This window comes from Camellia sinensis, chromosome 2, assembly GCF_055761805.1.
Source record: "Camellia sinensis isolate YWXY chromosome 2, ASM5576180v1, whole genome shotgun sequence".
Taxonomy (NCBI): Eukaryota; Viridiplantae; Streptophyta; class Magnoliopsida; order Ericales; family Theaceae; genus Camellia; species Camellia sinensis.
In genome coordinates, this window is record NC_138962.1 from 96,082,299 (window position 1) to 96,154,387 (window position 72,089).

Below are 72,089 nucleotides of genomic sequence, written 5' to 3' on the forward strand. Positions count from 1 at the left end.
AAAAATGTGATCCACCTTTTCTTTCTTTTTTTTTTCAAATTTTTTAAATTCTTATTATAATCTAAACACAGCTTAAATGCAATGCACACGAGAGCTTCATTAATAGGAGTGGACCTTGTTTGGAATTGATTGAATTTGCCACTATGAGGAAAGGTCTTGGTTTTGTTATGATTAGCAACATCACGGAAGAAAAACGATAAAAGAGAAATAAATACATGCAGCTCCCTGCCTATTTAACAGATAATGATTTCAAATGCAAAAAAGAGACAAGGTCATCATGATATATATATATATATATATATTATTAACTTAAATAAATATATATCTATATATATAACAGTTGAATTTATAATGATGTGTTTTTTTGTTTTAAGATAAATTACAAATATGTTTCACAAAATGGTATTATTATCCATGTTTGGTTCTAGAAAATTAAGTTATTTATTTTTTGTTTTTTATTTTTAGTGAATTTTTTAAAATATTTTACACAATTTTTTTATTTCTTGTAGATACACCTAATCTAAACACACTTAAAAAATATTTGTGAAAAAAACTTAAACAAATTCATCAAGTACAAAAAATATACAATAAAAAGAAAAAACAAAACAAAACAAAACAAAACAAAACAAAAATTCAATACATTTTCATATTTTCTTGTATTCAATGATTTTTTTTTTTTTAAATTATACAAATTTTTTTTTACTTCTTAAGTATATTAAGATTAAGTGGATTTAAAATTTAAAATATTTCAAAAAATCATTAAAAATATAAAAATATGAATTGAAAATTCAAATAACTATTTTTGAAAATTCAAAACCAAACAAGGTGATTGTCATTTTCTTTGAAATGATATGAACAAAATATCTACATTTTTTTATTAGTTTCTACATATAAAGGTTTAGGGGCAAAAATGTCATTTTTATCCCAATGTTAACTCCGTCAAAATAATTATACTGTCATAAGAGTTAGTGTGATTTCTCAAACATGAAGGAGAAATTTGTATTAAATCCAAACATTAAGGGTGTTAGTGTAATTTACCCTTTATGTTTTTATTTTATTTTATTTTTTGACAATAAAGTTATCTCTCATAGTGAAGGTTAAAGGCTTTGTTTGGCATAAAAAGCCTAGGTTAAAATAGTCACAAAAAACAAAATAGGTTAAAAAATTAATAAAACAAAACATCACATTCAAACCATAATCATTTCATTTTTTTCTCACAAAAGTCAAAAAAGCCAAAAAACTTATTTCATATAAGACTTTTTAACCTTAAGCTAAAATAGCTAAAAAAAATCAAAAAATCAACCCATATTCCAAAACAAGGCAAAGTAACTTCGCTATAGCCATTCTTTATGATACACTTGGTTGCAAATAGATACCAAGCTTAACATTATTAAAAATGAATTATACTACACTTACCATTTACATTTAGGCCAGGTTTGTTTGTACAAACAAAATTAGATTGGATTAAGATTTTTGTGATTATTAGTGATGGGAATATTGATTTTTTTAGATTATGTATCTTATCTTATGTTTAGAATGATCTAAGATTGTAGGGATAGATTGACAAAATTTCATCAATTTTGTAGTTTAGCCACTCAGTCCAAACTTTTACCGTATCTTCACATTTTCTTTTGGAATTCAATAGTCTCCCTATGTGGATATCATGTTTGGGTGAACTATTAATGTAAACCCTTATTTTCTTAGCCAAATGAGAGCTAGATTTTGTTGAATTATTAATCCAATCCCAAGACCGTATATGCCTAAACAAACACAATCAATAAATATTATTTATTCTAATAATATTTTCATCTTCAATTTCAAAATCCTAATTTTTCTTGAAAAAGTTAGTGTAACATCACTCTTCAACTTTGGATAATAAGAGAGATTCAATATGTTTTTTTTTTTAATTAGTTAAGGTCTCTCGATAAAATTTCTCTGTGATCATATTAGAGAAATCTCAAAATTACTCTGTGAAATCAGAGAAATTTCTATATGTCGGGAAAAAGTTTCTCTTTGTTAAATTTTATGTATAAAAATATTGAGAGACCTCAATTACTATAAAAATATTATATATTATTTATCTTACAAAATCTTTAATATAAGGAACCTTTAAAAAAATTCCCCATTTTTCTTCCATTCCCAACTAGAACCTAATTGAGTTCTTTATTTCTACACGTAAATTAGGATTAGGGAGTGTCAAAGAGCCATCATTCGGAGTAATTATCCTGTTTTCGGGAGAATTCCGTATTGACGTTCTGCCTAACTAATAGTAAGTGATAGAGATGCTAACGGATCGATTTTGGCGGTTTAATTTGTAGTTTGGGTTTATCCGTATGTCTACGGTTTAGGAAAAATTAAACTCGCAATCGCCCGCAATACAGATTCCGTTTTGTACGGATAGGATTCACAGATGTGCGAATAGTTATGAACAGTTTACGGATTAAGATTTTTCTTTTAAAAATTTATTTTTTGACTTATTTTTTCCCATGTTTTAAATATATTTTTTTTATTACAGAGGATTCAACACTATCCTTCATTAAAATTAGATTGCAAAAAATTATAATGAAAATTAAATAAAAACCAATATAGAAAAAAAAATATCACGTAACTAAATTTGTAAAAAATTAAAAAAATTCCAATTGAGTAATAAGTATTCAAATATGGTACTGTGTGATATTATTATAATGTTAGAACCTGCAAGTTTGATAATCAGATTAAAGTAAGTGAGAGAAGAGAATAGTACATACTTACAACCACCCATTACATGATCATCATCCAAACGCATAATAAAAATTAATTTTGCAAAATAAATAAATAAATAAATATGTAAAAGATTTATCAAATTTTCATAATTTTATTTTTTGTCAAATTAGTTTATATTTTATCAAATTGACGATTTTGCCCTTAAAATTGAGCAATAGTATCTTCAATTGTCCTTATTTGGAATAAGATTCAAAATTTAGGATCAAATGTATCACAACTGAAAAATCAGGGACTAAAGTAATACGAGCCCCAAACTATAGAGAGTGTTAGTATAATTCATCCTAAATTTATTGAGGAATAGTAAAATTAAAATAAAACAAAATTACTTGAGGTAGTTTAATATTTTACAAGTAACCAAACAAAACAATTGATTTTTTCTGACAAAATGCCTAAATTTTTTTTTCCTTCTTATAATTAAACAATTGTGTTTCTCCCCTTTATTTTTATTTCCCTTTCTTTTCATTCTCTTTAGAACCAAGTGTTAAGTTTTGTGAAGCGAGCAGACATGACATGGATGAATAGGAAGCAGCTTGCCTCCAGTCCCAGATCAGATTGGACGGTATTGTTTAGCTTGTGACGGCTCACAACAGGTCCCGTTTTAATAATCTAAATTGTTCAATGTGTAGAACTCGTCGAGTACTGTATGCTTGTAAAAAATTGCATTGATCGGATATCGATAGTCATGTAATCAAATCGGTTTTGTATAAAAAAAAAATGGATGGTAAACAAATTAACGATTGATAAAAAATTGATCCGATGAGATAGCTATCGATTTCCGATCAACGTTACTTTTATAGATATATAGTACTCGACAATAACTACATATTGGACGGTTCGAATTACCAAAGCAGGGACTTGTGGTGGGTCCCCACAGGCTGGACAGCACCGTCCAGTCTAATTTTGGACTGGGGGCAAGCTGCTTCCGAATGAATATAATTCTTGTCCTTCTTCTTCTTCTTGCTCTTTTTTTAGTAAGTTTTTTTGCATGGTGAAAGGGTGACACTTCCAACTAAAATGCACTAACGACCAAGAGAGAAAGAAGGAAAGAAATTAAGGCCTTGCTTGGGAAGTGTGGATTTTAGTTTAAAAGGTTTTTTTTTTTTTTAAATGTTAAAAAATTGACAAAATTTCAACTCATATAAAAAAGTAAAAAATTCTTCTCATTCATTTTATTTTTTGTACATATTTTCATAAAAAATAAAATAAAAAGTCCTTCTCAAACATATTTAACTTTTTCACAACATATTTTAATCAAAAAATCATTAAAAAAACTTCACTCTCAAATAGGGCCTAAAGTGTGCTCAAGTAAAAATGTGTAAAGGTTGAGTGAGAAGTTTAATTAGCAATGATGTTTTAGCATAGAAGAGAGTTGCCTTACGTTTGCACACCAGAAAGTGTAGCTTTAAAGTTGGTCAAAGTTTACAAGTTTAGGAAGAGGGAACTTGGGAGAACATGATAAATTGCATATCTAAACTTTATTATAGGATACCACATCATAGTTGGCTTTTGGCAATTGAAAATAGGTAATAGCCAACTAATATGCTACTAATGAATTATTGAACGGGGTAAATTATAATTTGTCCTCTTTATATTTGGTATTTTTTTTTTTTTTTGGCTCTTGAATTTTTCTTTTCAATTTAAATATTCGTATCTCAAATTTTTTCTAATTTACTCTTAAAATTAACTTATATTCAAAATTAGATAAAAATGTCACACGACATAAAAATATATTATTATATTCATATATGAATTTGTGTCAAAGGTATGAATTGTATATAATAAAATATTTTTATGTCACATGAATTTCAATTATCATTTTCTGTCTAATTTTATATGTAAATTAAATTTTAAAATAAATTAAAATATAAAAAGTCAAAGTAAAAAAAAAATTAAGAATCAAAATAAGAAAATAATCATACATAAAAGGTAAAGTGTAATTTACCAACGTATATGCTATAGAAAGGGCCAAAGGAAAGTGATCATTACTAGTATTGAAGTCTTCCATTACCTTTGGCAAACAAACAAATAAATAGGAATTGTGACAAGTTGAGTCTTTTGACTTTTCATTACTTCGTCACATCTTGTTGATTTTGACTTCTGGTAGTTGGAATTTCATTAATTCGTGACATCTTGCTGATTTTGACTTCTGGTAGCTGGAGTTGTCTTTTTAAATTTCTAGGGAAGATTCATATTGATTTGTCCATTAGTGAGACGTGGTCAACAATGGAGCTCATGTGTTGTCGGCATTGTTAAGTTGTCATTAACTGTCAAATTTAGTTGTTTTATGATTTCACGGGCGTCGTTTGGAAAAAATGGATTGGGTGGGTTCGGGATTATCTTAAGCATGAAAAGATAAAATAAAATTTTTAATTTAATAAAATAAAATATAACATTCAACTAAAATGACCAAACTATACATAGACATATCTATGTATATACCTCTCATCTCCTTCATCTCCAGGTTATTCTTTTATTTTTTTTGATTGACTCTTTACTCTAGATCGCAGATCTCTCTCTCACTCACATTCTCCCTCTTTAGGGTTTCATTTTCTCTCTCTCTCTCTTTTCGTGACTACCGCGGCCACTGTAAATGGTAGTGGGCGTCAAATACCATCCTTAGCAACACATTGAGATCTGGATTAATGATGGAAACAAACTCCGGATCATCACCCATGGCGGATGAGTTCATTGAAGCAATGCTCAATCTCCAAGCTGATGACACAATCATACTTTGCAGTGTTGAGCTAGCGATGATTCTCAAATATCGACCGGGACATCACTCCGGCGTTGCTATCGTCATCGGTCTCCGCTTGGGTTTTCCATTACCGGCGAAGGCCTCTCTCGCCACTACCACAATCTTTTCTGTTTCTCCGACATCCTCATCACCATTTCTGTTGTCGTCGCATTTACATCTCTTAGATCTACCATCTTCTTTCATTTTTGAATCCAAACCTACCGATCTCCATTATCTTCTCATTCTCTGTCTTCTTGTCGAGTTTGGTTTTGAGTTTTGGTATTCTTGTGCAGATTCTTGTTGGAAACAATTTGTCTTGAATTTTTCAGTTGGCGGTCTTTAGGTCTTCAAAACTTAGCAATGATCTCGTCTATATAGAATAAAAATTTGGTGCTTCAAGTTGCATTACTTAGTCGCTTTCTAAAGACAATATTTGCACCCACTAAAAAATGTGTAGAGGGCTCCAGCAAATTCGCCTCCAAGATACAATGAAACCTGATCTAAAGATCAAGTCTACCGGTGTTTGCACTAATGACAATAAATCATAATACTCTTGATATAATCAAGAAAACCATGACACTGATAATCAAGTCTGCAGAATTTGATTACTAGTAAGAAAACAGAAACTTGCTTAAGAAACTCTTGATCGAAAACTCTAAATCAAAAGGGACAGAGAAAGAGTATTGCAAAATGCTTTCTGGATTTTTGAATGGATTGAAATGGCTGATTTCACATCCTATTTATAGGCCTTGATGTATCTGATCGAATGATCATGTCCCTTGATCATATTCGATTAGATCTGACCGCTAGATCGATGATCTATGACACAGATCATTCTCACATTGAATATATACCTTGACTAATCATACCTGATCATGATCGGGTGCCATCTCATCGGTATGATTGCACGCATCTCCAATCAACGGCTATGATCAAACTGCTCTAGATCAGACACGCAACTGTTTAATCGGTTGGTTGACTCATCGCCAATGGATACCACATCACTGCCATACGGAGTTGACTGTATTTCACGTCACCCATGCCACGTTGGATCCATGTCATCATTCGAACCTGTCCAATGCAAATAGGAAAACGCCCTCATGGCACCTTGTGCCGATACGTCCGTACCAAGTGCAAAGTGCGCTATCAAATGCCACATAGCCCACTGCCTACGCTATGAGCACGCGCGTGTGTGTGTACGTGTCCGGATTGTGCGAAGTACCATCCTTGTTGTGTGAGTGCATGCACACTAGCATCAATTCCACAATTCTATATTCAAAGAAATATTTTATGTAGCACTTTATTAAGTGCTCTATGTTTTCTTTTCTTTCCAATGTGAGACAAAGTCCCCAAACTTATTTCAAGCTTTCCAAAGAAAAATAAGGAAGGTTTTAAAAACACCCAAAAACTAAACTATAAATTTTGAAAATTCCCCAACAATTCTTAAATATGTTTACCATGTCAATACATATGAGAATGGAAATAAAAATTTGTTGTAGTTTGGTTTTGGTTTTGTTGTTGTAGATTCTTAGATCTGTTGCATATTTATTGTACGGTTTTGATTTATTATACGACAATGCTACGTAGCTCAAATTTTGTGGCTCAAAAGTGGTTCAAATGGCCAAAACGACGTCGTTTTGAGTACAGAACAACATAAAAATGGCCAAAACGACGTCGTTTTGGCCATTTGAGTCACTTTTGAGCCACAAAATTTGAGCTACGAGACATTTTCCTTTATTATAGGTCTCTATCTTTCTATATATATATATATATATATATATTTTGTTTTGTGTTTGATTATTGTTGAAATCTTGCTGGAGAAGACAGATAATGGACTTTTTGTTATTGTTGTTGTTGAACATATCTTGATAAATTGAATAGATAATTTGATATGCTTGATAAATTGTAATAGATAAAAAAAAATGAACAAATAAAAATTGAACAGATAGATAAAATAATTTTAAACAGATAAAAAAATGAATAGATAGATACAAATTTGAATAGATAGAAAATAATTTGACAGATAGATGTAGATTGAACAGATAAGTTAAAGGCAAAATTGAAATAAAATGTCTTCCAAAACAACAAAAAAGATTTATCACTAAACTATTTAACAAAGCGTGAACTTCTCACGAACAAAAAAATATCCACCGGACCTAATACCTTAGACAATTGTTAGATTGGACTTTTTAAGAATTTTCTTTATAAAAATTGGATGGCACATGAAACTCAATGGATTAAGAAATCTTTTAAATTTATTGGGATTGTTAGGTGTAATTTATGGAGTTATTTATAATTCATTTTATTTGTTATTTATTTTTCTATTTTTAAATTTTGGAAACCTGTGCTATAGAGAATAAGTCACACAAAAAAAAAAAAATTTATTGAAAGGTAGGAAGAAATATACCTTTAACTTTTTTATCTGATTTTCAACTTTAAACTTATTAAAAATTACACTAAACAAGCCCACTATAAGTTAATGTTATGGGACTAGTGTGAAATTTCCCAATAATCATTCAAGTATATGTTCCATTACAAGTTGATGTTATGGGACTAGTGTGAAAATTCCCCAATAATCAATCAAGTATGTGTTCCATTACCTTTGGGGACGTGTCCATATTCCAAAACTGACACATTTTTTAATATGTTTTTGGAGAATAAATTGATATGGTTTATACAATGGAATAATTTTTTTTTTTGGTTTATACAATGGAATAAAATTGACATAAATCCTTCACTTTAATTAAGAATTAAAAGAGTAATATTTTTAATTGAATTTACCATTAAATTTAATAGTTTTTACAAATAGAGTTAAGCTGGGAGATTAAATTAAAACATTTCTTATACATTGAGAATTAAATTGTCATAAATTAATATCGGAAACTAAAATAATACACTCATACTCAAAAAGATAATTAATACATAATTTTATATTTATAGTTATGAACTTACACCTAACTAATTTAACTAAAAATCATAAACTTTTAAAAATAAATAAAATATCCCGCATTGTCAACTGCAAGTAATATAACTATACTCACTAATATTTTTAGGCATGTGTGAGATTCAGAAAATGATTTCACATGAATTATTGAAGAGATTCAATGAAAAGATGGGTTTTATCTTGTAAATCTATAAAGATAAATATGGTTGATACCACCCAACCGGGATTGTCGGTCAGGGAAATTCTGATGATTGCTTTGGCAAACTAGCAAAAAGCTAGCTTTTAGCTTTTTTAGGCAAAAAAATTAACTTTTTTATCCAAGTCACTATCCAAAAAGCTAATTTTTTTGGTTAAAAAAGCCAAAAATTAACTTTTTACCAACTTATTAATTACAATTGTTCAAATAAAGAGAATAGAAGAATAACTTGTAAAGTGTTTATATGTGTTTGTTGTAGAGATGAAACATACCTCTCTTTTGTAGGACACTTTTCTTTTATAGAGATGGCTTGATGACTTTTCTTTCTTAGGCTAAACCCATTATTAGGACTTGTTTGGATTCATCTCAATAAATTGGAATACTTTTGTATATTTTGGGCTACATAGTACCAAAATTATTAGTAATTTTGTACTCTAGTTGGACCATGTGTGTTGATGTCATCATGCTTGAATTTTAATTCGTGTAATGCACCACGGGCTTCTCCAAGTAGGACCCAAAAATTGAGAATCTCGTGGTCGCACATTAGAGCATCTCCACTAAATTTTTTTAAATTCGGTTTCAAATTTTAAGCCTAGTTTGGGAAGACTAAATAAGTGCACTTTTTGACTTTTTATGAAATATGGGTTGGGTTTGGGTTGGGTTTGAAGTGATGTGTTAGAGAGGTGATGTGACTTAAATAAGATGATATGACTTAAATAGGATAGTGACTTTTTGACTTTTTGTCTTTTTTCAATTATGCCAAACTTGGCCTTAATATATGTTAATTTGAAATAAAAATTCTCTATTCGATAGGTCAATTTTGTTATTCTATTATGCAATGCATGTCATAGTGTAGTACACATTACTGTTGAGATTAATAAAAAAAATAAAAAATAAAAATTGACAGAAACCTAGAACTTGTCAAATTTGATGTTGGGTTTAAAACAAATGCCAACTTATCATTTGGCATACTAGGTGAGCTTCATTCTTCTCGTCAAAATTAAGATATTGTTATGCTGCAAAAAATTTGGCACTTCGATTAGTACTCTTCCAACATCTAAAACTAAAACATGATAATCTCTAAAATAGAAAGAATAAAAAAAATTACAAATATGTGGAGACGATTAAAATTACGGGCACTCGGTTCATATTTAGATTTTCTTTGATCAAAAGTCCACACTCTAAAATACTTTATTCATAAGGACAAATTCTACAAAAATGACTAAACTGTCCATCTATATATATCGTATACATTTCCCAAAATTCATTTGCCTCCTTTCTCTCCCAAACACACACACACACACACACACACACACACACACACACACACACACACTCTCTCTCAAACCCTAGTTGTACCATGGAAGCTTTTGGAGGACCCCCATCGCCGGCTTGGCACTATCGTAATCTCTTCTCCTAATTGAGATCTTCTTTCTTCATCTCTGTCGCTTTCTCTTGCCGCCCTCACCGTCGTGATCTCCCTCACTGATATACATCATATAGATCAAAGTGGCTAATTACTTGGGGTTTCAAGGTAAGCAAAGCTTTTCCAAATTTATCAATTAGGCCAAGCCCTACTCCTCTACAGCCGCTTCGATCCTTCCTAGAGTAATTATCTACTTGGAAAACCAATTGTCCATTGCTACTATCGAAAACCGTGAATCCATCGGTCCCTTGAAAACTTATGCTCAATCTCTTCCACATTGTCAACACTTGATCATCACTTTCATTATTACTATTATCAATTTGATATTGATTTTGAAATTGATTTTGATTTCTACTACTAGAGATGGAGCATATTTATTTTGACACTATTGATTTTGATTTCATATTTATTATTCTTCATGTAGTATTTGTTTTTTATTTTTTATTTTTTTGGAAATTTTTTCCAAACCTTCTGAAATTTTATCTTATTTTTGATAGTTTTGCAATATATATATATATATATATATATCTGTCTCCGTCTATATCTATATATTGTTCATTGATTCGTTGATAATTTGTGGAAAACATTCTCTACATCAACCAAAATTAATTCATTCTCTCTGTACGGGGAGCAAATATTCAGGCAAGCCCATATTCCTTTCTTCCAAGCTCCGTTTCTGTCCGATCACCTGCGTGTACAACAGCAGTGAGCTACCCGGCGGTGTGTGGCCGAAAAACCCCTCCGACGACCAAGTTAGCACACACCTGAGGATAGAGAGGGTGAGGAGAGAGTTGGGTGTAAGTATTTCTCTTACCAAATGTTCCTCTCAGCATGGGGCGCAGACATGCTTATATACCTTCTGCGCTCCAAATATACTCCCAGTGATCTCTCGACACGTGGTTCTGCTACCCCATCTGTCAGCACAAATTTTACTAAACATCACCTAACCCGACTGCCAGCCCACTCTTCTAGGAGCTCGGCAGCCGGGCTGCAGCATCTCGGCTGTCAACGGTCATGCTGCGATTCATCCCCAGGTGCCCCCAACAACTGAGCTCCTTTCCAGCCATGCTCGACTGCGTTTCGGCGAAGCCAAGCTTGAGATTAGTCATACCAGTCAACCAAAGTCCTTCCTGCCGAGCTTCAGGCATGAGCTTTCACGCCGAGCTATGGATGCATGCTTTCCAACCGCGCAACGCATAAACCGTGGAACCCTTACTTTACCGGCCTCCGTGCCGACAAGATGAAGTAGCCCGGTTCCACATACCCTTGCTATTGCCGAGCAAAAATCATTTCTGGGTGGACCTGGGATACGACGGCCCAAATGTGTTCGACCCACAATTTGCCTGGTATTACCATGGCCCAATCCAGACCATATTTTTCTCTCTCAATTGCCCTTTAATTCCGTTTGCGCCAGCATGACCGGGATTACCTGTTCCGACTGGGATAAACTCTTCCTCGGTTGATAATTTGCAAGAGGCAAACCGGGCTAATTTCCGCGCTCGGTTCCTTGTCTTGCTCGGTCGACGCTTTGTCTGAACTTCCTGTCTCTTTAACTCTGACACTGCCATTAATGGGGTCACGTGTCAATCTCCCATTGGTCCTCGAGCAGCCAACCCAGCCGTCCCCTGAAATTCAAATTTGGGCTGTTTTTCTTCCTCAATAAACATGCCCCCTCTCTCTTTAATTCATTCTCACTGACATTCCTCTGTTTCAAGCGTCTCTGAGCTCTTGCCCTTTCTCTCTCGCCATCCCTGAACTCGCGTTCGAAGAAGGAGCCTCTGCCTTTCATTGGTAAGTCCCCCAGCCCTTGTTATTACTATTTTCATTTCATATTTTTTTCTTTATAGCACTAAATCCGTAGGTTTTAGGGCCTCCCCCACCCAAAACCTTCAATGCCCCTTAGTTTCTTCGCTGTTCTTCAATTTCCCTGATGAACAATGAAGATCTGGGGCGGACCGGGCTCCAAATCTTCATCCGATCCCAAAAATCATTCAGACCGAGCAAATCTTTAGTTTGTCCCATCCTTAGTAGAAACCGGGGTAGCAAAAAGGACTTGGCCACTCGACCGGGCTAATTTCTGGTTCGCTTGAGCGACCGAGCTCCTTGGCTAGCCTTTACGACCGAGGTGGTTTGGCACAATCCATGACCGAGCTCAAGTCTAGCTCGTTTTGTACGACCGCGCTCCCACTTACAATTACCCTCCATTTTCCTGCAGAGTCCAAGGGGACCAAAGACCAATTCTGAGGCTTTCAAGGATCAAGCAGCCATTAATTCCCAGCCTGTGCCAAACCACCTCAGCCGAGCTAAATTAGTCGGTCACACATGGGGAAATTCCGCTTCCTTGTGGACACACCTGCTGCCTTGGCCGCCTTCAGAGAAGAATACGGTATCCCGGCAGATGTCCATATAGAGCTCGCCGAGATGAAAACAACCCCTTGAGGCAGGCTTGACCAATGCCCCTTCACCGCGCTGTCAGTAATTGAAGGAAGCCTCCGCTTCCTGGTCAACCCTTTGATGACCGAATTTCTGCGCCGCACTGGGCTAGCACCCACCCAAGTTTTGACCAATACTTACCGAATAATCAATGGCGTGCATGAGCTAAACAACCGGCTAGGAACAAACCTAGGTTTAGCCGAGATACTACGACAATACACCCTTGGGCACACCGGCGACGGCCTGACCTATTATTTAAAAATAAGACCGGGCAAAGAGAAAATAGTGACCGACACCCCAGACAAGGACTTACACGATGACGACTTCTTCTGGGTGTCTGGAAACTATGAAACAGCCGATGTACCGGGCTGGTTCATCAGTAAGAACTTTGGTTCCACATGTAAGCCGCGCTAATTTGCTCAGTTAATTTCCTGCCTTCAACATTCTGTACTTAACCATTTTTCTTGTTTCTTTTGCAGCAATTCAAGCCTTGCAATCCAACTACCAATATCCCAATGTAGAAGCCATCCGGACCATGCTCCGTTATAGCCACCGGGATTGTAACGAGTTGCTCGGCTACACTCCAACCTACAGATACTCAGCTCCACGCCGGAGCAAAGTTACAGACTTTCTCCGTGCTCCAACACCTCCTCCAGACCCAACTCTACCAGACGTGCTGCTAATCCGGCTGACCGAAAAACAAGAGATGGCAAAACAAAGCCGCATCAAGAACCTCCTCACAGCAACCTCAGCCGAGATACCAAGCATCATTACCCACTCGCCAGCTGTCAGTCAATCCAGCAGCCCCGTGGTTGCCTTGGCATCTCCAGCTGCCGGGCAGGCCAAACAAGAGACTCACCGGGTTGGCAAAAGACCTTACGCAGACCCATCTGCCGAGCTGGTTGCCGAGTTAACCACCGAGCAACCCGCCGTCACCGCCGACCCCACACCATCATGGCGACCACAGCTAAAGCACCGGGGTAAAGATATCCCAGCTAACGCTTCCGTCAAGGGCGATAAGGAGCACTTGCTCGCCTTTGACCTTTTAAAAGCCCTTCTGCTGCCGAGCGACGTGGTTGACAGCGACCACGTCCTTGACACCCGGTTGGTGAAATCCGCCGTGAAGTCCATGACTAGGGTAAGAATCTCAATCTTCTACTGAAATTTTTACAAGTGTTTGCACGGTTTCTTCTCTGATCAAATTTTCTTCTTGCAAGCCATCCAAAAGCAACACTTGGTCATGGAGCGCATCCATCGACTGCGGCAAAAGGCAAACGACTCCGCCAGCCAAGTCCAAAGCCTTCAAACCGAGCTTGGCCGAGCAAAGTCCTCACTTCAAATCGCCAATGCTGACAACAACAGGTTGCTCGGCCAGCTTGACGAAGTCGAGAAGAAGAGAGATGAGCTCCAGGCCGAGCTGGATGCACTCAAGAAGTCAAAGGAGAAGGAGTGCAAAGATACCAACAACGCCGGCTTCAAGGAAGCCAAGGACAACTACAAGAAGCAAGTCTTCGCAACTCAAGACATTTATTTCAAAGTAGGCTGGAAGTCTGCCTGCGAACATCTCGATCAAGGTCCTGATACCGACGTGTTTGCCACTCCGCCGCCTGTCTTCCTACCGACCTATCTCGTTCCATATGCCAACGACGTCTTCAGCGCGTTGCAGGCTGAGGCTGATGAAGGTCTTGAAGAAGAGGCCGAGACAGATGCTGAGGGAGAGAACCACCAAGAGCAGGAGCAGCCCGGCCGAAGTGAGCCCGGTGCCCAAGACCAATCTCCAATGGTCAACTTGGAGGCAACCGAGGATGAATTCACCAACCTTTCCCCCTTAGCTTAGCTTTCTTTTTTTTCTTTGTTTTTTGCTTTGCACATGTAACCAGGCTCTCTGCCCCTCCTTTTGTACTTATTTTTTCATTAATGAAAAAGATCTAGTTTCACCAAGTGTTTGCACGGTCCTAGAGCTGAATAACTTCAACCGGACAAAATATCTCGACAAGACAAATTTCATTAATTAACTCATATAACCGAAATAAATCATCTCGGTAGTACACCCAGAGTTGAGCAAAACATCAAGTCTTTCAACCGGAATAAACATCTCGGTTGAGAATACCTAAGTTGAACAAAACATCAACTCCTTCAACCGGAGTAAACATCTCGGTCGAGAATAACTAAGTTGAACAAAACATCAACTCTTTCAACCGGAATAAACATCTCGGTTGAGAATACCTAAGTTGAACAAAACATCAACTCCTTCAACCGGAGTAAACATCTCGGTTGAGAGTGCCTAAGTTGAGCAAAACATCAACTCTTTCAACCAGAGTAAACATCTCGGTTGTGAATACGCAAAACTCAAAGCAATAAAAAATGCTAAGACAAAGATGAGTCACTTCTATATATTGACAAAAATGAATATTACATGAAGTGTAAGGCAAAAAATTCCTTTGCACAAAAAAGAGAGCAAAAGCTAGAAATAATACAACTTGAGGTTGGCTGCATTCCATGGCTGGGGTATTCCTCTACCATCCAAGTCCTCCAAGTGATATGCCCCCTTGCCCGCCAGACCGGCTATCTTGTAGGGTCCTTCCCAATTTGCCCCTGGTTTGCCTTCGCCTGTCACTAGGATATTGCCCATGACCTTCCGCAAGACCCAATCACCCACTTTGAACGGTCTGGGGTGCACGGTTTTGTTGTATTTCCTTGAAAGCTCTTGTTGGTAGGCGGCCACATGGATAAGAGCCTTTTCCCGGCGTTCTTTCACTAGGTCTAATTCCAAGACAATAACTTCGGCGTTCAGCTCGGGCTCAAAACTTTCACTTCTGAGGGTGGGCTTACCAACTTCCAAAGGGATGACCGCTTCCATGCCATATGCCAAAGCAAAAGGAGTTTTCTCGGTAGATCGCCGCGAGGTTGTTCGGTATGCCCAAAGGACACTGGGGAGTTCCTCAGCCTACTTTCCTTTGGCTTTCTCAAGCCTCTTCTTCAGTCCATCAAGAATGGTCTTGTTCGAAGCCTCGGCTTGACCATTGGACTGCGGGTAAGCCGGAGTAGAGTTGTGGAATTTGATCTTCAAATCTTCAAAGAACCCCCTAAATAGACGGCCGTCAAATTGGGTGCCGTTATCAGAGATCAGAATTTTGGGGACGCCAAACCACGTGACCACATTCTGCCAGACAAACCGCTTCACGTCTTTCTCCTTGATTGTTGCCAAAGGCTCCGCTTCAACCCATTTGGTGAAGTAGTCTGTGGCCGCGATGAAGAACTTCCGATTGCCTGGTGCTGTTGGGAGCGGCCCCACTATATCTAGCCCCCACATCGTAAAGGGCCAAAGGCTAGTGAGGGGAAGAAGTTCCCTGGCCAGCTGGTGGATATGGTGGGCAAACTTCTAGCATTTCTCACACTTGTGAACATATTTCTGGGCATCGGCTTGCATGCACGGCCACTAGTAGCCTTGCGAAATAGCTCGGTAAGCCAACGACCTGCCCCCTATATGACTGCCACAGATGCCTTCGTGAATTTTGCAAAGGAAGGCTTCCACGCTGCTAGGGTGCACACACTTCAAGTAGGGGCCGGTGAAAGACTTCTTGTATAAAGCGGCTGATGGAGAGAGCCAAAACCGCTCAGACTTCACCCGCACTTTATGCGTTTCCTTCTTGTCGGCTGGAAGGGTCCGTTCTCTGAGAAAGAGGATTATAGGGTCCATCCAAGAAGGACCTAGCTCGGCGCAGAGTACTTCTGTCTGCCCGGTTTCCTCAATGCTGGGCCGCGAAAGGAATTCAATCAAAAGGGGGTTCGGAGATGCGCTGTCGACCATAGAAGCAAGGCCGGCCAACTCATCTGCTCGACAGTTTTCTTCTCGGCCAATCTGTTGGACCCTGATCGCTTGAAATCGCTTGATGTGGTCTCTAACTAGAGCTTGGTACTTCATCATTCTATCATCCTTTGCCTCGTAAACCCCAGAAACTTGGTTAACCACAAGCTGGGAATCACTGTAAACCATTAGCTCGGTTGCTTGTATCCGAAGCGCGCTCTTGAGACCGGCCAATAGCGTCTCGTACTCGGCCTCATTGTTGGATGCTGGGAAGCCAAGGGTGATAGAATGTTCAATAGTCAGTCCGTCTGGCGAAATCAGAACTATACCCAGCCCAGCACCGTGACGGTTCGAGACTCCATCAACAAAAAGTTTCCATATTTCACCGACAAAGAGCTTCCAACACTCTGAGGGGTCCTGAGAAGCTTGAAGGTTGATGGGATCACGGTTGCTCAGCTGTTCGACTTCCGGTCCCGTGCTGAGCGGTTCCACTTCAGCCCCCCTTGGTGATTCGGCGCCGGACTCAGCAAGTTGATCCATAATGCCTAAGTCCGTAGGCGAATCGCCAGGTTACGGTATTATGCCGGCCGCAGGCTCTGTGCTGAGCGGTTCCATTTCTTCCCTCCTCGGTGATGTGGTGTCGGACAAAGCAGGTTGGTCAGTGATACCCAACTCCGTTATCGCATCACCGGCCTGTAGTATCGTATTAACGGAAGGGGCTTCGGCGGGGCGCGCAAGTTCCGCGTCGCCAATGCCGCCAAGCTGTGGTATTTTCAATCGAGCTTGCATTCACCTCTTCATCTGCCACGACAATATCGACCGGGCATACCAGATGAGTTCCAAGTGAGAATTCAGCAACGAAGTCAGCCAGAGTCTAGGCTTTTATGGCTGTGCGCGGCTGGAACTTCACATCAAACTGTCCCAATTCGACCGCCCACTTAAGAATCCGACCGGAGAAGTCTGCCTGTTCGAACAAAGCTTTGAGAGGGAACTCGGTCAAGACAATGATGGTATGGGCATGGAAATAGTGTGCCAACTTCCTTGAAGCCATCATCAAAGCTAACGCAAGTTTTTCTAGCGGCAAGTACCTCGACTCTGTCGGTAGCAAGGTTTTGCTGACGTAGAAGATGGGTAGATGTTTGATTCCTTCCGACCGGACAAACACTGCACTGACTGCATGCTGCAATACGGCCAGATAAAGGTAAAGTTCTTCTCCGAGCTCCGGTGTGACCAACAACGGCGCTGAAGACAAATACTCCTTGAGCTCGGCCAAAGCTCGGTCACACTCTTCATCCCATGAGAACTTTGATTTCAAGGCTTGAAAAAAAGGGCGGCAGCGATCTGATGACCGGCTTATAAATCGGTTAAGCGCGGCGGCCATTCCGGCCAGATGCTGCACATCCTTAGCCGAGCTAGGCTTCTTTAACTCTTGCACGGCTCGGATTTGTGTAGGGTCTGCTTCGATACCTCGGTTCGTGACTAGGAAACTTAAAAAAATTTCGGATCCCACGCCGAAGGCACACTTAGACTCATTCAGGCGTAGCTTGTGCTTTTTGAGAATGGCAAACATTTGGCCAAATCGGACAAATGGTCTGCTTGATGCCGGCTTTTAACCACCATATCATCAATATAAGCCTCCATTGTCCGGCCTAGCAGAGGTGTGAACATCTTGGTCATCATCCTTTGAAAAGTTGCCCTGGTGTTCTTCAAACCAAAAGGCATGACTCGGTAGCAGAAGAGTCCCCTTGGTGTAGTAAATGAGGTGATCTCTCGGTTGGGCCCATGCATGGCAATCTGATGGTAGCCGCGGTAGGCATCCAAGAAACTGAGCCTGTTATGTCTAGCCGTTAAGTCCACAAGCTGGTTTATTCTAGGCAGAGGGAAGCTGTCTTTTGGACAAGCTCGGTTGACGATCTTGTAGTCAACGCAAACTCGTCACTTCCCATTCTTCTTGGGCACCACGACCGTGTTTGAAATCCACTGAGGGTAGTGCGCTTCCTGAATTGCTCGCACCCCAAGCAAGTTCTTCACTTCCTCCGCAACTACCTCGGCGTGATGCAGCGCCGATCTCCTTGTGCGCTGAATGACCGGCTTTGCTCCTAGGAAGACATTGAGATGATGGCATATAAAACTCGGATCGAGATCGGGCATGTCGTAAGGTGACCGTATGAAGACTTCGATGTTGGCTATCAAAAATTCAACCATGTCGGTCTTTTCTTGGGCTGTAAGGCTTGAGCTGAGCAAGAAGAACTTGTCCGGATGCTCTGTATCAATGCGCACTTCCACCAATTCCTCGACAACTTTGTCCTCGGCCTTGGTGCCCACATCGTCAAGAACTCCCCGGTCTTCTGGTCCCTCAATCATTTGAACGAAACCTTTGGCAGCTCGGCTTCCGTTGACCGCCACGAAGCATTACTTCGACAGGACTTGATCGTCCCAAATCTCCTCAATTGTCCCCATAACCGAGGGGAATCTCATCACCTGATGATAGGTCGATACTACGGCTTGCATAGCGTGAAGCCATCCCATTCCAAGGATCAAATTATAAGTGGATGGCACTTGCAACACCCATAACTCCACTTGTTTGACCACGGATCCCGCTTTGACCGGCAGGATAATCTTTCCCAAAGGCCACTCCGGTTGTGAGTTGAAACCAACCAGTGGCGAAGTTGCCGGGGCCAAATCTGTATCCCGGAGCTTGAGCTGTTTGAAAGCGTTGTAGTACATGATCTCGACCGAGCTTCCCTGATCGATCAAGATCCGTTTGACATCAAATTCTTTGACGCGGAGTGTAACCACGAGGGCATCGTTATGCGGCGTCTGAATGCGCTCCAGATCTCTTGAGGAGAATTTGATCATATCTTTCTCTTCGGTCTTCCCCCTCTTGATCGCAGGTTGAACCGACAAAACTTCCCTCATGTGTTCTGCCTTCTTGATCATATCTCGGAGCTTGCATACACGTGCCGGTTCCACTATGCCGTGGATGACATTAACGACCCCTTGTGGAGGCGCATCTCGGTCATCCGGTCCCCGCGGGTCAACTGGAGTTTGATTGGCCTTCACGCCCCCATCAATGTAAAGATCTAGGTGTCCGGCTGCGACTAGCTCTTCCAAGTGTTGCCTCAAAGGCAAACAGTCCTCTATCCGTTGGCTTCGCTCCCGGTGAAACGTGCAACGGTACCTCGGATTGAAGCCCTTCTGTCCGTCGCCTAACTTAGCAGGAAACCGGACATATTCCTCGTCACGGATTTCACTAAGTATGCGATAGATTGGAATCTTAAAGACCGTGGTGATGCCTGTCCTTGCTTTCAACCTTTTGTTTGCATCAGTTACGTCATCCCAGGGGTAGTCATCCCGGTCATTCCGACGTCCTCTACCCCAACTTTTTCGATTCAAGCCACGGTCCGATTCCTCAGCGCGGTCACTTGATCGACTAGACTTCTGTCCGACCGTGTGGACTTTGCCAGCTGACCTCTTGTCCGCTACTACCGGAGTTATTTTCGCGGTAGATGCCGATGCATCGTCCTCCATACGGATGTGCTCATTGATGCGCTGCATTAGCTGGCTCATGGATATCGGCTGGTGCATGGTAAGCGAGTCCCGCAGTCTATGTCCGACTGAGAGATTACGCTTGTATTGTGTGATTGAAAGGTTGACCGGGCAATCCAAGATCTCGTTGAAGGTCTCCCAATATCTGGAGTTGTAGGCCTTTAATGTGTCGCTCGGTTCCATCTTGACACTTAGTAAATGGTCAACTTCCTTTGGTGTTCTGGTGTTCATTTTGAAGCGCGTCACAAAGGCTTCGGCTAACTGATGTCACCTTTCTATGCTTCCCTCCGGCAACCTCTCGAACCATTTTAAGCCCAGCTCGCTCAAGCTTGACGGGAAGATTAGGCACATAAGGGAGTCATTTCGGCTGTGTCCGGCCATGACCTGTCGGAAGTGGCTTATATTCATATAAGGATCGGTTTTTCCTTCATAGAGCGTGAACTTTGGCTGGTGGAACCCTGCCAGAAGCGGTGTTGTTTCTATCTCCAGGGAGAAAGGAGTGGCGCTACGCCTCGCCAAGTCTGTGTCTAAAAGAAGAGGCGCAGCCAGGCGGGGTGGAGGCATTCCGACCTCTTCACTGGCGTGAACCCAATAGGATAGCCGTTGGAAAGCTGACACCCTCTGAGCTTCCCGCTGATGAGCTTGTTCCTTCAAGACTGCCCGCAAATCCTCTGAATGAGCAGAATAAGAATACCTCGACGTCGTCGCCGGACGTGAGGGTCGGTAGGTACTATCTTACGCGCTGGACTTCTCTTCGTGCAGGTCGGAATCTCCAACCTTGTAACTTCTGGTAATGAAAATGGATGCAGTGTGGCGCTGACTCTGATTGCCTGAACGGCGGGGTTGGGTGCGCTCACTGAGGTCTCCCACTCCAGCTACACCCTTCCCTTTAACATGCCGCCTTAGCTCCTCCATCTCCGCTGCCATTCGCCGGATGACGACGTCCTGGTCCCTTAACTTGTGTTCCAGACGTCTAGCATGTGATTCTCTCCGCCGCCGATGACCATCTGGACTCCGTAAATGACCATAACTTCTTCCGTGCTTATCCCGCGCATCTCTTGAATGTCCTCCTGGAGAAGTCTCCAGGTCCGCCATCGGAAGAATGATGGTGGGATGCCCTTCTTTTCGTCTGCTTGACTCTGGGGTAATTCCGTCGATGGCAGACAATGGAATCTCGTCGTTGTTCGCCATAGACGGCGATCAGATGAGCCTGGAAGACAAGGTTTTGTCTGTCAAGTTCCCACAGACGGCGCCAATTGTACGAGGAGCAAATATTCAGGCAAGCCCGTATTCCTTTATTCCAAGCTCCGTTTCTGTCCGATCACCTGCGTGCACAACAGCAGTGAGCTACCCGGCGGTGTGTGGCCGGAAAACCCCTCCGACGACCAAGTTAGCACACACCTGAGGATAGAAAGGGTGAGGAGAGAGTTGAGTGTAAGTATTTCTCTTACCAAATGTTTCTCTCAGCATGGGGGACGCAGACATGCTTATGTACCTTCTGCGCCCCAAATCTACTCCCAGTGATCTCTCGACACGTGGTTCTGCTACCCCATCTGTCAGCACAAATCTTGCTAAACATCACCTAACCCGACTGCCAGCCCACTCTTTTGGGAGCTCGGCAGCCGGGCTGCAGCATCTCGGCTGTCAACGGCCATGCTGCGATTCATGCCCAGGTGCCCCCAACAACCGAGCTCCTTTCCAGCCATGCTCGATTGCGTTCCGGCGAAGCCAAGCTTGAGATTAGTCATACCGGTCAACCAAAGTCCTTCCTGCCGAGCTTCAAGCATGAGCCTTCACGTCGAGCTATGGATGCGTGCTTTCCAACCGCGCAACGCATAAACCGTGGAACCCTTACTTGACCGGCCTCCGTGCCGACAAGGTGAAGTAGCTCGGTTCCACATGCCCTTGCCATTGCCGAGCAAAAATCACTTCTGGGTGGACTTGGGATACGACGACCCAAATGTGTTCGGCCCACAATTTGCCTGGTATTACCATGGTCCAATCCAGACCATATTTTTCCCTCTCACTCTCCATTTGAGTTGTAGAGAAGAAGAGGGACTTCCTATCTTAGATCTGTTGAAGCCGAACAATGAAGATCTGGAACAACGCAGATATGGTGATCAAGAGATTATTGTCGTTTGATTGTTGCTGTTGTTGATGAATGTTGTTGATGAGATTTGTATGGCTCAACAAATAGGGGAGAGAGAAAAGAACTCCAATAGATAGTGGATTCATGAACACATATTTTTAACAGATAGAAAAAAATTGAACATATAATTTTTTGAACAGTGATATGATCTGTTTAAATAAGTTAAAAATGAGGATTTCAACAGATAGAAAGAGAAAAGAGATGTGCAAAAATTCAATAAATAACAAAAATTTAAATAGATAGGGTAAAAAATTGAACAAATAGAGTATAAATTTGAACAAATAGGTAACAAATTTGAACCAATAGGAAAAAATTTAAACAGATAGTCAACAAAAAGTCAAATAAATAAAAAAATTAAGGGATAAAATTAGAAACAAAATGTCTGATAGGACTTTTTACTAAACTATTTCACAAAGCGTAAATTTCTTCCTAGCAAAAAATATTAATTAAATCTAATACCTTAGACACTCTGAATTTATCACTAATTTTCTCTAAAAATAATCCCAAACATAGCAGAAGTTACACTTCTTTTTTTATAAATAATATTAAAAAAATTGGTGAAAAATATCATGGAATGGGTTGGGACGGAGGTTCAGCCTTTGACTTTAATTGGTTAGCAAGATATACCCAAACATGCCTGGATTGGTGAGTTCGAACTAAAGTACGATTCTTGACATTTTTACTCTTTGTGGTTATTTTGTAATAAAAAATTTAAAATTTAATAACTCAAGTTATACAAATTTATTTTTAACAAAATTAATATCTGTGAATTTGTCTTTTCAAGATAATTTAGATAAGATCAATATTAAATATGAAATTTCAAAAACAAAGTGTATAGATTGATTTTTTTGGTCAATCCAAATAGTGAAACAATATTTTTTGGGGACTAACTGTTTTAGCCAATTAGCCAAAAAGTTACTAAATTAGCCAAAAAGCCAACAACCCATACCAAAAAGTCAAAGATTACGGCTTCTCTCTACTTTTTGCACAGCTTTTCGTAATTAGCCAAAAAGTCATCCCAAACATACAAGTTTTTTTTAGCTAACTTTTTAGCCAAATAGTCAAAAAGTTACTAAATTAGCCTGTTCCCAAACGAGGCCTTAGTGTTTAAAATTGCCTTAGGCAATTTCGGATGTATAGATCTCAAAAGAAATACATAAAATGGAAAAAATATTTGTCCAAAAATGGATTACAAAGCGTAAAGTTATAATTTATTAAAATAATAATATTTGAGAGTTCTGATTTGAGAGCTCTAATGATGTGGAGAGTGCCCATATGATATGGAGCCTACACTCCTCTCTGTTCCTCTCTCTCTTCTACCTCATTAGAGTTCCCATTAGAGTTACAATTTTAAAGTTATGTATCACTACTCGTATTAAAATTTTAACATCATAAATGATGATTTTATTTTATTTTTTTGTATAACATACCTATCTGTCCAATTTTTTTTTTAAAAAAAATCTATTTATCCCTATATTTTGAACTTATTTGTCTAAGTTGTGTTATATTATTTTTTTTTTCTATCTGTTCAAATTATTTTAACATAGTTGTCTCAATATTTTTAACGTATATGTCTAAATTATTCTAATGTATTTGTCAAAATATTTTGAGCAAATTACACCGGTGGTTCCTATAATTTATCTCTTGTATCATTTTGATCCCTACACTTTCAATTGACTCAATTTTAATTCTAGATTTGACGGCAATTTAGTCCAATTAGTAATGTCGTTAGTGTTTTTTTAAGAAAAATTATCATTAAATTGGTTGAGATTAACTCACTGAGTTGAGTAAATTTATAATTTTGCCTTTAAAAATATAGCACATGACACTTATGTGCATATTTTTCATAAAAAAAATGCTAAGAGTTTTAATTAATTTGATCAAATTGAGACAGTCTTAAATTCAAGATCAAAATCGAGCTAATTGAAATTAGAGGGGCTAAAATGACACAAAGACCAAAGTACAGGACTACCTTAATAATTTGTCCAAATATTTTTAACTCTAAATTATTTTTATTTATTTGTCCAAGAGATTTTTAATTTACCTGCCCGAGGATTTTTACATATCTATTCAAATTATGTGTCCAAATTATTTTGGCTTATTTTTCTCGTAATTTGGACAAATATACATGAATTCAAATTATGTGTCCCAATTATTTAACTTAAAATTATGTGTGGAAATTATTTTGACTTGTTTGTCTCCTAATTTGGACAAATATACATGAATTCGTCCAAATAGGCACCTGAAAAGTTTATGCGGTTAAAATTTTAACATGTCATAATTTTGCACTCAATAGTCCATTTTTAACAATTTTTTTCTGTGTATTTTTTCGAGGTCTATCCATCTAAAACTATGTTCAGCAGTTTCGAGCACTTACACTTGCAAAAAAAATAAAAATAAATATTGTTTTACTATTTTAATTTATCAAAAAATCATTTTATTCACATTTTTTTTAAAAATAAAATAAAATTTTATATTCAATATCAATTTTGTTTGAAACATCTTGAAAAAAAGTTTGGGATAACTCCTTATGTGACACCACAAAATCATCTTCACTTTCCTTCTCAAAAATAAATTTCCTTCTCATTTTTAGTCATAGAATATATATATAATGAGTTTTAACCAAATACCACATAAGATATAAATAAACATTTCTTGGATCATAATAAAAATTATTTCATAATTAACATTACAATAAGTCATAATTAACACCATAATAAATTGTAACTAATATCACAATAGATAATTGAATTTAAAATATGAAAATTAGAATGAATTTGGAAAATTCAAAAGTAAAGAGATTTGGAAAAAAAAAAAAAGGTATAACTGCCCATATAATTAGAGTAGAAGTATTTTTCAACAATTTAAAATATGAGACATAAATACTAAAAGAAAATTTGTCTTTACAACAATGTAGAAGATAGATAAATAGATAGATTATAAGTAAGATGCAAAATATCGCTCAATCCACTAAAATTATACCGATCTACACCAATTCATACCGTTTTATTTGCTAACCATGTATTAAATTTTAAAATTTATAATTTATTTTAGAAACTGTTCTGTTCGTTATGATTAATACATATATATTTTTATAATCTCTAATAAAATATTAAAGTAAAAATGAATATGAGAGAGATTTAAAATATAAAATTTGTCATTACATATTAATAGTTATATATGAAAAATATTATTTAAATTATCATATATTATTATATATGAAAAATATTATTTAAATTATCATATATTATATAAATATTTGATAATTGATAATAATATTCTTCAATTCTCCTCAAACCGTCCAAAACGTGATTTGGTTATCCACGATTCAGCCAAATAATCCCCAAGCCGAGCCGAAAAGGATATGTTGGTCTGAGCCGAGTCAACTGAAAACGGCTGATACGATACAACCGTTTCAGATTCTCTCTCTCTCTCTGTATGCGTGTCATTAGTCAATAGACAAACTAACATCAAAAGCTCTCTTGGAAGAAAGTCCATTCATTGCTTCACAGTTTCCAGCAATTTTCCAGATAAGCAAACAAATTCCCCCTCTCTGCCTCTCTCTCTCTCTCTCTCTCTCTCTAAAAACCTCTCCTTGTTTCTCTCTCTACAGATATATTCTAGGGTTTCTCATTCTACCGATTCAACCAAGGCCAACGACGTTTCACACGCTACATATACATACATCTATATCTATATACCTATATATTCGATCAACAACCGAAACGTAAGATTCACGCTATTCAATTCAATGAAGTTCCATTTCTTACACATTAGTCTTCTTCTCCAATCCCAGACTCTGTTCCAGTAAGCTTTCTTTTTCTTTTTCTTTTTCTTTATGTTTTTCTTTTGACCAGGTCTTCGTCTACTCTGTTTGTTCTTGAACTATCTGAGTTGAGAAACTTTATTTGATTATGGATTTTTACTGAGTTTGGTTTGGTTTGGTTAATACCGAAAAAGGAATTTTTTTTTGGTTTTTGATGGGCTTTTGAAGTAGTAGTTGGTCAATCTTGTAACCCCTCGTTTCTTTTTTTAGATCTGTGATTGTAAATGGACTGTTTCTGAGACTTCTATTTTTATTATTATTATTATTTTGTATGAATTTGCAGGTTATGAGATGTACTGTGTAGTTTTGGATGCTAAAAGGGTTTTTTAGGATTCTGTGAAGGAGAAAAATGAGTGCTGGGCTTTTAGAAATTCAACCCCGAGAACTCAAGTTCATATGTGAGTTGATGAATCTTGATCGTCTGATTAGCCATTAATTTTACCCTTTTAGTACTACATACATACCTTTGATATTGTGAATGCTAGCACATATTATTATTATTATTATTATTATTATTATTATTATTATATCAAACAAAGGTATACATGAATGCAACTGATTTTATATTGGTACTGAGGGAACTACATTTACCGGCCTTGCAAAATCTGAATTCATATATTATTGATGGTTAGCACTCATGCTCCTCTGTTTTCCCTGTTTTAGAAAATCGCTTTTTTATTCCTATTGTTTTATTACTTGTTATACCCTGGTGAGGCTTTAGAGTCATGGGGTATAAGGAAAATATTAAAACCGAAAGAGCAAATTGGATTTACGAACAACAGCTAATAATAGCCTAATATGTTTGTGTAATATTCATTGTCTTTTATAGTTGAATTGAAGAAGCAATCCTCTTGCTCTGTTCGACTAGTCAATAAATCCAACGACCATGTTGCTTTCAAGGTACACACACATTTTGTTCATAAAAGTATTTACTGCTGAAACATTGCATTTGCAAATTTGAAAGTTGGGTAGCTATATAACATACTGATGTAATTGGCAGATTAAAACTACATCTCCGAAGAAGTATTGCGTGCGACCGAACACTGGCGTTATTAAGCCAAAATCAGCTTGTGATTTCACTGGTATGTTGTATTACTTGTATTGTGCCTGAAGTTTATATATTGTTAGGGTTTAGAAAAAGAAGAAATTAAATCAATACTATTATGTTTTCCTGGGCATACGCAAGTATTGATACAAAGTGAATGGATAAGGCTTCGAGTTTATCTCAAAAATCAGGTAGTGCTCATTTGGTTAGTATTTGAATTGAAAACACTTCCATATAGGGTATTTGAAATTAGTGGATGGCAGTAAGCTAAGAAACACCGACACTTCTAAGAAGGTAATGTGCAGTGTTTGACAACGTGTTTGACATGACACTCATTGGACACTTTCCAACACTAAGACACACTCCAAATACATTACAAATTTGAATATTATAACTTAAAATTCAATGATAAAATAGAATCAATGTATATTTATACCTATTCTCATCCTTTAGACTTTAGAACTTATTATCTTTGAGCTAAATATTCATATACATGACATATAACAATCATTTATCCTTATCAATATATGAAATTATATATTTTGCATGTGTCCCCCAAGTGTGTGTCCTACATATTTTGAAAACTTGCGTGTCGGCATTTTCGTGTTGTGTCACATTTTTGTGTCCATGCTTCTTAGCTTAATTAAGATGGACAGAGCATAAAATGCAATCCACAAATTTTTAAATTTGGGTGGGCCCATAGCCATCAACTTTGATCAATCAATATGCATTTAATGTAAAGGTGGCCAAAAGTATTAATATATTTTTCTCGTAACTATTAAAATAATTTAATAGGCATAAGTATCATGGGTTATAGCTAAGAATAGGGATTGCAAACTTGTAATTTTTATCAAATGACGCAAAAAATTGATTGTAGATACTTTTTTCGATTTTAATTTGTAATTCGGTTGATGACATAAGATTTGTGGTTATTAAAGAAAATATAGGGAAAATAATAAAAATAAGGCTGTGAAACAATTAAATTCACATTGCACATTCTAAATTCTTAAGATCTAAGAAGAACCGACACTTCTGTGGAAGTAACGTGTCGTGTTCCACATTGACACCGACATCAACACGGACCCTGACACGACGCAACACAAGTCAGACATTTCCCAACATTTGGACACACAATAAACACATTAAAAGTTTAAATGAAGTAACTTGGAATTCAATGATAAACTAAAACAATGTAAATTTATATATTTATCCAATATATATATATATATATAAATTTATACGTATTCTTCTTCGTTTTTTATTTTTGAGTTAAATATTCATATATATGACATATAGTAATTATTTATCCTTTCATATAATGTATAATAAATATAAAAAATTATATATTTTGCATGTGTCCCCACATGTCGTGTCTTACATTTTTTGAAAATTTGCGTGTCGCCGTGTTTGTGCCATGTCATGTGTCCGTGTCCCTGCTTCTTAGCTTGAGATGGACTGAGGGCATAAAATGCAATCTACAGACTTTCAAATTTGGGTGGGGCCATGGCCACCAACTTTGATCAATCAATATATCTTTAATGTAATGGTGGCCAAAAATATTGATATATTTTTCTCATAACTATTAAAATAATTTAATAGGTATAAATGTCATGGGTTACAACTAGGAATAGAGAATTGCAAACTAGTAAATTTTTATCTGGCGGCACAAAAATTGATTGAAGATACTCTTTTCAATTTTAATTTGTAATTCAGTTAATAACATAAGGTTTGTGGTCAATAAGGAAACTATGGAGAAAGCAATAAAAATAAGGTAGTGAAACAATTTAATCCACATTAAACATTCTAAACTTTTTAAGTTCTAAGAAGCATCGACACTTCTAAGAAGGTAACTTATTGTGTCCGACATGACATGATACTTCTTAGACACTTCCCAACACTTATATAATAAACATATTGTAAGTTTGAACAAAATAACATGGAATCCAATAACAAAACAATAGCAACGTAAATTTATACCTATTCTCCTCCTTTAGGCTTTAAAAATATTCACATACATGACATATAATAATTATTTATTCTTATGAATGATATAATAAACGTATTAAATTATATATTTTGCACGTGTCCCCATGTGTCGTGTTCTATATTTCTTTGAAAATTTCCATGTCTTTGTGTCATGTCACATGTTCCTGGCAGTAAGTATATGAGGATCTAGGGAAAGATCATGATTAATAAGTGATAATGAAAATAAATTGGTGTTAATAGAAAACTAATTGTTATATCTTGAGAACTATCGAGGTTTAATCAATTGAAACCCATGCTGAGTGGTTTTCTACTTGATAATGTGATGATATTTTATTTGAATTGACTCATGTTGGAGTATTGAAATAGTGGCAAGCCCGAATGCATTGGTTATGATGACAATGAGTAGCCTATGGAGCATGGACACTCTAAAATCAGTGCCGTGGCGGTGTCCGACACGGGGACGCCGGGGACACGTACAGGACACACCAGATGGCGTGTCCCTTTAATTTAATGATTTTTTTTTTTAAGGGATATGGCGGAGACACAGCGGGGACACGGGTGTCACGGCATGGGACACAACAAGGGGACACAGAGAAGGAGAAAGAGAAGACCTAAATCCTAAATCAAAAGAAGAAGAAAAAACAGAGAAAAGAAGACTAACCTGTTCGATCAATCTCCATGAAAAACAACTAGGGCTTCGAATTTGAATCGACTTGCGACTTTGATCTCTGAAATGACGAACAGATGTCGACTCAAATGAGAACCCAGATGTTGCAAACTTGAATCAACGAACACACCCAGATGATGCGAATTGAAATTGCCTTCAACTTCAAACTGAAATGCCCTCTCTCGTGTGTGTGTGTGTGTCACCTCTCACCTCTCTCTCTTCTTTTTCTTCTCCCGGCTCTCTTCTTTCTTTCTTTTTCTTTTTTTAATTTATTTTCTATATAAATATATATACTTATATATTATATATTTTTATTTAGTTTTTTTTTTTTTATAAATTTATGTCTTTTATGTATTTACAGTCATTCTATTTTCTTTTAATTTCTCTATTTAATTTTTTTACTTCTATAACCATATATACCTTTTTATAAATAAATAAATAAATATATATCTTTTAGTGTTTCCTCTTTTATTAAATTATTGTTACTATGCTAGTGTTTGTTCATTTTAATTTAGGATGAATGTAATATAAATTTACATAATATATAAAAATATATTTAAAAAAAAAAAAAAACTAGCCGAGTCCCCCGCCGTGCTCGTGTCTCTATTTTTTGGAAATTACCGTGTCCCGTGTCTGTATCCGTGTCCATGTATGTAAATTTATATTACATTCATCCTAAATTAAAATTAACAAACACTAACATAGTAACAATAATTCAATAAAAGAGGAAACACTAAAAGATATATATGTTTATAAAAGTAAAAAAATTAAATAGAGAAATTAAAAGAAAATAGAATGATGGTAAATACATAAAAGACATAAATTTATAAAGAAAAAAAACTAAATAAAAATATGTAATATATAAGTATATATATTTATACAGAAAATAAATTAAAAAAAGAAAAAGAAAGAAAGAAGAGAGCCGGGAGAAGAAAAAGAAGAGAGAGAGGCGAGAGGTGACAGAGAGAGAGAGAGAGAGAGACAGAGAGAGAGAGAGACGAGAGAGGGCATTTCAGTTCGAAGTTGAAGGCGATTTCAGTTCGCATCATTTGGGTGGGTTCGTCGATACAAGTTCGCGACATCTGGGTTCTCATTTGAGTCGACATCTGTTCGTCATTTCGGAGATCGAAGTCGCAAGTTGATTCGAATTCGAAGCCCTAGTTGTTTTTTGTGGAGATCGATCGAACAGGTTAGTCTTCTTTTCTCTGTTTTTTCTTCTTCTTTTGATTTAGGATTTAGGTCTTCTCTTTCTCCTTCTCTGTGTCCCCTTGCCGTGTCCCATGCCGTGACACGCGTGTCTCCGCCGTTTCCCCTACAAAAAAATCATTAAATTAAAGGGACACGCCATCTGGTGTGTCCCGTACGTGTCCCCGGCGTATCCGCGTGTCGGACACCGCCACGGCACCGATTTTGGAGTGTCCATGCTTCATAGGTAGCCAGGTATAGTCATGTAACTAATTATCATATCTTTGAATAAATTGTCATTATTACTTTAGAAACGTATCCGGTGTTGCCGATAAAAAAAAAAAAATGTATCCAGTGTTGTGCACTAGGAAATATGACATTGTTTTTAATACCCTTTATAGGAACATGTTTTTCCCTTTGGCTCTTAGTTATTCATGTGTGGGAACTAGAACCAACCTATGCCTAAAACCAAAAAAGTTGCTGCTGTAGCTTGGGTTTATGGGATCAATTATGATTTGTTGTTACATTTGAGATTAGCTTAAGACCCTCAAGTTGGCTCTTAGGCTGCCATTGCCTTCTACGTGCTAAGGCCAAATTCCATGGGGGCAAGTTCTTGAAATGATGTAAGCTTGTTAAATATAATCCACAACACATGACAAATCTAGAACACTTGATATATATTTATCACAATAATTCTGAAACACCATGCCAAATAAAAAGAGGAAAAAAAGGAGCAAACTAGCGAATATAATGATGAAAAAAATGGTACACTGGCCGGTACGGTACTATTGTTGACAATATTCATCCAAACATGTCGTATTTTTTCATTTTTCACTTTGTTAAATGGACACGCTTAAGACATTAGGAGCACACATGCGACACATATTGTAAGTTTGAAGAAAGTAACTTGAGATCCAATGATACAATATAACATTGTGATTTGTTCCTATTAATCCATTATATTTTAGACTTTAATTTTAGGAATTCTATATCCCAGAATTTTTAGTTTGTTTATAAATACTACTTCGTAAAATCGATATTAAGACTTTTTTGTTCACACTTGTTTTCCATTATGTACAATTGAAAAATGATCTTACTATTTTGGTGCAATAACCAAACCAAATTAAGTTGTAAGTGGGGTTAGTTACGTGATCTTTTGTTGCCATTTTGGTCCGTTGAGGGCTATATACTTAGTTAAATTAAATAAATTCATATATTCTTTTACTACTGCTTCCTATGTCAGTTTAGGACCCCCCCCCCCCCCCCCCCCCCAAAAAAAAAAAAAAAAAAAAAAACCCAACATTTTCATTTATGTGATCATATCACTCTTTCTTGCTGTTACATTTATAGGTTCCGCTGTACATGACTAAACCATTTTATCCCGTTCTTTCTCAACTTATCCTCGATTGGTGCTACTCTTACCATTTCACAAATATTTTCATTTCTAATTTTCAATTAGAAATGTTCTTAGATATGACAAAAGAGGAACATACAAATATGGTAATCTCTTTGCAAGTTATTTAAGTTATATCTTACTGACATCTGAAGTAAACTAGATATGTTAATGGAGATTCTAGAACTATTATGATGCATTCAAATATGGTATTAATATTCTACATTTTTTTGCTAAGTTGTACACCATAGTTTCTGATTGTTTGTTGCCGTCATCTATTTGTAATTTATATTATTGTTGACAAATTTGGTGCTATGTAGTTACAATGCAAGCGCAAAAGTTAGCTCCTCCTGACATGATATGCAAAGACAGGTTTTTAGTTCAGAGCACAGTTGTTCCTGCAGGAACAACAGATGAGGATGTTGATCCTGGCATGGTAAGTTGTTCTGTACTTTTACACAGTTTTTGGCGCTGATTCTCTATTCTGGTTTCTCATGGTTCAGTTTGGCAGTTTGCCAAAGATTGTGGCAGATACGTTGAAGAGAACAAGATGAGAGTGATCCTTGTCAGCCCCCCCAATTCTCCAGTACTATCACCAATCAATGGAACATTGAAACACGTGCCAGCTTATGAAGATTCAATACTGAAAGATCAAGTACTGAGGAAACTTGAAAGCTTTACTCCACGTCACACAGTAAGAGATTCTCGTTTTAGTTGACATGAGGCTCATCTATACCCTGGTTATTTTTCAATACATTTTATTTGTGGATATCGCCTTGCTGTAATTTCTTGTTGGCTCTGTTCGTCTTAGGAGGCTTTTTAGGGAATTGCACTGGTGATCAACCCTAAGGGTGGATTGAATTTTTAGTATGTTCTGAATCTTTTTGTGCTATTTGACCAGTTACTTGTGCAGTTCATTAGGAAAAGGGATTTGTGTTAGGCATTCAGCATATGACTTACGCTATCTGTGATATTATGATGAAGTTTTAAGTCCGTTGTGATTTGCATCTGAAATGTAGTATAGTGATTTTCTTTTTCCATTTGTGTCAGGTTACTAAGGATGTGGAAGCCAAAATGGAAAACAGTAAGGAGGTAAAGCCAACAAAGGGTGTGGTGTATAAAACAATGAAGGATATGGAGGAGCCAGCAAAGGATGTAGAGTATAAAACAATGAAGGATGTGGAGGACCAAGCAAAGGATGTAGATTATAAAACATTGAAGGATATGTTGGAGCCAGCAAAGCATGTAGAGTATAAAACAAGGAAGGATGTGCAGGAGCAACCAAAGGATGTGGATTACAAAATAATGGAAGATGTGGGTGAGCAGGTGAAGGATGCAGATTATATAGCAATGAATGATGTGGAGGAGCAAGCTAAGGATGTGGATTGTAAAACAATGAAGGATGATCAGGAGCCTGCAAAGGTAGTACAGTCTAAAACAATGAAAGATGAGGAGGAGCCTGCAAAGGAAGTAGAGTATAAACCAATGAAGGGTGTGGAGGAGCTGCAGTTAGTTAAAGATATTGAGGATATGAAGTCAAAACTTAATGAACTTGAATCAAAGCTAAGTGAGGTCAGTTTTCTCCACGGTTTCTGGTTTTTAACTTGATGACATATTAATCATATGGTTTCTTGTTTGCTGGTTAGTTACTTGTGGTAAGTGGGTTCTATGGTTACAGCTATACCTATACTCTTGCTTTTTCCTATATCTGATGTAAACATTCATCAGAGTTGGCTAACGTGGATATCATTCTTTATTTTAGATATATTTCATTTTTACAAACCATGTAGAGGATATGTGAACTGTGGGTTTTTGGTCCCAGGTTTCATATCTGTTTCTTCCTCCTTTTTCTTTTGATTAGATTAGAAGCCACATGCAAGATGAGAATAGTGATATGTGCACAGTATTTGGTTGCATTATATATTGAAATAGTTGGATCCACCCAAAAATGTTCTTTATACTTGAAAAAACTAAATGTATTGGTCAAGAGAGGATTAAGGTTCAAAAGAGGAAAACTTGGGGTCAATGATTGTAAATCAAGACAATATGGACTTGATACTCATTAATCCGTACTCTAGGATTTTTAAATTTAGAAATACTAAAGAATAAAACTTCTAATTTGCTTGTGAATAGAGCTTTTTAAAGTAGATATTAAGATTTTTTTTTGTTCACACTCCGCACTTTTCCTAACATATATGTGGAAAATGATTTCTTCCTATTTTGATATAGTAAAATATAAATATATTTGTTATGTAAAAAATAGATAGCTTGTCATTATTTTATGTATACATTTAAATTTTTGTATTTAAATGTTGTCGCATCCCCACCATGCGGTGTCTTAATATCTTGAATATTGTCATATTGGGGTGTCTACATTGTTTTGTGTCTGTGTCCCATGCTCATATCCATGCTTTTTAGCGCTATGGAGTTTTTTTTTTTTTTTAAAGTTTTATGGAGGTGTGTCATTGTTTACAATGATACAATCATTTATGTATTAGGCATATGATTGAAACCAATTTTCCGAATATGATTATTATTATTGAATCTAATTAATTTCATTTCTTTTGTGGGTATTAGATAGATCCAATGAAGCATGGACACGGCAAAATCGGCACCATGGCGTTGTCGGACACGGGGACATGCCGGGGACACGTAACTGTTAATTTAATTATTTGGACTCGCTGGGACACGCGTGTCCAGATCTAGACATGGCATGAGACACGACGAGGAGAGAGAGATAGAGGGGGAGAGTGTGAAGGAAGAGAATGAAAAGACAAACCTTCGACTCTAGTCGTCGAACTTCTAGTTGACTCGAACCATCGATCTCGTCTCGCTCGCATCGAACCATCGAACCATGTCTCGCTCGCGTCGTCTTCTCTCTCTCTCTCTCTCGCTCTGTCTCTCTCTCTCGCCGTCTCTGTCCCTTCGCTTTCTTTCTTATCTCTTGTATATATATATAAGTATATATAAGATAATATTAATAAAATCATATTATTTTATAAGTATATATAACATAATATATACTACTTATACATATTAATAAAAAAAACACATGTATATAAAATAAAATAAAAAATTACCAAAAACACATTATTTAAAAAAAGAAATAAATAAATAAAATAATTAACGTATATTAAAATAAAAATATTTATATAAAAAAAAATTGTCATGTCCCCTGCCGTGCCCGTGTCCCCATATTTTGGAAATTGTTGTGTCTCGTGTCCTTGTCCTTGTCCTTGTCCGTGTCCGTGTCCGTGTCCGTGTCCGTGTCCGTGTCCGTGCTTCATAGGATAGATCTACCGATATACCTAAGATATAACCTCAGGACCCATCTCCCATCAGAGCTCTTTGGTGATTCTGTGAAATAAACTTTTATTATTTTTTTGTAAGAAAAAATAACTGGACTAGATATCTCTCGTGAAATAAGATGGGTTCAGCCTATTTCTGCAATCCATCTCATAATCCAGCCAGGAAATCATGTTGCTGCAAATTAATTCCAAGTTGACTTGGTTGATTCAATTCAGTCTCAAATCTCAACTGACACTTGGATGTCTATGCATTAACTTGTTCCAAAGGGCAAAAAAAGAAAAAAGAAAAAAGAAAAAAGAAAAAAGAAATATCAAAAACTATCTATGTTGTTAATTGATTGTTCATATTCAGAGCATATTTTGATGTATTATTAATGCCATTCAATTGGATGGGGCTCCTAATTCACTGACTTACGTCATACTTATTACGGTTAGACTTAGATATGTGAAGCTTGTGTGGAAGTTCATGGAAATTGAATTATTCCACCTTATTTTCGCACAGGATCTAAATAAGTCTTATTTGGTTCATCTTCAGAGTGTGCAAGTTTTATTCTCATCACGATTCACACAAGGCATGCTCAAATGTACTGTGGTAATTGAAAATCCCAATAATTAATGGAATCAATGACTTGTTGAGTTAATCAGTTTTGCATTATGCTTTCTAGGAATTCAATCTAATGTTGTTTTGATTGTTAGTTATCTATTGTTAATGATTGCAGAAAAAAATTGAAAAGGCCACAGAATTTGAAGCAAACATAAATTACCTTAGGTTCCGTTTGGATATATGGATTTCAAATGAAGGGATTTGAGGTTAAACTTCTTAAAAATATAGGAGTTGGTTATTGTGTAAGACTGAGAAACTGAAGGGGAAGATAGAGCTTGGACAACTATAATTCTTAGTATGAATGATTTCAAATAATTATTTTTGTTTACATTGCTAATTCACATTCATCATAATCAATTATCGTAAAGCTATCAATTTTGAAATTCATATCTAAACTATCATATCTAAATTTGAACCATTTTCTTTGAATGGTCGGTGCCTAAATCCTTTCATTTCAAATCCATAAATCCAAATGCAACCTAACACTTGTGCTCATGATCAATTCAATCATTGATTGAAAAGATACACCTTATTATATTTTGTTATTTTTAGAGAATACTAGATTAGGGAATGATTAGGATATCATCCCCTATTTATATTAATGAATTTAATAATTACAAGGGAGCCCTAAGGCACAGAATAATTACAAAATAAGAACCCAAATAACAATATATTATTCTAACACTCCCCCTCAAGCTGGTGCGAAAATATCTCTCATGCCCAGCTTGCCTAAGATGTCATGAAATAGCTTACTCCCAACTTCCTTGGTGAGGATGTCAGCAAGTTGTTCACCAGACTGCACAAAGGGAGTACATACTGTGCCACTAGTGAGTTTCTCCTTAATAAAGTGGCGATCAATCTCAACATGCTTCGTCCTGTCATGTTGAACCGGATTGTGATCAATGTTGATAGCGGCCTTATTATCATAGTATAACCGTATGAAGTCCATCTGATCAATACCTAGATCACTCAACAATAACTTGACCCATAAGAGCTCACACACCCCTTGTGCCATAGCTCTGAACTCAGCTTCTGCACTTGACTTGGCAACCACATTGTGTTTCTTACTCCTCCAAGTAAAGTTGCCTCCAACAAAGGTGCAATACCCTGAAGTTGATCTCCCATCAGTCACTGATCCAGTCCAGTCAGCATCTGTATAGGCTTCCACACAAAGATGATCATACTTTGAAAAATAAAGACCCTTACCAGGAGTAGACTTCAAGTACCTCAAAATCCTCATAATAGCCTCGAAGTGAATCTGATGAGGAGCATGCATAAACTGGTTAATCACACTAACAACAACAACAATATCAGGACGGGAGTGAGATAGGTAAATGAGCTTACCTACTAATCGTTGATAGCTCCCCCTATCAACAGCTGCTCATCTTTCATCATCCCCCAGTTTCTGATTGGGTTTCAGTGGAGTGTCACAGGCCTTGCAGCCAAGCATCCCAGTTTTCTTCAACAGATCAAGCACATATTTCCTCTGTGAGATAAATATCCTATCCTTGAAGCGAGCAACTTCAATTCCCAGAAAATACTTTAAGCTCCCCAAGCAATGTTTTAAAAAGCGGCCGCAACCGTTACGTAACGCTGTTACGTAACGGTTGTGGTCGTTACCGCCACGCGTTACGGCCGCTTTTGCGGTGTGATTGAGATTCACAGGTGTATCGGCTGTAGCAGCTGCTATAGCGGTCGTAACGGTGCCGTAACGGCCGTAACGGCATGTTACGCATCGTTACGTAACGGTTCCGAATTGCTTTTTTCGAAAAAAAAAAAGTTGAAAATGCGGAAGAGAGAGAGAGAGAGAGAGAGAGAGAGAGAGAGGGAAGATGAAGAGGGAAGATGGAGGAACAAGAGATAGAGAGAGAAGAGGGAAGATGAATAACATGTTATTGATTTGTTGAAGCTGTAAGACTTATACTATTATATTCAGCTGCTAGCACTCAACCATTTTGTTTGTGTGTGTCTATCTATATATTGTTTGATAATAATAATAATAATAATAATAATAATAGTAATAATAATAATAATAATAATAATAAGTGTGGTCATTATCTATTTGGCTTGATTAATATATATATATATATATTTAGGTTTTTATTTATTCTCTTACTTTTGTTATTGTTTATCTTATATATAATAGTTAGTGATTGATTTTTTATATAATATAAAGTCATTAATTATTAAAATAAAATGTAAAAAACTCAATTTGTAATGATTTAAAAATATAAAATATATTGGATCAAACTAAAAAATTTATAAAAATTAATCAATATTTATTTTAAAACCCAATAAATATGATCATGGAAAAAAAATGTGCGTATCGGTAAGTTTTTTTTAAATTGTGCGAAAAATAAAAAAATTCACGGTTTCGGTTACGGCAACCGTTACGCTACGGCCTTTACACCCTGCAACCGCAACCGCTCCGCCGCCACCGTTACGGCGACCACAACCGCTTTTTAGAACCTTCTCCCCAAGTCTTTGATTTCAAACTCACTGGCTAAATATTTCTTCAACAGAGGAATTTCATCACTATCATCGCCCGTAAGAACTATGTCAACTACATAAACAATGAGTGTTGTAATCTTGTCAAGTGAGGAATGTTTCACAAACAAGGTGTGATCTGCCTGACTCTCTTTGAAGCCATATTTAAGCATTGCCTGAGTGAATCTCTAAAACCAAGCCCTTGAAGACTGTTTGAGACCATATAATGACTTCCGAAGCCTACATACTTTGCCTTATGTCTGATGATCCTCAAAACCAGGAGGAATGTCCATATATACCTCTTCTTCGAGGTCACCATGGAGAAATGCATTCTTTACATCAAACTGATGAAGTGGCCAATCTAGATTAGCTGCTAGAGAGAGAAGTACTCTGATTAAATTCATCTTAGCCACAGGTGCAAAGGTCTCCTGATAGCCAACGCCATATGTCTGAGGGAACCCTTTGGCCACAAGTCTCGCCTTGTAACGCTCAATAGAACCATCCGCTCTATGTTTCACAGTATATACCCATTTGCATCCCACAGGTCATTTACCCTTAAGTAACTCAGTCAATTCCCAAGTGCCATTCTTCCTAAGTGCTTTCATTTCATCAATTATGGCAAGTTTCCACTCAGAGGTAGCAAGAGCATCTTGAAAATGGTTGGGAATGCTAACAGAGGAAATATTTGACACAAACGCTCTATATGAGGATGACAAATGAGAGTAAGACACAAAATTTGAAATAGGATGTTGAGTACAAGATCTCCCACCCTTTCTCTTGGCAATAGGAACATCAAGATTAATGGACTCAAGAGATTCAAAGTTACTTGAACTCTCATCAGAAGCAGGAGATGGCAGTGAAGGAGCAGAAGTGGTCTCTTGTATCTAAATAACTTTCTGTCTGTTTTTGTTGCGGACATAAACTTGCCCTTCCTTATCCTTGGTGACATTGGGTTCTGTAGTCCCAATAGGAGGTGGTCGTGCAAGAACAATTGGTTCCACCATAGAAATCACAGGAATCATTTCACACCAAGGCTCCCCCGGAAGGGAGGACTGGGACACCAGAGAGGACAAGAAATAGGACTGGGACTCAAAGAAGGCGACATTCATGGACACAAACCACTTACGAGAAGGAGGGTGGTAACACTTATACCCTTTTTGAGTAGGAGAGTACCCAAGGAAAACACATTTGAGGGAACGAGGGTCCAACTTACCACGAGTAGGAGAGTGATTATGGACAAAATAGACAGCCAAATATTTTGGGAGGAATAGAAAATAAGGACGGGGAACCGAGGAGGACTTGAAGAGGAGTTTGTATTTGCAAGACCTGAGTAGGAAGACGATTAATAAGATGGGCAACGGTGAGAATAGCGTCGCCCCAGTAGGATCGAGGCACACTCATGGAAAAACACATGCATCGAGCCATGTTAAGAAGATGGCGATTCTTGCGTTCCGCTACCCCATTTTGTTGAGGGGTATTGGTGCAGGAGGCCTGATGGATAATGCCATGAGTAGAAAAATATTGCCTTAACCCAGAATCTATGTGTTCACCCCCATTATCAGAACGAAATATTTTGATAGTGGCCCCAAACTGAGTACAAATCATCTTATGAAAATTGCGGAACATATAGAAGACTTCACTCTTGTCTTTCATGAGATACGTCCAAGTAGTATGAGGAAAATCATCAATAAATGTAACAAACTAGCGATGACCTTTCACAGATACAACACGAGATGGATCCCAAACATCAGAATGTATTAATGAGAAATGAACTAAACTTTTATTAAAATTGGGAGCAAAAGAAGCTCTGTGTTGTTTTCCAAGCTGACAAGACTTACAAAGAAATTCAGACACATTATTGTTTGAAAAAACAGATGGAAATAAATGCTTAAGTACAGAAAAAGAAGGATGCCCAAGACCCCTATGCCACAACCATATATCATCAGTGGTAGTAGGACCCTTGGTGGAAGAATGAGCAAGCTTGTCCGGTTGATCCAGGAAGTAGAGATTATTTTCTGCACTACCATTGCCAATCGTCTTCCTCGTGACAAGGTTCTGAAAAAGACAATGATCAGGAAAAAATATTACACTACAATTCAAATCTTTTGTAATTCGACTCAAGAATAGCAGGTTAACAGAAAAATTGGGAACATGGAGAACAGAAGAGAGGTAAAGTAGGAGTGACATGGACTAAACCTTTCCCAGAAATAGAAGAAACAGTACCATCTGCAATTCTAACTTTGTCCTGACTTGAAATGGGCTTATAGGTAGGGGTGAGCATGGTCCGAATTGGACCGGATTGGGGTAAAACCAGGACCAATTCGTTATCTACGGTTCCTGAAAAATTAGAACCAATCCAATCTGTTTAAATCATGGAACCAATCCGAACCAATCTATTTAAATACAGATTGGATCGATTTAGGACCACGGATTCACATAATTAAATAACAAAAAATATATATAACACTTTAATTTCATAAAAACATAAACATAGTGCTATATTAGTTCCACAATAGCAACATGTTTTTCTATAATAGCAACATACTTTTCTAAAATTTTAAAAACAATAAGAAAACCGGTTTCACCATAAAAATTTAGAGCATTATAAATTAAAACTAAAAACTAATGAATAAAAGTAATAAAAGAAGATATTATACGGGTTTAGGTTTGAGTTTAGGTTTTATATAGAATAAGAGAAGATACTATGAGGGATGATGCATAATAAAAATATAGACTATTTGCATACGGTTTGGATCGGTTCCAATCCGGAACCGTGGGGTTCAATCCGGAACCGTGGGGTTCAATCCGGAACCAATCCGTGGACTACGAATTTTTAATTCTTCAATCCGGAACTGAACCACGGATTCGAAAAACCAATCCAAACCTATTAGATTGGACTGGACTGGATTGGATTACGGATTTCACAGATTCCTTGCTCAGCCCTACTTATAGGCAGAGAAAAGGTCAGAGGAGCCAGACATATGATCTGAGGCACCAGAATCAATAATCTAGGGCAAAGACGTATGAGACAAGAAAACACAAGGAGAGGAGACTAAGTTACCTGAGCGGGCAAATGATGAGGAAGATGTGCTGAGAGTAGTAGAAGACTGGCGGTCCAATAAGTGACGTAGAACATCCTCAAGTTTATGAGTAGCCATGCTAGAGAGACCATCAGAAGCTTGGCCAACGGAAGTAGAAGTAGAATCAAGTTTATCAACGGCACTAGACCGATGAGCCCGAGGATAGGAGCCGCGTCCTTTAGACTGGCCTGACCGACCTCCTCTAGAACCAGACCGATCACCTCGACCCCCGGATGGAGTTCCATGAAGCTTCCAACACGTCTCACAAGTATGTTGTGGCTTCTTTTAGTAATCACAGAATACAGACCCCTTGGCGGCAGACGGAGGGATGGGAGTCAGGCTGAGGCCATCTCTAGAGGTAGACAGTAATGCCTAGCGGTCAGTAGAGACAGGGGACATTATAGCAGACCGGCGGTTCTCCTCATTTTGTACATAGGCAAAAGCCTCTTGAAGTGAAGGAAGAGTGTCCATACTCAGAATCCGACTCCGAACTGGATCATACTCCATATTGAGACCGGCCAGAAACTTGAAAACTCTTTCCTGTGCAATGAACTTCCTGTACCCTACTGCATTAGCAGTGCAAACAGGCTTATAGTCCTGCAGGTGATCAAGGCGTTTCCAGCCATTGGTGAGGAAGGTGAAGTACTGAAGAACTATCTGCTCCCCCTGAACAGAGCTCTCAATAGAGTGGCATAACTCAAATGCCTGTGAGAAATTCCCTTTGCGGGAATAGGTGGTAGCCATAGTATCCCAAACATCCTGGGTAGTCTCCATAGATAAGTAGCCATCGCCAATGTCTGGTACCATCGAATGAATAAGCCAACTCATAATCAAAGAGTTGGTAATCTCCCATTGGTCATAAACCGGGTCAATTGTGCTGGGTGCCTGTATCCTGCCATCTACATATTCCATCTTCCCTCTACTCTTCAAAAACATAGTCAAACTCTGCGACCACGCTAGATAATTTTGACCATTAAATAGGGGTAGTGATTTTAAGACTAGGGTTGGGGTTTTCAATCATAGTAGTAGGTATAGGGAAACTCTCACTCCTAGGTGTTTGAGAAGTAGTGGACACACCGGTGGAATTTGTCATAGATACTGTACTATTGAACCCTCAACAAAACTAGTGACAATCACAAATTCGGAAAGTGGAGGAATACAAACACAATGACCACTAAGAAAATTAAAAGACTTAAAAAACTCATCAACCATTTTTTTCCATTTTTTTTTTCTTTTTTACTCTTTTTTTTTTTTTGAAAGACAAAATAAATAAATAAATAAATTAAAGAAAAACAAGGCAGAGGCGAGTTACAGACACAAACAGAGCTTCCAAGTCACGAACAAGTCACGAAGAGAACTCAGCGATACATCTTCACGAAGACGACAGACAGACAGGTGACAGGGACAGACCCACCAGTCGGAGGCGACAGGGATAGACGCACTAGTCAGGGCTACCTAGGGCTCTCCCAGCCCAGTCGGCTGCTGTAGTTAGGCCACCTGGCCTTAGCTTCGTCGGCGAGATACACCCAGTCGAGACTGCCTAGGGCTCTCCCAGCCCAGTCGGTCACTGCTATCAAGCCTCTTGGCCTTAGCTTCGTCGATGAGTGTGGAAGACGACTATGGAGTGACGATGGTCCTAAGGGTGTGACGATGGAAGACGACTGTGTGGTGTCTCTGTGGTGGCTCCGGTGGGTACTGTATGCGTAGAGGAAGCTAAGGCCATATATTTTTATTTGCTATCTAGATTAATATTATATCCCTAAACAATCAATATTAACAAAAACTAACTCAAATTCTATATTTAAAAAAAAAAAGAAAGTATTTTTAAATTAACACGTACAGTTTATACCTTTTTTTTATTTTTTATTTTTTTTATGGATGATCTATTAAATATTTAAATCTAAGAAAAAAATAATAAATATTCAACATTCATCAAAAGTATTAAATAAAATGAGAGAAAAGACAACTTGGCATGTCCTTAGTGTATCTTCAAAGTGTCCCCGACATTTCTCCTGATAATAAATTAATTAAATAAGGAGACATGCCATGTGGTGTGTTCCATATGTGTCCCGCCATCTCCACGTGTCCCCAAAGTGTTCGTGTGTCCGACACGGACACAACACTTGTTTTGAAGTGTTGGTGCTTCATAGTTTTTGGGCCTATGTGAAAAAGTTTTACCATCAATTGTGAAATTGGCTTCGCTTAGTGCTGTATCACCATTTTGTAGATTAAATGCCTGTCTATGGTGGAGGATAAAATGGAGTGGGTCAGTCTTCTTAAGAAAGTGCAACATTCTGTTGTATTTAAAAATTTGATGCACCTTTTTGAGAATATAATATAAATAATTGCTCCTCTCTAACAGCTTAAGCTTTTAGATGAGATGGTGATCAGCATTTCAATACACCTCATGGATTTAGAAGTGATTTATGCTTTTCTTTTCAATACCATTACTCATGATCTTTTGGATTTACCGCTGCAGGCTGAAGTTACCATTTCAAAGCTAACAGAGGAGAGGAGATGGATTGCTCGAGAGGGGGAAAGCTTTCGACAAGAATTGGTACTAGACTCTTGTATTATTTTTGTAGAGTGTTTGTTGTTTTATGTCCAAGATCACGAGCGTAGCCATAAACCCTGAAATGGTCGTTTTATAATCAATACAAAGTAATGGTGTAGAATGAGCTGGAGCATTAATGGGTATGAATGATAGAGGGTAGCTATGATCTATCTAACCACCCTCTCTCTCTCCAACTGCCTATCGTTTTTTGATTACCCATCTACCTTCTTCTGTATTATTTAATTAGGGTCTTGTTTTGTTATCTTTAGTTAAAGACATGTTTAAATTGGTTTTGGGAGGCACTGAATGAAGGATAAATGCTATGGCCACCAAGATGAGTTCTACAGCCAATCTTTTCTAAGTACCTAATTGTCCATTGAAGCCTTTGCTACCTATGAAATCCAAGATCCAGTGGCTTAATTTTTCTATTTTGGTTCAAGGGATGGCTGAAGCCAAACTGAAAACGAAAGACTACAAGTGAACCCTTACTTGATGCACTCCGCACTCAACTGATCTTGAGCCAACAATGGCTGAATAGCTTACTTGAATTGCATAAGGAGTATTTGTATTGAATAGAGTGCCATGTTCTTGGCATACCATTAGAAGAGATGAAAGTGAAGTTATGAATCTCTAATGCTACTTCCTTTTAAACCTCTTGCAAAAATATCTATCGGGGCATTTTTTTTTTCCCTCTCAAGTTGCGTGGTAATTGGTTTCTTGTTAGTGAGTTGAAAAGTTGTGGGCATTCTATAACATGACATGGATTACTCATCCATTCTCATTTTGTCTATATTTTGTGAATTATTGTTTGTAAAAGAGTCCGTGGTAGTTGTTGCAACCTTATTGGACTTGCTGCTTCTTGACATTGGCTTTCCTTGCTCTGCAGGCTTTGTTGAGAAGTAAGAGAGGAGCAATTGAAGTTCAGGTGGGATTTCCTTTCCTGTTTGTTTGTATGGTGTCACTCATCAGTGTCATGCTTGGATACCTTCTAAACCGCTGAGATAGAAAAGAATCACAAGTATGAAGAAGACATTATGGTAGATTCATTATATAATGCCTGTATTCTAGAAATTTTTGTTGCAAGTGTAACAACCCTGTTCTCCAAATCTGAATAGAAGAGTGAAACATGTTACTATCTGTATTAAGCCAAGTCACGTGAATTGTGGATATGGTTTATGTACATATCAATAAAAAAATAAATAATACCTATATAAAAAATAAATAAATGAATAATAGAAAACTTCTACAAAATGATGTGGTTGTACTATGGGCCTATTATATTATTTCAAAATGATGAATCCACTAAGATGATTGTTAATTGTAAAAATGTTAAATGTGGCATGATTCTGGTAAAAGATTTTGTATGAATTTTTTGTTAGACTAGCTATTTCTGTGAAAATTATGCATGTGTAGGTGTTGATGATGGCTTTGATTAATAGGTAAAAGATTTGACCAAAAATTTCTACTTCTATTTTGGTGCCCATTAAGTTGCCTTTGCCGCTTTAGTGTCTTTGTTCGATAATTGAGTTGATCTACCAAAATTCAAATGAAATTAGAATCTCAACAATGTGTTCTACTTGCATGCATTTTATTTTTAAAATAAAATAGAATAAACTCTTTGCTGGAACATGGAATTTCAGGCAATTCTTTTTTAAGTCTGATGGTTGTGTTTGGATCTTTCATTTATTAAGGGAAGAGAAAATGAAGAGGAAATGAAATTGTTTATGCGTTGCTTTTGTTTTCCGTTTTTTTTTATCTTTTTCTTAGAACAGTATTTTTATTTGCGAAAAGTGGAATCAGTTTCAAAATTTTCGAATGTTTGAAAATGAAAAAAGGAGTAAAGAAAAGTGTTTTCACTTATTTTAAAAATAATTTTTACTCCTCACTCACCACCTTTGTTCATCGCCTGTTGTCGGCCATGATCGCCAAGTAGGGATGAGCACAGAAAGTTTGGTTTGTTCATCACTTGTTGTCGGCCATGATCGCCAAGTAGGGATGAGCATAGTTTTGTTTAGTTTGGTTTTGAAGCAAAGTACAGTCAAATCATAACTTACGATTTCATAAAATTTAAAAGCAAATCGAATTATAAAATTTTTGAAATCAAATAAAATCAAACTATGAAGATGTGGTTTGATTCCATTTATCAATTTGTTCAAAGATCAAATAATATATTATTATTTTACAAATAAAATTGTTTAAATGATTATTTAGAATTAATTTTACTATTATATAATAATTCATTTATAAACAAAGACTTAACAACTTATGAATATATATATATATATATATATATGGATATATCTAATTGGTCCAATTCAATTCTATAATCATAAAACCATGGATCGAATAAAGTACGCAACAAAAAAGGAAAGGAGCTTTCTATTATTTTTATTATGGAATTATGATGGAGTTATGGAGTTAAGCGAAGTTAGAGTTAGGAAAAGTTAGAGACGAAGTAGGCAACAAAAAGATGGAGAGAATTTACATTGTTTATTATGTTGGCTTGAAAGTAAATTTATAGAATACATCTAACATATACAAACAAAACCATAAAGTCATCATAGTTTATCCTAACATTATTACATTGTAGAAAATTAGCACACCAGTATGGCCAAAATTTTGCATCTTTCTACCAAAGGCTATAAGCCTAGATATAGGCTTAGACAAAAGTTCTACAAAAAATAAATACAAGATCAAAAAAGTCTTGAGAAAAATAAATAAAAACCTACCATTATTAGCCATATTCTGACAAACTATAATTATATGCACTGTCTGTCCTTCCCAGTTTTCAAAGGGACTGAAAGGATTTGTTTGACCACTTTCCGCCCAATAATACAGGTTGCTCTACATGTCCTAGATAAGGTTAGAGTCGATCAGGAGACAGCTGCATGTGATAGTGGGGTCCACTATGCTTCCATCCGGTTCATGAGATTGTGATACTCTTCATCAGTTTCTGATGGAGGGAAATTAGGATCCTGGTTGTATTGCTCATTCCAAAAATATTCTACATCATCTGCGGTCATGTCTAGTTCCAACGGAAGATCCAAATTATTTCTCTTTTTAAGATTTAATAACATGTCAAGAGCCTCATTAATTTGCGTAGGAGACTTTTGATATGTTATGGGAAAATGGGTTACAAATAGTATTCTACCATCTGTGACCATGAATGGCAATTTTGCTGAGCCATGGATATTGGATGTTGCTTGTGAAACAGATATTAGACTGTCTATCCAATATTCTGTCAAAGAAAGTTTTTGAATATTTTCCAATCGCTCTCTCCAACGATCTTCATCTAAATAATCATCTTCAAATTCAAAATCTTCAGTTTCTTTAAGATACAAAATCTGGTATGGTTGGAAAAAATATTCTCGTTTCCGCCAACCAACAATGTTAACAGTGTTGGAGATCTAGAAAGTAAAATATTTACTCCATCGGAAGCCTTTTACTACCCATGAGAGCATTGCTTTCATGATCATTGGATATTCTATTCATTGGATTGGATCTAAAATTTAAAAAATAACTTGATTAGTTATTCCCCAATCTATATCTTCAAAATACCACATGTCATGATTTGCCATGATGGTTATTTTAAGAATTCTATCTTTAAAATTTAATTTATCATAAGATCGTTCTAAGATTTGTCTAATCTGATCACGATGATCCTCAACTCGATTTTTGATTGACAGAAAAATTTCTCTTGAGAGCAAAGTTCTTGCTTTTTCAAAAAGGTAAATTCTTTTTATTTGTTCAAAAACTGGATTAGAAAACTCATCTGATATGAGGTCTGATAGCTGAAGAAAATTGTTTATTTTTACAATGTGTATAATTGTAGTTTGTCAAAATATGGCCAATAATGGTAGGTTTTTATTTATTTTTCTCAAGACTTTTTTGATCTTGTATTTATTTTTTGTAGAACTTTTGTTCAAGCCTATATCTAGGCTTATAGCCTTTGGTAGAAAGATGCAAAATTTTGACTGTATTGGTGTGTTAATTTTCTACAATCTAATAATGTTAGGATAGACTAGGATAACTTTATGGTTTTGTTTGCATATGTAAGATATATTCTATAAATTAGTTTTCAAACCAACATAATAAACAATGTAAATTCTCTCAATCATTTTGTTACCTACTTCGTCTCTAACTTTTTCTAACTCTAACTTCGCTTAACTCCATAACTCCATTATAATTCCATAATAAAAATAGTAGAAAGCTCCGTTCCTTTCAATTTATTTATTTTAGGCGCACTTATGGATCAGTTCAATTAACTAAACTTATTTATCTACAAGTCCTAACTGATAAATTTATTCACTCACTCCCATAAAATAGTCCACCCTCCTATTCTATATACACAAAAGAATAAGAGAGACTGATAAATTTATCATTGAAAAATAAATTTAAATCTGAATAAAGGAGGCAGTGGTGATATGGTGGTTGTATAGATCGGCGATAGTAGAGTGTAGATCTACAACGGTAAAAGTATAGATCGACGATGGTAAAGTGTAGATCTGCAACGATAGTGAAGAGAGTTGGTAAACGGTAGCAGTATTTGAATAACGACAGTGGTGATGGGGATCGGCGGTGGTGGCAGGTGGACGGTGATGACGGCAGTGGTGATAAACAATAGTGGTATGAAGCTTTTGGAAAAATAGTAGAGAGAGAGATAGAGAGAGAAGAGAAGATGATGAGTGGACGGCGACGATGGTGGTATTAGGGGTAGGTGGGTGGTGATGGTGGCAGCGGTGATGGGGGGTGGACGGCTATGGAGGCGACAATGGTAAACAATGGTGGTGTGAAACTTTTGAAAAAATAGTGGAGAGATAGAGATAGAGATAGAGATAGAGATAGAGAGAGAGAGAAGATGAAATAACATGATAAGTATAGGCATTCTAGGACTTATTGGTACATTCAAAAAGTAAATAGGATTTAATGAAAGTCTACTTAATGGGAGGTAATTACCCCTTAGTATTCGTAATTCTATTTACACACCATAAATTGTCTTAGTATACATCATTAAAATATTAAATTTATATTACAATAATATTCTCAAATAAAATTACTATCAAGGACAATAATGTTGTGCATTATACTAATCCAAGGAATTCATACATTAAAACACAAAACACTCTTTGCATTCCATCACATATAGACATATAAATGGTGTAGTTTTTATCATCATCCAACACTCATCATCTTCTCCATTATAATCTAACACATTACACCGATGATATTATTCATTATCAATTAGCTCACCTTATTCTCTTCTCCATTATACTTCTATCCTCAACTCAAAATATTAAGATTTAGGATTTAAAAAAATTAGAATCAATCAGTTTTACAGATTTGTACACATGGATGGCACACAGAATGTTGCTTTAGAACAATTCATTAATGAAAATGGTAATTTACTACTTACAAAAGTAATTTTATTTTATTTTTTGTTTTTCTCATTTGTAAAATCGCTGGAAGGATGGTTTTGTTCATTATGCGTTTGAATTAACTAGAGTTAAACATTTACATAATGTTCAAATATTTATATGTGAACAAAACTATTTGTTCAAATTGTTAAGGTTGACCAAATATTAAATGTTCACACGTAAAAAACTGAGCATGATAAGTCCGAATGAGTTGAGTTATCTAGTATAAAAAGTATGAAACAACATAAATATTTCAAGCATACTTAATTTGTTCAATTTTATTTTGTTGTACAATAATAATATATTCAGACAACCAGTGTCGAGCCATATTCGAAATAGAAGTTGTTATGGAAGATGAATCGCTAAACAAATAAAAAACAGATGGGAAAAACTAATCTTAGTGAGGTTCAAAGGTGAGAATCATAAATCCGGTGGTGAGAATCCAAGATTTTTAATGTCCGCGATTGTTTCGTCCGTGTGTCATCACCACCGATATATAGCTATGTTGAAGGTGAGGGTGAACTGTGTATAAGGTGTGATGTGTATGGTGGTTGTTGGCTACATATTTTGTACAGGCCAATCACAGCTTAACATGTGGCTCGAAAAGGGTAATTTAGGGAGTTAATGCAAGTCTCCAACCAATGACAAGCATGTGGCAGTTCATATTGGTAATGGTAGGTCTGCATCGCATGGAAGCAGTTAGAAGGCGCAAAGTGGCGTAGCTCAATGGTTTCTCACAATTCAAATTCAAATTAAAGAGGAAAGCCCAACTGCAAAGAAGGCATCGTGGGAGCAGATTGTTTAGGGCCATAACCAGAGATCATGGAAGTGCATTTCGATGGTTGGAAGCCTACTTCGACAGTTACCATTGGGAAGTATAAATAGAGGAGAAGGCCCCAGAATGAAAGACCCAAACTCAGATCCAGAAACTAGTTTATTACTTCATATTTCTTTAGAGTTTTTACATTTCCAATTCTTTACATTTTTAACACTTCAATTCCTGTATTGCACTTCATTTCCTAGGAATAGTTTCAAGTAGTCATTGCTGTAAACCTTTTCAAGGTTGGATCATTTCATTGTAAGTTCCTACTACTTAATGAAATTCAGTTTCTAAATTGTTATGTATTTGTTTTTTTTTTTTTTTTTTCAATTTCTCCTAAAACAAGCCACCAGTAAAAGTCCTCTTCATTGAGGTTAAAAGAACTTCAACACAATTGTCTGATAATTGGTTGGTAATTAAAATTCTGTAAGGACTGATTGATCCTTGCTGGTATGCTTAAATTTACATTATTAAACCTAGAAAGCCAAAAAAGCCAACATATATTTTTGGCACGCCCAGTGGTACTATTAAAAATAGCTAGACGCAAAGCAAGAGGAGAAAATGAACGCCTGGAAGAGGGTGTGGAAAGAGAGGTAGAAATACCTAACCAAGAGGATAATGTAATGGATGCACCTATCCCATCAGATCCTCCGCAAATGGTCGAACAGACCAGCACTTTAGAATATACAACACATGACCAACATACTAGACAGGGCCATGAAACTGGACCTTCAACTACCCCTTCTACGTAACCAATCAATCCATGGGAAGGTTTAGTAGATGCTATGGGGCAACAACTAATGTATACAATGGAAAGATGGGCAACATCCTTTTTGGATCGAATGAACTCTCATCAACCAACTGTTATAAGACAGGCTAAAGAGAACGAGAATTCCCTTCAGCATAGATTGGCTCAAGGTAAACAACCTATGCAAAATAATGGACAAACTAATGGTCAGACTAGTAATCAAAATCATGAAAGATCATCACCTATACCTCAGTCATGGTATGAAGCTCCTTCGAGACCACTAGCAATACCATTGCCCACTAGCGAAACCATACAAATTGATGGATCTGGACTAGCACAAGGAAATGGTATGAGAATGTTTTCAAATCCTTTGTTCGAAGCCATACCTGGAACATGGGGTTTCACTAATCCTGTGTTTGAATTCGTACCCGGGGGGTTAGAAGGATTTCCTGCGGTTAGAAGAGAAACAACACCTGTCCCTCCTTCTGTCGCACCTTTCGTAGGCCTTTCCCAGGACAGATTCCAAGAGGTCAGCCATATCTCCAACAGCAACCAGTACAACAAGGACAACCAGCCTTGAATGTATCGATATATGGACCAAGAGGCCCTCAGGCACATGGAGTTCCTCTAATCCCTGTGTTTGTTCCTCCAATAGTGGTCCAACCAGCACAAAATATGGTTCTTAGGCACCAAATTGCTGATATTGTTAGGGAAATGTGTGACCTATGGCTCGGGTGGTCCAAACTTCGGTATATAAAAAACCTTACCCAGAATAGGTAGATAGGGTACATGAATATCCAAGGGGGTTTAGAATACCAGACTTTGCCTTTTTTTTTATTTATTTATGGAAATGGAAATCAGTCCACAGGAGAACACATTACTAGGTTTACAAGCTAGTGTGGTGAGTTTGCTAATAATGATTACATCAAACTGAGACTTTTTCCAAACTCTCTAACTGGAGCAGCCTTCGCATGATATATAAACCTTATACCTGGCACTATCCAAACCTGGCAACAAATGGAGGAAGTATTTCATGCCCAATTTTTTCCAAATAGTGCCTGAGGTTTCTATGGTAGATTTGGCAAGATTGAGCCAAAGGCCTAATGAGAAGGCTGCTTAATTTATTGCCAGATTTAAAAGGGCATGAAACAAATGTAGGGTCATGCTACTTGAGTCTGAATTTGTAAGATTGGCTCAAAATGGGTTGGAGTTTAGGCTTTGAAAAAAGTTTGATTCAACTGAGTTTCGAGACTTCGTAGAATTAACTTATAAAGTGTTTAGATATGAAGCTTTACTTGAAAAAGAACAAGATCGAAACAATGCATCATATAAGACCTATTATAGAGATCCTAATTATGAAATTGATGCAGCAGAGATCATAGGAAAAGAACCTATAACTTGTGAAGCATTAATTCAGCAAGACATTACAATAGACCAGCAGTTCAAAAAGAAAGACCTTCATAGGAAGTATTCTTTTGACTTAATAAAAGCAAATGACATTTTTGATCATTTGTTTACAACAAATTTCCTAAAGTTACCAAAGGGAGTTAAGATTCTTACTCCTAAAGAACTTAAAGGAAAAATGTACTATAAATGACACAATTCTTGGTCTCATTTAACTAAAAACTGTATTGTTTTTTGAGATAGGATCCAAGAACAGATTCGGAAAGGGTGGCTAAAGTTTCCAACTAAGACTGAGAAAGCCATAGGAATTGACATTAACCTGTTTCTAGAGATGGGGGAGGCTACAGCCAATGTTGGCATGCCAGATTTCCAAAATCTATCCTTGAAGGAATTGGAGGAAGTCACTATGTATATGTATGTGGCTAGCTAGACTACCTTCAAGAAAGACACCAGAAGTTCACCAGCCAGTGGGCATAATTCTGCAGGCCAAAGGGATGGTTCTAGCGAAGAGATACTAGATGATGATTCCCTAGAAGTAGTTGTGGTGCAGAGGATGTATCCCAGGTGCAGGATGTGTTACAAGTGGCTGAAAGGGCTCCCAGTTGATAGGAAGTAGTATTATAAAGAGGTACAGAAAGACCGAATAGCCAGCACCTACAACAAAAAGCCATACCTAACTGGCCCTAGACAATATTCAGCCATGATTGCTCCACCAGACACCAGGATGCAATCAAAAGGAAAGAGGCCTTTGCATGAAGCCAGGCCACCCAACTGTTACAAGGTGGGCAATCAGCCTGAAGGGAGGCCTGAATTTGGCTTAAGGCAAGGAACCATGCCTAGTGGTTAGCCTCCAAGAGCTACTTCGAAGCCAGTTGTGAAGACAGGAGTAGCAGGCTCAGCAACAAGAGCAGTGGGTTCATGGGTCCCTGGAGTTCTAGATTGGTTTGTTATATAGAATAAACCTAAGGTAATACCTGCCCAAAGCAGTGCTGTCGGAGACAAGGGAAAGATGATCAAGCCCCCTTTAGTGGCTCCAAACAATTGGGTTTTGCTTAAAAACCCAAAAATAAATGAACTAGATATGGTTCTTGTAATAGCCAGGTCCCAAAGGAGGAAGATATAACGAAGATACACTCAGTATCAGAGGGACCTAAAAGAATATGGAGAAAGTACTTCTTTGGCACAGTCAAAAGGCTAGGTAGAAGAGGGAAAAGGTTTAAGGTTTGCTCCTAAGATCAAAGAGGGTGCAAGTAGAGAAAAATTGGTTAAAGTTCATGCTGAACTGAAAGCTAAGGAAAGATCCAGCCTAGCAGGTCTTGAAAAGGCTTTGATGGAAAGTGATAATAAGATGGAATGAGAAGTTGAATTAGGCCAAGAGAAGGAATTGGCTGAAGATGAGATGTTTGGAGCCTTCATGGCTGAACAGACTTTCTTGGTCGAAAAGCCAACCGAAGTAGATCCTAAACAAACTGCTTTGAAGGAACCCACCAGCACTGAGGTACCAGAGTGCAGCATGGAGGATGCCTCCCAAGCTTTAGAGCAGACCTATATGAGAGGAGAGCAATCACAACCAGTGGTACAGTTTGGCTCATTCCCTCTAGTGCCAGTAAATATGGTTTATGTGCTGCCACAGGAATTCCAAGTTGAAGAGGGAAACCAAGAAGGTCAGGAAGATGACCCCATTCCAGTTTCTTGTGAAGATTCACAGGCCAGCATGATTCAAGATGAGTTAGAAATGGCCAAGCCAATGGAAACTGATGAAGAAAGTGAGGAGGTGAGCATTAACCTCTCATACCCCTTCGAGTACCCCACAATATCTATGACCCCAGCACGTTAAATCCTTGTATATCAAGGCTTACTTCGATGGGATACAAATGAATATGGTGTTAATGGACAGTGGTGCACCAGTGAACCTGCTTCCAAGGTCTTCTTTGAAGAAGTTGGGAAAAAAAAACCTTAGGTTGATCCTAACCAGCACAACCATTGCTGGTTTTGCTGGGGATATGCAAATGGCTCAGGGCATTTTGCCCATCAACCTGAGTGTGGGAACTAGAGATTGCATGACTGCATTCTTTGTTATAGACATTAGAGCCAAGTATAATGCTTTGCTTGGTAGGGATTGGATCCACACCAACAAGTGTATGCCTTTCTCTTTACATCAGAAGATGATGATAGCTCTGTGTAATGGGGAAATAGAGGAAATTAGTGCGGATCTGTAACCTTTTATTGCTTATACTGATTTTGCTGAGGCCAAGCTATACACTGAAGGGGTTGTACCATTCAGTGTGCTGAGGAAGCTTGATGGAACAACCAAAGTGACGGCTGATGAGGAAGTAGCACACCTGAAGCACTTAGTACAAAAGAGTGCTGATAAAGAGTTTGTCACCAAAGATGACAATGATGTGTGGTTGTAGGAAAGAAGATCAAGACCAAGAAGCCAGAACCTTGGCTTTAATCAAGTTTTCAGCATTGGATGTAAATTCAATAGTCTGAAAGGTGTCAGAACAAGAGAGAGAAGCCATGGTGATTGGCTGTAATCAGGAGCAATAAAAGGCCAAATTTTTGGCTTTTGGTAAGTACTGTGCATTGGACATTGAAACAAAAGTCCAGGAGATACAGGAAGAAAAGGCTTTGTGGACAGATTTTGTCTATGAAGAAGAGAGTAAAGATGTGGAACTAGAAAGGATAGAGGTAGAACCAGACGAAAAGGTTATTTTGAAGACAGAAGAAGTTAAGGAGGAAGCATCAATGAATATTCAAGTGCAAGACCCCTTGGAAGAAGTCAACCTAGGTGAAGGTTCAGTACAACAACTTACCTATATCAGTGCTTAGTTAGATCCTAATGACAAGGACCAGTTGTTGGTTGTCTTGAAATAGTACAAGGATTGTTTTGCTTGGTCTTATAATGAGCTGCCTGGGTTAGACAGATCATTAGTGGAACATAGGCTCCCAATGAAGCCTAATTTCAGGCCACACAAGTAGAAACCAAGATGAATGAGTGCTGAAGTGGTTCAAAAGGTGAAAGAGGAGATTATTAGGCTCTTTAAAGCAGGCTTCATTAGAACAGCCAGGTATGTTGAGTGGTTGTCTAATATTGTGCTTGTGGTCAAGAAGAATGACAAAATAAGGGTATGCATCGATTTCAAAAACCTAAACTTGGCAACTCGAAAAGATGAGTATCCCATGCCTATAGTTGACTTGTTGGTGGATAGCTCAGCAGGACACAAGATTCTGTCCATGATGGATGGGTATTATGGCTATAACCAGATCTGCATAGCAGAGGAAGATGTCCACAAAATAGCTTTCAGGTGTCCTGGAAACATTGGTACCTTCGAATGGGTCAAGATGCCATTTGGGTTAAAGAATGCTGGAGCAACATATCAGAGGGCAATGAACATTATCTTCCATAATCTCATTGGAGGGTACTTAGAGTGTTACATTGATGATATTGTTGTGAAATCTCAGTCCATAAAGGAACACCCAGTTCATTTGACAGCAGCCTTCGACAGGATGAGAGAGTTCAAGTTGAAACTCAACCCTCTCAAATGTGCTTTTGGTGTATCAGCTGGAAACTTCTTGGGGGTATGTAGTGCACAAGAAGGGAATACAGTTTGATCAAAATAAATCCAAAGCCATCATTGAGGCCAAACCTCCATCAAGTAAGAAAGAATTACAAAAATTCCTTGGTCAGGTTAATTCCCTTCGAAGATTTATTTCTAACACTGCAGGGAAAACATAAGTATTTTCTTCTTTGTTAAAGCTAAAAAAAATGAAGAAGAGTTTCTGTGGACAGCTGAGCATCAAGCTGCTTTTGAAGGAATTAAAGCCTACTTGGCTAAGCCTCCAGTGTTGATGCCACCAAGGAAGGATAAACCCTTGAAGTTATACATTGCCGCAGCAGAAGATTCATTAGGAGTTTTTCTGGCTTAGGATAATGAAGAAGGCAAGGAACAAGCAGTTTATTACCTTAGTAGGTTTTAAATTCTTGTGAATATAAATATTTAGCTGTAGAAAAGCTGTGCCTAACATTATACTTTGCAGTAATGAAATTAAGACATTATTTTTTGCCTACTGTTGTCTTGGTAATTGCAACCATAGACTTGGTTAAATACATGTTATCTAGACCTATGCTAAGAGGAAGAATTGACAAATGGATATTAGCTCTATCGGAGTTTCATCTAGAATATGTCCCCCAAAAAATAGTAAAAGGCCAGGTTTTGGCTAACTTTTGGGCAGATCATCCATGCCAAATAAAAAGCCAAGAGATAATAGATCTTGGTATGGTTAATGTTGAGCCATGGCAAATGTGGTTCGATGGATTAAAAGCCAATGGTTTGGTTGAAATTGGTGTTGTGATTAAGTCACCACAGAGGGTAGAAACCACACATGGTTTCAGAGTTGACGAAACTGTTTGTTCCAATAACCAAGTTGAATATGAAGCTTTAATAATGAGATTTGAAATACTCATTGGACTACAATCTCACACAGTTAATATATTTGGAGATTCCTAGTTGGTAATCACTAGGTAAAAAGAATTTTTAAATGTCAAAGTGCAGCATGTTTCCATACTATGTTGTTGCATTGCATTTGTTTTCTCAGTTTCCAATAGTAAATGTGACTTATATCCCAAGATTTATGAATAACAAAGCCAATAATGTAGCTCAGAGGGCTTCGAATTTCAAAAGAATGGATGATGCTCAATTGGACATAAGTCAAGTAACACATCAAAAATTAATACTACCTTTGGCTAAAAGGGGCATTATATTGGAAGTCAACCATAATGACCTGCAAGATCAAGACTGGAGGTATCCAATCATGCAGTATTTGAATGACCCATCTTCAAAGGCCACCAGGGAGCTTAAATTACAGTCTAAGCAGTGCATAGTGTATGGCAATGCACCTTACAAAAGGGGAGCAGATGGGCTATTACTGGAATGCCTAGGGCCAAAAGAGGCATTGACAGCCATAGCTGAGATGCATGAAGGCATTTGTGGTGCCCATCATCCTAGTGTGAAGATGAGATGGTTGCTTCGAAGGCATTCCCATTATTGGCCAACCATTCTTAAAGACTGTATAGAGTATGCAAAGGGTTGTTAGGCATGCCAAAAGCATGACATGATAAGACATGTGCCTATAACCGATTTGCATGCAGTTGTGAAGCTTTGGCCGTTTAGAGGGTGGGCAATGGATATGATAAGGAAAATATATCCTCTCTCTTTGAAGCATCATTATTTCATTCTAGTGGCCACAGACTACTTCATTAAATGGGTAAAAGCTAAGCCCTATAAGGTAGTGGATCCGATTGAAGTTATTGGATTTATTAAAGAATTGATCCATAGGTTTAGCATCCCACAGACCATAACTGTAGATAATGAAACTGTGTTTGATGGAAAAATGGTAAAATCTTTCACATCAGAATTTGGAATTAGTCTTGTTAATTCCATCCCTTATTATGTACAAGCGAATGGTCAAGCTGAGTCATCTAACAAATCCTTGAAAAGAGGAATACAAAGAGTTGTGGAGGACAATCCTAGAGATTAGCACAACTTGTTGTTAGATGGACCGTGGGCTTGTAGAACTTTTCCAAGGTCGAGTAGAGGAATCACTCCTTTTGCCTTAGTATATGGACATGATGCAGTGTTTCCTGTGGAGATTAATATTAAATCCTTGAGGGTAAAATGCCAAGACCAGTTAACTTCAGAGCAGTACCATCAAAGCATGTTCTTGGAGTTAGAGAATGTAGATGAAGCTAGAATTTTGGTATTAAATAGTATTCTTTTCCAAAAGAAAAAGGCAGCCAAAAGCTATAATAAGAAAGTCAAGAACATTAGCTTTGATGAGGGTGATTTGGTGTGGAAAACAATACATCCAATAGGAATTGAGAGCCATAAATTTGGCAAATGGTCACCTAATTTGGAAGGACCCTATCAAATTCATAGAGTCTTGCCTGGGAGAGCATACCATCTGAGAAATCTAAATGGATATGTGCATCCCAAGAAAATCAATGGCAGGTATTTGAAACCTTATTAGCCAACTGTGTGGGAAACACATGAAGTGTGAGAAATGCTAAGTTAGAATAAACAAAAGAGCATGGAACACTCAAATAATAAATAAGGATTTCATTTCATAAAAAAATTAAGAACGTGCAGCCACAAATTGGCTCAAAAATCAGTACAATGTTTCAGTTGTTCCCTTACAATTGATTCTTTACTCCTAAGGGACGGGAATAACTGAGTGGCTGTAGCTATGTCCTGCCTTTTATCAACTAGCCCTTGGTTAGTGATTTGCAGTTTTTTAGTATTTCGATCTAAGGCTAGGTTAACTGCTACTAGCTCTTCTTCCAGTTGGGCTTTCTTCTCCAAGAGTTGGGCTTGAAACTGGGAGGCATAGAAATGTTGTCCCTTTAATTCAAACACCTCCGCATGTATATGGGAGACAAACTCCTTATCATTCAGCAGTTTCTTTTCTGCAGCTTTGGCCATCTGGCAGATATTGACATAGAAATCTAAGGTGGCTGCTGCTTGGGATAAGTGGCTTGAAAAGGCCATGTTGGACCGCTCAAAAACTTTGTAGCACTTAAGGAAACCATTTTTAATGATAGGCTTCTGTAAGGCTTTAAATGGAATCCTTGAGAATGATTGCAGTAGGTCCACGTAGGTGCCCAAGTCCACTGAGGCAAGGAGGCTTCAGTAACAATGAAAGAGCTCTCAATGATCTCCAGAAGGGAATCGACAAGGATCAATGGCTCAATCTCATTGCTTGGTGCTCAAACTGGTAAAGATATGCCAAATAAGCTGGCTAATTGAGCCTCGAAGATGTCTATCTCTTCCTTTGGCATTATCAGCACAGATACGGAAGAGATGGAAGCATGGGGATAGGAGAAGGAGTGGAGGATTCCCTAACAGTGTCCGTGGTCCTGGCTACCAACAAGTCTAGAGAAGAGGGACTGGAGCTGGATGGCAGAGAGGGAATTGGTAAGCCACTAGTGTCTTCTTTGGGAGTACTAGCTACCACTAAAGATGAAGTGACAACTGGAGTTTTCTCAGGTGATAGAAGGGCACCTAGGACTATAGGAGGAGTAAAATGAGATGAGATGAGATGAGATGAAAGATAGATAGGGCAGATATGGAGTTAGGCCTAGGCATAAGGAAGGTGGGATGTTTTGCTTCAAAGAAGGAAGAGAAAAAGGCATGGGGAGTATAGAGCTGGGAAGTGGAAGTATCATTTGGATGGACTCTACACTCATTGGCACTTCAATATTGATTTTCTTTCTCCTTTCTGAGGCTGCCTTTAAGGGCCTTTCATCCATAGGCAAAGAAGGAGAAGCTAGTATCAAAGGAAGAGGAAATGGACCAACTGCTGCTGTATTTCAGAAAACAAAAAGATGTTAATGTAGCTCGACTTTTCGTGCCCCCTTTCGAAAGACGAATAAGCCCTACAGTATCGGACTCCAGCGGTTCTGAATGTGATCTCACAAGTGCAATGTGAAATAGATAAACACCAAAGAGTCCAAATCTGGCAAATCTTTTGAAAAATCGATTTTGAATCAAATTGCCAAAAATGGACTGTTTTGCCATATACAGAGTCACCATCTAAATATTTTTAGAAAATTTAGGAAACCCATGACTCGTGCTAAAGGCCAAGTGTCCGTCATCACCAAGATTGTCTCGGATTGGGAACTTAGGTACGAGAGGGGAAGGTCATGAATTGAGCACCCCCACTCGCTCGATCGAAGATCGGCCTCTACTAATCATGATATGAATCTTATTTACATTATATGCTCTTGTTCCGATTATTAGGCTAGCATTTACTATGTCATGCGCACACACACAAGTATAGACTAGTTTGCAAAAATTGGAACACTTGATTCATGTTTGTCTGCAAAATTGTTTTGAATATGTACCACTTGAAAAAGTGATTGCATATGAACATTACTCAAACTATTCCAATTTAAGCAACTAGCCTTCATCTACAAGCATTCAAGCAGTTTATCAAATAAGCACTTAGCCTCATGGTGAATATGCTTTGACATGGCAACAACCACATTCATGCAATATGCTAAAGCAAGTAAAAACTCACCTAGTACTCCAAGCCAAAAAAGATGACAAAGTTAGAAAAAATGCATGATCCTAACTATGCAATATGACTAATGCAACGCATGTGACATGCAATTACTAGGCTCGGCTACTAATATGGCATATGAAGCAATTTGATAGCATGCGGTCTAAGCACGTATTCAAAGAAGTATTTAACTAACAATACAAGTTAGAATGATGCGCCGAGCCCAATGCATACAAGACAAGTGGATGCAAACATAGAGTATGCTAAACAAAACATGATGCTCTAATCTAACCATCGTAAGCAGGTAAATAAAAGGGAGAAAGACATGGGGTTGGAAGACATACACATTATTACAACATTTGTGCCCTCACGCGGGTCCGAATAAACTAACTAGCTAACTAATTACTACAAATTAACTAACTATTACAAAACGAAATGGATAAATTAGCTAAGCTACTTAACTAATTATTACAACAACAAATTAATAAACTATTCTAGCTAATTAACTAATTATTACAAGACAAAATTAAATAACTAGTCTAGCTAACTAATTATTTACAATACTTTACAAAATTAACTAGCTATAACTAATTAATTACAACAAATATCTAAGCTAAGCAATTAGATTAAACAACCTCGGGAACGAGGAGTGCTCATGCATGCGCACGGATTTCCACCTGAAAAACCCACTGTTTTGCTGCTAGGAAGCCTCTGTTGTACAGTTAGAACACCTGTACTATTTTTCACCTCTGTTCCATTTCAAAAACCCACTGCTGGGTTTTGCAAAGGTGGCCGATAGGCCAAAAGTGGTTGTCTGCCGTCCATAAAAGATGGTCTACCATCCACAAATAGTGGCTTGCTGGCCACTGATTCTTGGTTCTTACCACTACAATAGAGAGCAAACAGAGCAAGAACAGGATATCCTCAAGGGTTGTTTGCACAACTTACCTCTCCTTATCATCAAACAGCTCAAAGGAGTGGCAAAATTTGATTCACAAACCATCAATCGATGCAATTTCATTGCATGATGGCTTATGAATCGAAGGGTGCAAGTTCAATAAATGCAACAAATAAGACTCTCAAACCCCCTCCCTATCATGGATTGATCAAGGGAAGTGGTTGACAATGACTCTTGAACCGTTTACATCACTAACAAGTATGAAACGATTAAAGACTCAAGGATTCAATTAACCTCCGATTGAACCCTAACCAAGTTATTATCTTGCATCATTTTTAGTCCTCAATTTTATTACTCCATTTTAATTCCCAACCATTCCTTAGCAAATTAAGTCTAAAGGTGAGCTTTAAGTCCTCTAATGGAAAGAAGCATCAAACCGAGAGTTATTTTAGGCATGAGAGAAGTGTCATGCCGTTGGTAATGAACCCCTAAAGGGATTAAACCATTAGGCACAAGACCTCAATCTCAAGCTTTAAACAAGTAACTAGTTTGAACCAACTTTCAAAGCAAAGCAAAAGCCAAGAAAAGAGTGAAGTTGCAAAGGTGATTATGGGTGAAAACAAGTATGGAAATCCATGAACAAATACTATCAACTCAAATAGGTTAGTGGCTAAGGCCTAAACCACCAAACCTATGAGGACAATTACACTACAAGCATGCAATACAAGGCTCAAATGCAATGAACCACTAGAAACAGTCCTAAAACAATGCTAAAGTAGTTCTAAAACATGTTGGAATTAAGAAAAAAATAGCTAGAACGATAAGCTAAAACATGGAGCTATGTAAGCTAGTAAACAAAACAGAAGGAGGGAAGGCTACCCCCTTCATTTTTGGACTTCAAAACAACATTTTAGCCACTGAAAAAGCTCTGAAAATCAGTGATTAAAAGTGTTAGACTTATTTATTTTAATGATTTATTTAATTATGTTTTAATTTATTTGAAAAAGAAAAATAGAATCCAAAATTTATTTTGATGATTTATTTAATTATATCTTAATTTATTTGAAAAAGAAAAATAGAATCAAAATTTATTTTGATGATTTATTTGAAAGAGAAAAAAAGAATCAAAATTTATTTTGTCTCAATATTTCTCACATAAACCTTTATCCTAAATGTTGTTAGAATGTATTTAATATTTGATTAAATCAGGAGTTCAAACAGCTAAAAAACAGAGGTTCAAACAGCCGAGCAGCAGCAGTTCAAAAGGTTCAAGTAGAAGATATTCAAATTAGTAATGATGGAAGTACAACGGCTATAAACGGCTATAAAAGTTCAAAAGGCCAAAAGGTTCAAAAGGTTCAAGTGAAAGATATTTAAATTTGTAATGATGGAGTGGAAGATATTCAAATTGGTAATGATAGAAGAACAACGGCTATAAACGACTATAAATTCAAATGACTACAACGGCTATAAACGACTATAAATTCAAATGAATACAACGGCTATAAACGGTTATAATTTTCATTATATATACCAAGGCCTCTATTGTAAGCAAGTTACAAAAATCTGAAAATATTCTTTGATCTATAATCACTCACATCTATTCTCAGAAATTATATACTGAGCCTTATAGCTTTAAGCCCATCTTTCCTGTGTGAGGTTTACAGAAAAACCAGAGCTTTATTTTTATATCTATCTTTGAGAGATAATTCTTGTAGCTTTCTGTGAAAGTAAAAACACATTCTTTTCAACCTTGTAAGAGTGTAGTACACTCAGTGTTCTTGACTTAGAAAGTCAGTGTAAAATCTGTGGATGATTACTCCATCTGTGAAAAGGTTGCTAACACCCTGTGAAGCTAGAGTATAGTGAAAAATCTAAAGTGAAGCTTGAGGAGTGGATGTAGGCCGAGTTGAAGCCGAACCACTATAAATTTGTTTGCCTCTCTCTCCCTTATCTCTTTATTTTATTTTAAATTGCCATAGCTATATTTCACATTTTTACTGTGCTAAAATCATTAACTAACATAGTTGTTAAGACACTTGTTTTAATTATTTTTATTTCATTAATTATATTTATCTATTGTGCTAGTCATAATTTTTATTACGGTATTATTAATTTTAATTATAAAAACCTAATTCACCCGCCCTCTTAGGTTGTCTTTTGGGTAACAAAAAGCTCAAAAAAAAAAAAAAAGATAGTGTAAATGTGGGAAACACAAGGGTAAAAGCTAGAGAAGCAAGGTGGAAAGAAAGGTGAACCACCTTTCCACCCTTAAGGCCTTAAACCATAAGTTTCAGCCTAAAATTACAGAGTTTATACAATCCAAAATAGTAGAAAAACAATACGAAAAGAAGTAAACAAAGCACCTTTGTTAGAGTCAGGCAGGTCGGTAATAAGTGTGTATGTGGTGGATTTGGGCTTGAGGTAATAAGTGTAACCACCAAAAGACTTGAGGCTACACATAGTGTAACAGAACTGGATGTCGGCAAGGGTGATCCTAGTGTTTTCTTGGCGTGCCAACTCGACAATACCGTTGATAACCCTGAATGTATTGACAGCTAATTGCATAGGGTTGAGTTTGTAGAAGTGCAAGACTTCTCTAAAGAGGATGTCTAAAAGGAACCTAATTCCACCCACAATAATGGGAACTACGGGGAATGGCATGTAATCCTCCCCAGGCATAATGGAGTCTTCCTTCCCAGCCAACCTGAGTTGAACATCATCTGGGATAGAGAGCTCTAGGAGAAAATACTCTAGTTTGGTCAGCGAATCTACCCTCTACTTAAACATGCCCATGATCTCGGCTAGGGTGATTTAGGTATGATTTATTGTAGGAAAAGGGTTTAGTATGAGTTCAGGGATCTCGACAAGACCCTAATGAGTACTAGGGCAAGAATTCTAGAAATCTAAAGTAAGTCTTGTTTTAATTTTCCTAGGGATATGGTTTCTAGCAAATTCCAAGCTTAAAATTATGAAGATAAAAGAGATGCAAAGGCAAGAATCCGAAAAACAGACAAAGAAAACAGAGAAAACAAGATTCAAAGTCTAAATGAAGCAAAGACACAGAAAAGCTACAACATGACAAGTACAGTGGTGTGAAGCAATGATTCAAGAACACGGGCAAATTTAGAGCATTACACAGATAGAGAGTGGGCTAGTGTGTGAAGATGTGAATAAGGCATGAAGAAAATTCGAACAAAAGCATAACAAGAAATCAAGAGCATGGGGAATGTTGACTACATCAATACATAAAACATGTAAAACGGCAATACAGATACGATGTGCAATATGTGACAATGCAGGAGAGAAATGCATTCAAGAACAATAAGAAACTGAAAAGGAAAAAGAAGAAATCAGAGACTTACAGTGAGAGCCCGAGGAAATAAACGCCGGGATGAAATCCATCAGAGTTAGATGATGTGAATAATTGGAATCACATGATGGAAAGTTCGCTGGTGGTGACAAATAAAGCATGTGTAGAGCTTGGAAGGGCTTGAAAATGGTGGTTTTGTAGAGAGAAAATTTGGTAAGAAAGAGAAATCGTATTTTGTAGAAGTGAAAAGATGAAGAGAGTGGGGAAAAGTTGTCAAAAATGAAAAAAGGAGGCACAACGTAATGAAGTTGCCTTGGACAACGTGCCTGTTTGGCGGCGTGGGCAGAAACGACGCGACCTAATAACACATGCGTAGTACGAGCTAGTAGGAATGGGACACATGGAAGAAACGGTATAAATGACAGTGCGTGACAGTTCATGCGCAATTGAAACTTTTGAAATTCTTGAAATGATGAGGCAATAACCTTGGTTGGAGGAGCAATCTCGGTTGAGATACTTAAAGAACTTGGTTCTTGGTTCTTGACAAAGTGGGCACCTGAATCTTGTTTACTTGAAGCCGACGAGTCATGATCTCGGTCGGGGTAGTGTTTGTGTTTTGGGCCGACATGTTCGATGGACAAAAAATATAGGTTCCATCACCTCAGGTTGCTGAGGTAATAGAACCTAGGGCAGTTCTGGGGAAGTATTTTGTGAATGATGCCTGTAGACACCCCATTTTGACTGGCCCTAATACTTGGGCGCTTTCTGTTGATTACTTGATGATGACAATCAGAATATGTTTCCACAGAATCCTTAGAAGAGAGATGGAATTTGAGCTTTAATCCTAACATTCACATATTTCTGGCCAAATTATTTTTAGACCTTAAAACCTTTTTTTCAAAATATTTTTTTCAAATGTTTCCACGATGTTCCAAGGTTCCAATTTCGATTAAAATATTACAATCTTCAGTAAACCGAGTAAGGACAAAGTGGAAATATATGGAAGGGAGGTGAACTCTTTGAAAGATATTTAAAAACATCTTCTTTATAAGTTTGGAGTTGAAGGAAATAGGAAGGGATGGAAGATAACTGGTTTAGGAAAATGATGGGCATCAAATCGTTAAGAAAGAAATGAATAGCCTTTACTAAATTAAAAATATCTCTTTGTACACTTGGAATTTAGATGTGAGGTTACCACCATTGGAAAGTAGACTTCTGGGGCTTCAATTTAGACTCAAGAATCACCTAAAACCGAGTCCGGATAAGAGAGATATGCCCGTTTGAAGTCGGGCTTAAGAGCAGATGTTTTTGACCCGACCCATGACAACACCAGACCCCTTTTTTTTGGTTTTGGTTCGGTTGGGACACATCATTGACCCATTTTTTGATATATTCATCACCAAATGGATATACACTCAACCTCCATTATCTAGTGCTTGATCCATTAGAGATAAGGCTTCACTTTGTCTCCCATTAGCTCCATTAGTGCTCTATTAGCTCCATTATCTTCCTTTGTCTTCCACCTTGGTTTCCACCATTTCTCCACTTTCTTAGCCTATATGTATACATCAAATTGTTGAGAGGGAGGAAGAGGATAGATTAAGGAGAGAATATTTGAGCTAGAGAAAATAGTGAAAAAAGAGAAAAGTTGAGTTTTGATCTAAAAACACTCATATCTTCCATATACACCCCATACCTTTCATACAAACTAAAATTTCATCTTTTCTACACCCAAAACTCCTCCAAAAATTCTAAAATACTTGAATTTCAGTAGCTTTGATCAAGAGGAAGAGTGGGTGTTGGCAAAAGTGAACAAAAACAAGAGAGATAATCACTTTGCACCACATACACCTCCAAGCCTTCATTCTAGCAAGAATTCCAAGCTTTCAAATTGAGGATTTAGAACATAATTCATATACTTCAGGGTGATCAAAAGGAAGTTTAGAAATCATGAAGTTCATCCTTTCCTGAAAAGGTGAATTTTCAATTTATTTCATTTTCTTGCATTTCTTACTTATTTTGCTCTTTTGCTTTGATTTCTTGTTATATTATATATTGTTGTAATCTAATTGAAAGTGGTGAGTTGAGAGTCCCATGTATATTGTTTTTAGTTCTGTTTTAAGCTTGAGAAAGAGTCTTTCCATGCTTAATGGTTTAATCTCTTCGGAGATTCATTACTAGGGCATTACATCTCTCTCATTCCAAAAAGAAGCTTCTTGTTTGATGCTTCTCTTCATTAGTGGATGTAATTATCACTTTTGGACAAAATGATTAAAGAATGGAAAGGTAATAAAAAGGGCTAATAAAATTGAACTAAAAGAGGGACAAGATAATAAAATTGAGTTGAGTTCAATAGGACGTCATATTGGACCCATTGTCTTTCTTACTTATTTTGTTCTTTTGCTTTGATTTGTTATTATATTATATATTGTTGTAATCTAACTGAAAGTGGTGAGTTGAGACTCTCATATATATTGTTTTTAGTTATGTTTTTATTGTGGAAATCTAAGAAAATAGAGTTTGACCGAGCCTATCGAGCTACCCACCCCGTTAGTTGGTCGGGTAGCCACCTAAAAGTACACCATCACACCCACAACTTTCATGACCGTGCTCGCGACCTCTAGGCGAAACCGGGCAGGCTTTCGACGTTAACGAGATCAACCTTTGATGGTCTTTGAGGAGCTTGAACCGACTATTTTCTTATGTTTATTTTATTTTGAGTGTTTGTGAAGATTTTTATATTGTGTTGTAATATTTATTCATCTCCCTCGGATTTGTAATATTTAAAATGTTATAATAATTCCCCACCCCTCTTCTTTCTATCCCGTTCTTTTATTTGCTTTCTTTATTTGTGAATATGCATCATATTTTATTTTTCATTATATCCATGCTTTGCATCCGTGTTTCATGCATCTTGATTCGGCTAAGTTTGCATTTGTGGATTTAATAAATTCCTATGTGATTATGTGCATTACTTCATGTTTTTGAGATGATTCACATGTCATATCTTAGAAGCCGAATCTTTAGTTGTATCTCATGAGTGAACTTTGTTTTGTAGCTGTTCGCGGGACGTCGGTAAATATGTAAGTTTTTACGTTTTAGCATCCTGCTTGTGTGTATTTTTCTTATTATGTTTAAGCATCCTACCATGTGGCTACTTGCTTACTTGATATAATTGTATGAATGCCAGTGGATGAAGGTTGTGTCACTTAATTTGGAATGATGTTGATTTTTCATGTTTGTAAACTCAATTTATTTGGGTTATACATCTTCGAAACTCTTTTAAAATGCATGAAATCAAATTGTTCCAAAATGAATGACATAGTCTATGTTTGTATGCTTCACATAGTAAATTTTAGGATTTATTAAATAATTAGGACATGAACATATAAAGGAAATAAAAATCATATCATGGTTAGTAAAGGCCGATCTTTTGATCGGGTGAACGGGGGTGCTCAATTAATGACCTTCCTCCTTCATACCTAAGGTTTCGAGCCAAGCATCCTTGGTTACGATGAACAGTGGCCTTAGCACGAGTCACGGGTTTTCTAATTTTCCTAAAATAAATATTAGGTGGCGACTCTGAGATCTAATGATGCAGTCCATTTTTGGCAAATGTTTTTTTTGCAATAAAATGGATTTTCTAAAAGCTACCAATGTTGCTACAGCTCAGGATCCATAAACCGAGGGAGTTCTGACTTTTCCTGTCCAAACAGACCCAATCCCAACACAGACATCTAGAGCCCCCGTGTACCAGATTAAGGCACCTTTTGAATTTGAGGTTGACCCGACCATGCTCAAAGTCAACAAGCTGGAAAAATTGTTTAAAAAGGCATAGGGGGTCAACTTCATTCCAAATATAGAGGATGGGTATACTGAATCTGCAGTTACTTTGCCGAAGTGATTCAAAGTGCCGCATATTGACTGCTTCGACGGCGTCGGAGACCCAATGGTACATCCACATCTGTTTTCTGATATGTTATGACCAATGGGTTTTACCAGAATGCAGAAGTTGTCACTCTTTGGCCGAACCATGTCGGGTATAGCTGTCATCTGGTATGCAAAGTTGGAGGACTTTGTGAAACGGAATTAGGAGGAATTGGCCAAGTCTTTCATTGCTCAATACTTCTACAACATGCAGATCGGAGTCACAACTAGTGATCTTGAAGCAACACGTCAGGAGCCAAAGGAGGGTTTTTCAGAATTTGTAACTAGGTGCAGGGCCAAGGTATCGATGATGACCACCCGACCCTTAGAGAAAGACCAAATCAGAATGGTTGTTTGCAACGTTCATGGCAAGTTGCTACAGAAAATGATTGTCCTCCCTTTATTTACCTTCAAGGAACTTTATGAAATGGGGGGTTCAGATTGAAGATGCAATGAATTAGGGGATCATCACTGATGACAAGGAGCCGACCAAGAGGCTTTTTGTTCACAGTTCCAATGCTGCTGGGGGTAGCACAGCTACGAGGCTGTTAAAAGTGAGTGTTGTCACCATAACCAAAACTGCTGACCCTTTTGCTAATATGAGCCCACAAACTTCCAACCCTACCCGATCTCCTAGTAGAACTTTTAACCAGCTCTACATGACTCTGTCTCAAGCCATGCATGTGTTAATCAAAAAGGGGCATCTAAAACCCCTAGAACCTCGACCACTTCCTGATCCTCTTCCACCAAAGCATGAACCCAGTGCTTTCCATCAACAACACAGCCATGAAACAGACCGATGCTTTTGCCTACATCATGAGATTCAAGATCTCATCGATAACAAAGTAATAGCTCCACTCCAAAAGCCAAATGTGACCACCAACCCACTCCCCGTCCACAACCAAGTCTCCCCATCTAGAAATACCCACCTTATCCATACACTACCACCCACCTTTGACCTAAACGTATATATCACCCCTCCCACTTACCAAAGCCGATAGTGTTCATCCCTAATAGCACAGACTTGTGCATGATGAACACATCCAACCCACAACCTAAGCCTCACAAATCTATGGTGACAACATCTAAAGAAAAGGAGGTTTTGACCTTAGAAGGAGGTGTCGGTCTATCGCTGGAGATTCCTGGGGAATCATCTGAGAGGGAGTATGACCCAAGCCACTACATTGTTCCCATTACTCGAGCCAGGTCTGAGGTAGTACTGCCGACCTTAGTGGACATTAATGTGGTTAGGAAAGATGGCCCAAGCCAAGGGTTGGATGATCTTGTGGATCTGGAAGAAGATTTAGACAACCTATAATTCTTTGAGAAATAGAACCAAAGCAATGTGCAGATTGGCTGGTTTGATCTGAGCCTGTCGACTGACAATAAGGGATGGTTGAGTGATGAGTCCGGCAAAGAAGAGGAAACCAGAATTAAATTAGAGGAAAAGAAGGTCGTGGTAGCCACGATAGCTGATGAAGTTAAGGGCAAAGAGAAAGTGTTGGAGGGCAGTAGTTCGGAAAAACAAACCCAAGAGTTGGGTGTTGTTAGAACTGCAAACACCAAACTGGAAGCTGTGTTGGAGCAGTTTGAACAAGAAAGGATTGAAGATAGTCGGACGACCATAACATCTTGTCGCCCTAAAGGGGATAATTGTACTGTGAAAGTGATAGAACTTGAGCCAGACAATTGTTTATCGGCAACTGAAGGTCAGTGGTGGGAGGATAGCGATTTGTATCTTGCCCACATAGATGAAGACTAGGGAGACCATATCCCGGATAGTACCTAGTATGTAGAGGAAATAGACCATCTGACCAGGAGTGGATAGTATTTCAAACCTCCACATTTGGATCAGGCTGAACCCTTAGGAAAAGATTGAGAAGTTGAGAAGGAGAAGGAGAAGAAGCTGGTGGAGGAGCTGGTCCTGAAATAACTTAAAAAGATTCAGGCTGACATATCCATTTGGGGCCTTCTTATGGCTTCGCGAGTACACCGACAGGTAGTATTGTCGGAGATGGATAAAGCCAAATTGTCCATTGATACTACGCTAGAGCAATTCGTTAGCCTGATCTTCCCAAGTAAAACCAAGCCTATGCTCACCTTCTCCGATAAAGAGTTGCCGCCGGAAGGATTGGCTCACAACAAGCCACTGTACATATCTGTCGAGTGCAGAGGAAAGTAGGTTCTAGTGGTTTTAGTGGACACCGACTCTACGATCAACGTCTATCTTTCTCGCACTGCCTATGCGATAGGCCTGAAATCGGCATATTTCGTTCCCATAGCCCAGGTGATCCGGGCATATGACAATATAAGTAGAGAAGTTATGGGGACAGTGAACGTACAAGTCCAAGTGGGCCCTTCCAAGCAAGAGATTGAGTTCCATGTACTTGATGTGCCAGCTACCTTCAACCTACTTCTAGGGAGGCCCTAGTTGCATTATATGAAGGCTGTGTCCTCTACCCTACATCAAATGCTGAAATACCCTCATAAAGAAGGGTGGCTACCGTTTTTGGTAATTCATCTATATATCCACCACCAGAGGTAACTATGCCACTCTTGGAAATCAATCAAGGAGATTCACTCTGGTAGAAGCCCGGGTATTATAAACAATCTTAGCCGAGGATGAAGGCATGTATGTCAGTACTCAGTCCATTAACTTCATGAACAAGTTGCGGCATATTCCAGGAATAGGGCTCGGAAGGAGTGAGAGAAAAGGTATTGTTGTGCCAGCTGAGGTGCCACATAATCCACATGTCTTTGGGTTGGGCTATGTGCCCACCAAAAAGGACTGGAGAAGAAATGGAGAAGAGATGAGAGAAAGGCCACGGCAAAAAGGGCCGGGAAGCATTATGAGCTGATTCATAGACCAATCTGGGGAACGTTGAATGGGTGCTTTGTCAGAGAAGGAGATGATTTCCCCTTCTATAGCTTTCTTGAGCCTTGGGTGGATCCTTCAACGAAAAGGCATTTCCCGATTTTTGAAATCTTCTTCGACCACCAACTTCAAGGTAGTGATGAGGAGATGGGTGATTCAAGTATTGAAGCTGGCTAGAGCAAAGATGATGATTTAGACAGCAGTGAGGTTGAAGTAGGCGTAGCACTGGCCAATCTCATGACAGATCTTGAGACCAATACAGAGACCTTGGGGGATATCTTTAATGTCTCTATGATTGGAGAGGAATCGGTTGTGGACTCCACCAGTTGCATTCTGGATGCGTCGAGGGTGCCATGCCTCATTTGGAAGCTGGAGAAGGGCTTTATTTCCAATTCTGAATTGGATGATGAGCCGAAATTTGATTCCACTGAGTCTGTTGAGACATAATCAGATTTGAGTCAGTCTGGGGAGTTAGAGTTTGGTACTTCCGGG

General features: G+C 37.6%; 1 protein-coding gene across 1 annotated transcript; it reads left to right on the top strand.

Annotated features, from left to right (window-relative positions):
* Positions 1-25,317: 25,317 nt before the first annotated feature.
* LOC114300843 (uncharacterized) lies at positions 25,318-45,388 on the top strand. Its single transcript, XM_028245731.2, has 9 exons — positions 25,318-25,809; positions 26,112-26,226; positions 26,658-26,728; positions 26,829-26,910; positions 32,425-32,540; positions 32,616-32,798; positions 33,155-33,676; positions 44,063-44,140; positions 45,024-45,388. The coding sequence occupies exons 2-9, from the start codon at positions 26,178-26,180 to the stop codon at positions 45,135-45,137; spliced, it is 1,215 nt and encodes a 404-aa protein (XP_028101532.2). The 5' UTR covers positions 25,318-25,809; positions 26,112-26,177; the 3' UTR covers positions 45,138-45,388.
* Positions 45,389-72,089: the final 26,701 nt, after the last annotated feature.

Coding starts and splice junctions, on each gene's coding strand:
- LOC114300843 (XM_028245731.2), top strand. CDS start 26,178: ATGAGTGCTGGGCTTTTAGAAATTCAACCCCGAGAACTCAAGTTCATA. Junction 32,799..33,154: donor GCTTTACTCCACGTCACACA/GTAAGAGATTCT, acceptor CATTTGTGTCAG/GTTACTAAGGATGTGGAAGC. Junction 44,141..45,023: donor AAAGCTTTCGACAAGAATTG/GTACTAGACTCT, acceptor CTTGCTCTGCAG/GCTTTGTTGAGAAGTAAGAG.